Source organism: Malus domestica, chromosome 09, assembly GCF_042453785.1.
Source record: "Malus domestica chromosome 09, GDT2T_hap1".
Lineage (NCBI taxonomy): Eukaryota > Viridiplantae > Streptophyta > Magnoliopsida > Rosales > Rosaceae > Malus > Malus domestica.
In genome coordinates, this window is record NC_091669.1 from 4,365,644 (window position 1) to 4,433,724 (window position 68,081).

A 68,081-nucleotide genomic window follows, 5' to 3' on the forward strand; every position below is an offset into this window, starting at 1 on the left:
GATTACATAAAGATAAGAAATCTAGAGAGTTACTCACTTTAGAGACACGTATCACTCGAATTCTTATCCGAAAAATTATTGAGATTACATAAAGATAAGAAATCAAGAGAGTTATCACGTTAGCAACACATGTTACTTGAAATTCTATAAAAAATTATTGAGATTATATAAAGATAAGAAATTCCGAGACTTATTCATTTGACAAGTGACACTCAAAATATATCCGAAAACATTATTTTAATATTGTATAATTTAATTAACCATATTAATGAAATTAAATTAATAAATTATGTTTGGCCTATGACCCTTTGGAGATGATTTTTTGTCAAAAGGGTTATGTTTAGCCTATGAAGTTTTGGCTCTCTCGGTTGGAGATGATATAAAATAGGGTTTTTATCACAAATAGTCCCTGACATTGATCAAACACATCATTTTGGTCATTGACATTGAAAATCAATAGAAATGGTCCCTGACATTGATCAAACACATCACAAATGGTCCTTCTGTTAAAAACTTTTTGGGCAATTTTCAAAACTTTGTAACTCAATCGTTTCTTAACCAAATTCGACCCATGATATATCAAAATGAAGATAGGAAAGTGTAGAACAAGATTATACCTATTTAGAAGCCCAATGGTTGCCGGCAATGACCGGAAAATAGCCTCAAATGTGATTGGTCCGCGAAAAAACTGGAAAACTTGTCTGAAATGGGGTAAACTTTAAACATTCATAACTTCTTCAATACTCAACGAAATTGAATGATTCAAAAATGAAAATCATACTTCTCAACGAGACAAAGAGAATGATACCTTTATTGACTGCTAATTTATGATGGTTTGACCGAAAAATGGCTCGAACTTGGATAACCATTTTTGAGTTAGCCAATTTCGAGTCGTTTTCCGGACAAACTATGACGCGTTAGCCATCAAGAAAGCTACCATTCTCTTAGTCTCGTCGAGACGTATGATTTTCATTTTTGAATCACTCGATTTCGTTGATTATTGAAGAAATTATGAATGTTTAAAGTTTACCCAATTTCATGCGAGTTTTCCAGTTTTTTCGCGGACCAGTCACATTTGAGGCTATTTTCCGGTCATCTCTGGCAACCATTGGGTTTCCAAATAGGTATAATCTTGTTCTACACTTTCCTATTTTCATTTTGATATATCATGGGTCGAATTTGGTTAAGAAACGATTGAGTTACGAAGCTTTGAAAATTGCCCAAAAAGTTTTTAACGGAAGGACCATTTGTGATGTGTTTGATCAATGTCAGGGACCATTTCTATTGATTTTCAATGTCAGGGACCAAAATGATGTGTTTGATCAATGTCAGGGACCATTTGTGATAAAAAACCTTATAAAATATGGCATAACATTGTTCATTAAAATATAATTTCTTGCATAACTATATGGCTAAAGGGAACCTTTTGATCATTCTTCGATTGGAAATGGCCTAAATATTTTGTGTTAGATCTTAGTGTAGTGGTATTTTTTTTTTCAAATGTGGAAAAGATATCCGAATTTTCCTCCCTTATTTTTCAATATAAGGGATATTAGAAAAACGAAATTCGAATACAAAACTTCTAACGCCAAACATTTTAGGAAACTTTAATGAAAAACTCCCAGTATTGTTCACTTTAATGAAAAACCATATTTTTACACTAAAAAATCAATCCTGATACTATTAACTTTATTCTTTATTTTGTCCCTATCGTTAAATCTCAAAGTTTCAAGCTCTTTTCATTACTCTTCTAACATTTTAATCATAACTGTATCTCTTCTCTAATATTCATTAATTTCTTTGCTAACTGTTCCGGAACTACGAATTAGAACTATAAAAAGATGCGTTTAAAGAAAAACATGGGTATTGCCAAGAAGAACAATTGGCCTCTTAGCAGGGAATTAGTCCCAGAAGTTCTGCCGCAGTCCCCCTCAGCAACGATCGTTCCGAGCAAACTCTGCAATTAGTTTTGAAACGGAGGCGGGATTCTCGACGTGAGGGAGATGACCGGTATCTGGTATTAGCCGCATGATTGCAAACGGAAGCTCACAGCGTAACCTCTGCATTTAATTTTCAAGGAACAAGACTGAATTAAGTAGTGCATGAATGTTGACGTTTAAGCATGTCTTCCAGTTTCTACTTTCTACATTCTAGCACGCGGTAAAGTCAGCGGTCACACATATACATTTAGAATCAAGTTCTCCAAAATGCTTCAAACAGGCCGATCGATTTTGAAGTAGGGTTTGCAAAATGCTGCAAACAGGCCTATTGAGTATTTTGGAACGATTTCAACAATCTCTCGTGCGCTTTTTAAAATTAAGCAATGTATTAAAAGCTTAAGGTGTGGGCGAGGCGTCCGAGGGATAGCCCAGCCTAGGCGTGACGCGAAGCCTCATGGGACCTAAATTTTTTAATATATACAATGAGCGTACACATATATTATATTAAAAATAAGAAGATTATTAATCAATAATCACTCTGAGCACACACATATATTATAAATACATATACACATATATATACATATATTTATATATATATATATATATAATAGAGGATGAAAAGCACAATGAGCACATATATAACAATGCACGTAGAAGACACACACATCCATTGTATAAAAAATAAAAATCAGAAAACAAGGCAGAGAGATGATAGTGCAAGGAAGATGTATGAGGTAGTTAAAACCCTACCCAAAATTTGGGTTTGGGAGTATAAAAAAAAAAAAAAAAAAATCCCCTGAGGCGCGCCTAGGCGGCTTCGGCGACGCCTTCTGGCGCCTTCCGCCCACTCCCTCAAAACAGAGGCGGCAAACCTCAAGCCCAGCCTCACAGGGCGCTTAGGCGCGCCCTGAGGCGAGCCTTTTAAAACATTGAGATTAAGAGAATAATTTTAAGTCCTCCGTCTTCAAATGATAGTAAAAATATCGTAAAACATGCTCAGTTTAAGTATGGCAGCAAAAGTTAAGTAGCATGTAGCGGCTCAAAACTGACCAGTATTTGTTTGTAGCTGATAATATTATCCTGCTCGCTGCAAATCACAAGCACTTTCTGCTTCACCTGTAAAATGCGGTTTCAGAATGTTATTGCCTGCCCTGAATTGCGGAATTCTGTTTACCACTTATATACCGTATTCATTAAGATGGCGAGGTGAGAGTTTACCTGTTTTATTTGGGAAACAACGTTATAGCCCCCACTAGTCATAAAACTGACTGTTGCATCTTTCCACCAAGGCTGCAGACAGTGTAAGCGCCCGACCTGAATATAACACGATCTCTGTTAGCTTATACGACAAATAAGCCAAGATAAAAGTTCCGGCAATATACTATCTGTTCCAATCGGAGTGTGAACAAGAAGTATTATTTGTATAAGCAGAAAATCTTACATTAGTCCAATCAAAAGTTGTAGCTAATGAAATGCTGTTAAAGGCCAGCATATTTGCGTAGAAGCGTAGAGGGGTGCTCTTCAATAAGGAAACCTGGTGAATAAAAAGATCAGACGATAGGCAAGCACATTAAAAGAGAATTCACGTAGGATTGAAATACCGATGTAAGTGGACACCCACCCCAGCATAGGCTACAGCTTTCGGTAACTTTGCCATGTCTCCGGTGCCTTCTGCATAGACGCTTGCATTGATTAAAACCAGCTTTTCGACCTGTAAATAAAAGATAAAATCAATCCCTCATATACACACTACATAATTTCTTCAACGACGATTTAGAGCTAAGGAGCTCAATTTGAAAGAGACTCACAGCTACTGGATGGTGGTATGCAAAGTCAATTGCAACAGAACCACCGAGGCTTGGTCCAACTAATATCATCGGTCTTCTGATGTATGACTTCCAAAACTGCAATTGAAATGTGAAATCCAGTTAACATAACAAAATAGAGAGGCCGAAACAACATTTACTGGACCAAAGAAAGAACAAAAAAAAGGAAATCGCATTGCATAAACACCTGATAGAGGTGATCACGCTTTGATGCCGCACTGCATGGTGGACGCCTTTCTAGTACAGATAACAAATGATCAAACGGAATTAAATTAATCACTTGTGGCATGAAAGAGACATGAAGTATACAACTCAATCAAGTCGAAAAAAACAGAGAGGAAAAGGCAGGTAAATGAACCTAAATCAGAGAAGCCCCACCCAAGAACATCAACAGCCCAAGCCTCCAACCCAGCCTCTTCGAGCAGGGGATACGCGCACCTCCATTCTAAACAAGAACTAAAAAGGATACAAACATGACGAAACATGTTCAACACAACTTCACATTGTAACGGTCAATCTGCAATTTGCAAGCATTACAGACCTGTCAAAGCAATGGAGGAGAACCACCGGATTGATCTCACTTTGTTTTAAAGGCCTTACACAACTACTCATAATACAACTTTCGGACGACCCTATCTGCAATTGCAACCGGCTTCCGCCATTAGTCAATGAATAACTTCAAACTGGATGAGAAAATTATGAATCATTTCATCACACGCCAGACACCAGATACAATTCCAATGAATATTTCAACTCAACCACATACGAAAAATCCTGGAACTGCCATTGATCCCAGCAAAAGTTAACCAAATTTACTACATTGTAAAATTTGAACTGAAAATATTAAAGTTTCATCTTAAATAAAAACTTGGAAAAAGTACCTTTGGCTTGGTTATTTTGTGAGTTTTTCTTTTTTTTTTTACTGTAAACTAGAAATAATTTAGTAAATAAATATTCAGAAGGCATACTTTATGACATAGAATATTCCCACCTTACTGAATTGACTATTATACCCTTGTATCCAGTGAGTTCCACCCTCACAAAAATGGCAAACGGACGTTCCTTTCGTTGAATGACATCGAATCTCCTCCAAAATTTTTAAAATATTTGTTTTTGACTTTGGAGACAAAGACATTCTCAAAGAAGATACAAAGATGGCAAAAATAAAGGAAAATGGGTCCCCTCCGGATCCCTGCCTCATGATTTTAGGGATCCGAAGTCATTACAATTTTTAAAATGAATTTTTATTTATAGTCGTTAGGTCAAATTTCAAGAACAAAATTAAAAAAATAGTGTGCGAAAATCATTTCTTGATGAAACTATCTTGTGACAAAATAGACGCTAAACATACATTTTAAACCTGGACTAGACCAGTTTCCCTTTCCCCGCATCAAACTCTCTCTCCTCGTAAATTAGTGTATCGTTTTCGTAAAGAAAAGAAATGAGTGACATTAACAAAAAAATGATAAAGCGATTAGTGGGTTACCGGCACAGGGAGCCTCTCCATCCTCCGAGCCAACGTTCTGGCGTACGGGTCCTTAATTTTGTCAACCTCCTTTGGAAGAAACGATGGGAACCCATTGTTTGTACCTGCACCCTTCGCATTACTCACCACAGCCCTGCTGATCAGACCCCTCAAGCTTCCACCTTTCTTACCCAGAGGCGGCCGCGACGGTGGCGCAGCACCCCACATTAGCACTACCATTCTGATTCTTCCTGTGATCTTTGCAACTGGTTTTGCTTTCCACTGGAAGTGAGAGGACATAGAGAGAGAGCGTGCTGTCAAATAAACGAAACTGCAAGCGGTGGGATTGCTACTTGGATCGCTGGGATGCTCGACAGCACGGCAGGGTACGGTGGTCAGAAAATTGTCAATTTTTTTTTCAGCCGCACGATTCTATGAACGGCTTGGATCAGTTTGAGGATCTGGACCCTGATTGTGTGTGGGCTTCTTTATATTTATTTGGGCTTTTATCTAGTTTATTGGGCCTTCCTCCAAAAGGGAAAAATAAAAGAGAAGAAATTAAACAAAAAAAAAAGGAAAGGAAAGGGAAAGGGGAAAAGAAAGAACCAGACATTGATAGCGGACTCTCTCTCCGCCGGAGACTGTAAAACCGAAAATCGGCAGCAATGACGGAGGAGAGTGGCGCTAGGGTTTCCTCCGACGTGCCCAGCGATGATTCACAAACAAGGCAAAGGTACCGTCTTTCTTGTCCCGCTAAAACCCTAATTCCTTTGTCTAATTTAAATTTCGTATTTTTATTAAACCCTAGTGATTTTTCTCTCGATTTTCTTCCTCCGCTTCAAAATTTTATTATTTTAGGGTTTTGTTTCATGGATTGTAGATTTTTTTGCGCTTGTTCTGGTTGCATGGAGGGGTGTTTTAGGGTTTTTATTATCTTGGGAACTTTCTCATATTTGCAATTTTGGTGTTGCTTGTTGTGAAATTTGACTATCAATTTATTTATATTTGTAAAATGTTGGGGAAAAATAATTTTAGGACATTTGACTTGAGCTACATTTTTGCTTAATTTTTTTAACTGGTATTGGAATTGGAATTTGAAGGATGGAAGGATAAAATTTAAAGTTCATTACTTGAAATAGTTTGGGCATGATGTCTTGGCTTACTGATAAAGTTGCGTGGCCAGTAGCGTTGTCGAAACCATTATCTCCATTGCCCAAAGTTACTAAAGATAATTGAGTTTCATTGTGTAGTTCAAGATGTCTAATTGCGGGAATTATGTTTGGGCGAGCTTGAGCTCGATCTTGTGTTTGTGTTTGTCTATTTGTGTTTTAAATCATGTAGTTCACGAAAATATGTTAAACCTTTAGCACTTGGTACAGGAAGAAAAGAAAGTGGGATCAACCTGCAGCATCCTTGGTTTCAGCCGGTTTAGCAGTGCCTGGGGCTCTCCCAATGGTAAATGTGGGATTTCTTGGTGGGATTACAATTCCTGGCACAACTCTGGTTACTGGTGCTGTTTCAATGAATCCATTTGTGGCCAGCTATGCTACCATACCTCAGCCGTATCAGGTTCCTCTGATCCCGCCACAGACTGCCACGGTCATTCAGAAATTAATTCAAGTGAGTTCACTTTTGGGCATTTTTATTTACTTTTCATGTCTTTAATAGACCCATTTTGCTTGAATTGTGCTGCATTTAGTTGGTTTATGTGCATGAGGATTGGGAGAAACCATGATTTCTTAATTCTGGGGTATATGTGTTGTCCGCTGCCCCCCCCAATATGTTTTGGTTTTTGAATCTAATCCACTTATGATTTTAATGTTCTTTTCTTGCTCATAATTCAGTATTCCGATTGATTAGTTTCAAATTTCGTTTTTGTTTTGTTCAATGATTTGCAATCTAGCCGAAGATTCAAGATGAGTTAATAATAGCACGAGAAATTGTTATTAACGATGCAGAGTCTTCAGTTCGCTACAAGTTGACAAAACGCCAAACACAGGAGGAGGTGTTTTTTGTTTTTCTTTTTCAAAATTTGTATTTCCTAAGATACTTTATTTATTTTTGTTTGAAATGGATGGTTCTTTTCTTTGAGATTGATGGTGTATATTACTCGCAGATCCAAAAATGCACGGGAGCTGTGGTGATAACAAGGTTGGTTTGCTTTCAATGTCAGTTCGGTGCATTTATATTTGTTCTTTTTTCTTGCTCATAGTCATAGATACTCATATAATGAATTGCCTTTACAGGGGAAAGTATCATCCACCAAATTCATCAACTGATGGTGAAAAGCCACTATATCTTCATATATCTTCAGGGGCTCATGTAAGTCAATTAGCTTCATCTTCATAGCATAAATCGTTGCTGTTGAAAATCTTTCTGTTTATGGTACTTTATAATGGATGTTTTTGTTTGCTTATAAAAGTGTGCAATAGATTTGGTTGTTCTGAGAATTTCTTTTTGTCCATCCATGATTGGATTGTTTTTCTTAAATTATGTGGCATCATCATACGCAATTTCTTTTAAATTTTTCTCATTTGTGTCAACTGTCAAGATTATATAGTTAAACAAAGATCACTATAATCGTAAACTGTAGGCCATATCCCCTTTTGAAAAACCTCCTATCTTAGTTATCTGTTAAAATGTCCATCTTTAATAGAAATTTTCATGGACGAATTTTGATTTGGTTTCATCATAATCATGGCTTGCCAGTTAAAAGAGACAGCAGAACGTATTTTAGCAGTTGACCGTGCAGCTGCCATGGTTGAAGAAATGTTGAAACAGGGTCAGAATCCAACTATGAGCAATGGAGTGATGGTATTATTGCATTAAATGTCAGCTTTTATGTGGTATTTAAATTGATGGCATAAGTTCTCTAATGAAATTTGATTACTCAGGCACAAGGTACTTGTGTATATTTGGGCTTTGACGCAGATCCATCATTGAACATTGCAGCTCGTATACGTGGTCCAAATGTAAGTTATTTTGTTCCTCCCCTTTTCACGTCTTATCAGTAACCTTAAAATTCTCTGGGTTCACTGTGTTCTTCGTGGTTGATACTTTTCAACTCTCTTTCCATCTTTTCTTTTCCTTCCCATCACGCCTTCTCTTTTTCTCCATAGTGCTTGAATTTTGTTAGAACCGGATTTCAGTTTAGATTCTATAACCCTATGTTAGTAAGTGTAGCTCATTTAATTTGTGTCATTATAGATATCATGTTGAAATTGCTTGTTTAATTGTGTGTATTGTGCACATTTATTAATTATAACCTTCATGCTTGTAAGCATGATTGATTTAATTATTTTGAGCAATTTATTTAAAGTTTATTTTGCACATGATGGAGATACGTGATTCTAATGTTTGAAGCTTTCTCTGACATCTCCATACAATTGGGAGAAATTGTTTTTGTGTTGGTGGTGGTCCGTTTTGTACTTGCAGGACCAGTATATAAATCACATTATGAATGAAACAGGAGCAACTGTCTCACTCAGAGGGCGTGGTTCCGGAAATATTGAGAATATACATGACGAAGGTATCACCTTCTTTATGCATTATAATCTTATTGCAAGCCTGTTGTTCCAGCATCGGGTTATTTTGTTGGTTATTGTTACGTATTTTCTCTTATTTTGCTTGCAGAAGGACAGCTACCGTTGCATTTATTCTTGTCAAGTAATAATTCAAAAAGTCTTGAAGATGCTAAGCTTTTGGCTGAAAATCTTTTAGATACAATCAGTGTAGAGTGTGGTGTCTCCAGGTAATTATTTTAATTGTTGGGCATTGCATGGTTAGAAGTGTTCAAGTGTTCTGACTTCTTACCTAATGTGACAAAAGGCATGCTCTCTCCCTGTTTTCGTAATCTGTTACATTCATTTTGGGAAATGTATAGTGTGGTTTACCCGTATTCACAAACTTTTCATTATTTATCAAATAGACATATTCTTCGTTTCTGCTTCTTATAAATACATATTTGTTTCACCCAATATGTAGAAATTAAATTTGTTATGGTAACAACTTTGAGTGTAGGATTCGGCTCATTACATGAATATCCGGTTTCCATTAGCTAGTTCGTTTTCTGCTGTAGCTTGTTCTTGGGTATTGTACATAACGTTTTGCCATTTTCTGTCATAGGGTTTCATCATCTAAGGTTTATAGTGCTGTTGCACCCCCACAGCAGGTATATAGTGCTGTTCCACCACCGCATCAGTTGGCCGGGGTTCAGAGTTCTGGAATTGAGGTAAAAGCAATTACAAGTTCGGTGTCTCCAACTGTGGGTGCTACACCAGCTTTGCCAGTTTCCTCTGCTGGAACCCCTGGTGTCGCTACTGTCTTTTCTCAAGGGACAGTCTCTCAACCTGGAGGATTGTTGAACTGTGCACAATCTCAGGCGAACATTGGTGGTTATCCCCAACCTCTATTATCTAGTGGAACAAGCTACAATGGATACGCAGGGATATATCCTCAAGTCACACCTTTGCAACAGGTTGCTCTGGCCCTTAGACAGCCATCTTCCCCTATCACTTCTACAGTTGCTCCCACAACATCAGCCCCAAGCACTGAACCAAAGGTGAATGTTACCTCTGGTTCTGAGAAGGAGAAACACCCTCCACAAAGGCGGAAGTTTCAGGAGTTACCAGTTGGTCCTGCAAAAGTCCATCAGGTACGAGTGCAAGCTCCTTGGTTGTTTGTCTTATTTGAGGGCCACCCTTGTAGGGCTCACTCCGCATTGTATTTGATCCGAACTGTCTAGGCTTTGGGTCTTCCATCAATGACCATCATTGCAAAATCTCACTAAAATCCTCATCATGCGGCCACTCAATTAAATGGTTATCATTTTAGTGTTTCTTGAAATACCGTGTTCATATATTTCTTTTGGCTAAACTATGCCATAATGGTTTTGGTTTGTCTAATTTTTTGTAAAGATGATCTTTGAGGGAATACCTAAAAAATAGACAGTTTGGATCATTGAAATAAAATTTGGAGCATGCCCCATAATGTGTCCCCTAAATAAGGTTATTTAAGGGATCCCCCAATAGAAAGGGACCTTAAATGTAAATATGTAATTATACATGTACATATAATTTACTAAACTTGGTCTAGTCCAAGTTTGTAGAATATAATTGCAGATAAATAAGTCAGAACAGGAAGTATTTCTTTAGGAATTTTCGTGAGTCGGGAAACAAGTGGCCTCTTTTCTTTATTTAGTTTTCATAAGATTGGCTGCTATGTGGGGAGTAGTATTTCATGTTGATTGCATAATTTTTTGTTGAAAGCTTCTTCAACTTTAATTAGTTAAGAAAACAAAGACAATTTGTGCTCACAGAAACACTGCTAACTCTAGGTTGAACTTGTTAATGCTAGGTCAATGTAAGGTCTCTTGCTTAGCCAGTTAACTGTCCATATAATATATCTATATCTTAGCTTGGTCACAAGATAGACTAATTTGCCTGACATGACAGTGGTCATTGGGTGGCCTTCCCATCAATTTGACTAAAGATACCAAAAATGACCATGCAATTTTCCCCATGCATATATATACTTTTTAGTCACGTTGTGTTTTCTTCAGCAAGAGCATGGTCATTTGGATAGATGGATGCTGATAAATGTTGCTTTTAGTTAATATTTTTTGTCACTGTAATGTAGTTGAATCTTGTACTGACTTGCAATGCTCGCTATTCCAGGTATTTTCTCTGACTTTCTATGAGGCCGATACTGAACCTCTCTATTGGGCCACTGGTCTGTATTTTTCACAGGGTTTTCATTTCGGTGGTACCATTGGGGTTCACTTGTGGTTGGAGCTTTATTCTGCGGACAACTTAGACTTGCTGTTTAGTTTAATGTCATATACTTAGGTCAAGTTACAAGAATATATTTTGTTTTCTATTTGTCATAAGTCAATCCAGTGTTGGATTTCTTCATTTCGTGACGAGCATCCTAGTGTTTCCTTCTTGTGCTGTCACCAGCAGCATGCACAGCCAAACTCCTAGAGAAGAGGTACCCCATCACAACCATTGCCAGCTTCACTTGGATTTCATGAGAACTCCATGGTTTCGATGATTCAAGAGTTTGAAATGCAAATTCTGAGCTACTGCTACTTCCAGTTGCATTGGAATAAAAGTGGCATTGGTGTTGATGGTTGAAAATTGGCTGTGGATGCTGGTGGGTGCCACTCATGGAATGCTTTTTTTTTAAAGCAAAAGGTACTTGTACAGATCAAATTCCATGGAACCATTATTGATCTGTACTTGCTCATGGAATCTGTGGAGCAAGTATAGCTCTATACTTGCTCATGAACATGATATTTACAACCACCTTTTTTATCCTTTTCCTTCGGTACTCTTCCTAGACGGAGTTCACAACTAACCTTCAATTTCTCCTTTATGAACTTAGCCATTTAGAAATGTTAATATTACTGTGCCTTTGAAACTTGATACGCATGTGGTTAAGCTATAGAACAGTTTGTAAACTTGTTCGATGATATGAAATCATTTTTTGGATTAATTTTCTTAGTTGCAACTATTAATCTTTAGATTATTGCTCTTTTTTTTTTTTTTTACATAAACATTCACAGTTTTCTGGTTATTGAGCTGTTAGTTTTTGTTTTTGGTTTCTTTTCTCCCTAACTGACTGCAGGATTTGGGTGTGAGAAATGTATCCACGATGCCAGCTCCAAAGAAACTGGTCCAGCAGGCATCAAATGGAATGCCACCTCCCCCACCTAGAGCCATGCCTCCAGCTCCACCTCCACCAAAATTTACCTCATCAACACAGGCTGTTAAAGTGCTTGACAAGAACATTGCTCTGAAGAAAACAAAACCTGATAATGTTCCTGGTAAGCATGAGCTATGAGTTGATGGGATTAGAAAGGTTATTCTTGTGTGTCCATGGGCGGGGTTGGGAATTAGAAAAATGGTGGAATTGTTTGTTTTCTGCTCATTTCTTGAATTCTGTTTTGATTAACTAATGATGTATGGAGATCTGAAATGTTTTGGGTTTTTCAGATACTCTGGTCAAGCTAATGGAATATGGTGATGATGAAGATGATGACGATGAGGAAACTAATGAAGAATTACCTAATAACAACTCCGGTCCAGTGACAGCTCGAAAGCCTTTCTGGGCCTTATGAGTTACCAATTAGCGTAAACTGGTCAGTTCTCGGCAACAAACTACTCGGGGTTTCTGAAAATACATGCCAATGAATAGACTATCCACCAGTGCGGTGGGCTAATATAGACATTAGAAAGTTAAAAGGCAATGGGTTTTTAATGTTTTGTGTCTTTGCAAATTCAAGATGTGTTGCTCTCGGCGTCATTAGAGTCAATAGTAATAATTTTTATGTGTTGTAGTTTAATGGGTAGTTTTGATTAGATAGTTAGCTTGTGAGTATAACATTCGCTGCCAACGGTTACATAAAGAATCATTAAGATCGAAGATGTGTATCGATATGATATGAATTCACGATGAATTTTCCGCGGTTTTGTATTTGCCTTTCAACATAATTCATGTTCTGTTCGAAACAATGCAGTTGAAGAATAAATACCCTTTTAATTATGCATTTGCATATTTGAAACCTTGGATAGAACAAACTGAATCTGTCCAGTTGAAGTGGCTTTTTCCAGTGGTTGACTATTTTCGACTAATCGAGACCATAATCCCTCTTACGATAAGGGATTTCTGTGCTTTCTTTTATCTTGTCCTGCATAGTACCAATGTTTATTTCCGGTCTTTGAATTGAATAAAATAAATACGATTCTTTGATAGAAAGAAATCACAAAAAATGGTATGTTGCTGCCGTTTTGAAGAGTGCAAAAAGAGAAACAAATAAAAGCTACATGTTGGCAAGGAGAAATTTTTAAGTACGGCTTTTGACCGAACCAGGTCACCGGTCACCCATACAGTCATTGATACAGCGGTCCAGTCCTCTTGTTTGACGGGTACACTGATCTCACACGGGTTCTACCACCCGGTCGTGTGTTATACACAGCTGGCGGATACAAGAACTTCTCCGCGACAAGAGACAAATAAAGGGGAGGACTCGATCAAGCAATTTGTATGGGGTCTTGGGAGGCTTGACTCAGACCTTAGAGTCCCTTAGGGCTTCTTCTCAGCCACAAAAATCAGAGACATGGCAGCTCTCCATCAATGTCCCTAACCACCACTAGGGACTACCATTGCCTTAAATTGATGGCATTTCCTAACAAAAGCAAACTTTTCCAGGGACCTACATGCAATAAAAGTTAGCTGTCCGGTCCTTGTCAAGACTCAAATGTCAGTTGGCAAATTCTGTCAACCTGGACTGGACGAAAAAAATGAAATACGTTGTGACCGCAAGCTTGCGTCTCCGTTTTGACAAGTCTTGCTGAACAATCTTACTGCGACTTGGACCTTGACTTCGAGAGGAAAACGGGAAATGCAGCCGGAAATATGTTCACGTAACTCTGTCTCGCTCGTCACGCGACTTCCTTTACCTTGTCTGTGATATCTTGTTTGTGAGAAACGCTTGCTCAAGTGATGAGTGAGATAGAGACAAGGGTGTGGATCTCGGTTAAATGGAAAGTAGCTCCCCAACTTCAAATACATTAAACTTTCAAGCCTTTCTAGAGAAATTTTTCGTTCAGCCTGTGATTTATCACTATATGTCTATCTTGCGCATCACGTGATTTGATGATGAATCACTGATTACACAAGAGAATCTCTTCTATCACTTTCTGAAACTTAAACCTTGGTATTATGGTCTTGAGTTTGCAGCAGCAGCTGAAGCAGAGAGGACTAATCACAGAATCACCACCCAAATTTGACAGACTTTAAAAAAAAAAAAGAGAAACAGATTCACCAAAAGCACATAGAATTTCATAAGAAATTCTACTTCATTCAATCTTATAAGTTATATCAGTTATGACATCCAATGCAGAGGTCACAAAAGTGAACCGGATTCATCATATAACAACGTTAAACACACGAAAACATACATGAGCAGCAGAGGGGAACTTAAAATCAAAATCTGTCGTCTGCTGTAAATAATAACAAGACAATGGTGACTATACCATCTACTTTGCTGTCACCTCCTGCTGGAATTTTGTAATGATTTCGGGGATCCCTCCAAGAGATCCAAGAGGTAATTCTGCAAATCGTCCGCACTGTACTTGATGAGCTTGTCACTTATGTCATTCGAATGTCTTCCCACGAATGTCCTATAAGCTTGGATTACATTCAAGGACGCTGAGATTTGCACATCTTCTCGAAGCTGAGGATCCGGAATGAGCCATGTTGTTTGGCTCTTGTAGATCTCCTCGAACGCAAGATAAAAGCTGCGGAGCCTTTCCTTGAGGAGGGTTTTTGAGATGGAATTTGAACCGGGATTCTGAATGCCCTCCTCTTTGAGTAAATTAAGGACGGAACTCCAACTAGATCTCTGGTAGTTCATCGCGTGCTGTTGAACTTTCCCGTTGCACTTTCTAAGCCAGCTGTCTCCAAAAATGAGCCTCAGTTCATCCCCCTTAACCTTCTGAGCCATGTAACGTAGATTGTTCATCAAAAATACATGTTGCAACGAAGGATCCTTATATAACCTGGACTTCTCGTCAAGGTTGCCTTCCAGAGTTGAAGTAAATGATCGGAACTGGCAAACCATTGGGGAAATTCTGCCTGGAGAATCAGTGGCTTTGTTTTCCTCTTCTGAGGAAGGACTCGTGTCAGGAGACAGCAAAACGGAATCAGCATCATCACCGTCCTCGAAGAGCACATTAAAGGTCTCTCCATAGTCTGTGAGAGTCCTCAAGTAATTCATCACATATCTGGTGAGCGGATGTATTCCTCCTCCAGCAACAGGGTTAGTCGAGGGGTTTGATGCAATGGCGCTCTCGAATTCACAAAATGTCGCCTTCACAGACTCACCCAATTTCATCAGAACCTCGTGACACTCAATCCTTACAGAAGAACCAGCCTCGTCTGCATATAAAGCATCTATATCGGGAAGAACATCCGCAAGCACCTCATACATGTCAAGAATGCGGAACAACTTTTCCGGTTGGTGGGGGCCAATAGACATGGCTTCACCAAAATTCAGAAGCTGCAGCATTGAAGCCTTTGATGCCTCAACAAAACAATCCAAATAAACCGGTCCCAGCTCCCCAAAAATCTGATCGCTGAGCGATTTCTCGCTGGCTAGATAAACTCGCACGAAGATCTTCATACCCCAGACCCATCTTCTGATTTTGGAATTCAAGCAGCCCCACTCCATCTTCAGCACATCCTCAATACTCAGCTTCTGGATTTCGAGAATGGAGAGGCACTCATCCAATGCCTCCTTTCGGATGATGGTGTAAGCTTGCGTACATTCCTGATCATAATTGCAATTGAACATCAAATTTGCAATGCCTCTGAGCTCAGGAACTACATCGGGATGAACCAAATCAATGATGACTTCCTCAGACGCTCTGCTGACACTATCCCTTTGAAGTGAGTCCTCAATCGAATCATCCCCAAAAGAGATTATCGAGCTGCCATCCGTAATATCCTCTTCGTTCGAACGAAAAGACATGTGCTCGGGTTCAAAGGGCTGCCTGTTCTGAACAAGCATGTGCTTGAACTCTTCCTCTAGCCTAGCCATTGCTGTCTGAAGAACATCATGAGCTCTATGCAACACCTCACACTCTTCATCATTTTTATCCCAACACGACGCTTCCAATCTTTCGATCAACCTCCGAGCCTCCTCCACGGCCTTGACATACTCCAGAGACTCATTCGGACTCGAATCCCATATCATCGACTGATCAGCCTCCCACCTCATGATCCTCTCCTGAATCGAATTAAGGCGATCTGCCACCTCAGTTACCTTATCATCAGTTCTCTCACCGAGTCTGATCATGCTGGACAACTGGGTGCCAAGATTAGCCAGAACCTCCCTCTCACCATCTGTAAGGTTCTTCTTCGACCCCAATGCCCTCGCTATGTTCTTCGCCGAAGCAATCAAATCGCACTCTCCTTCCATTTCCGGGTTCACAGATTTACAATCCCCCATAACCATACAGTAAACGCACCCAGAAATGAACCAACAAATCCAACTCAAATCTTTCCGGTTTTCGGATCAAGAACAAGAGTTGAACTTCAGGCCCTTCCTAGTTCAAAATCCACCACTGTATAAGAAACAACTTCAGCAATTGACCCAAAACCCTCCAATTTCTTCCGAAATTCAGAAAAGTAAACGATACCCCTTTTGGTGAAACAACTCCAAAATCAGTACTTTTGAATCCACTCAAGTAGTCTGCGTTGAAAACTGGCAAAAACCCAACGAACAACTCTCCAAAAATCAAGTGGGAATCCAAAAGGCGGCAGAGGAAAGAAAAGTCCTGCAAACAGTAGGAACATTTATTGTCAAATTAGAAAAAAAACCAATATTTTATTGTTAAATTAGGAAAAAGGACCAATCTTTTCAAAAAGTTGGTCATCATCAGTTGCAAATGGGAACCACCATAAACAATAAGGTGCAGAAAATCCCAAAGTTGAACAGAAAAAAAAAAGAAAAGAAAAAAAAAAAGCAAATTAACAGCAGAAAATATGCTTACCTCTTTCTCTTTGCAGGATTCAAACTTTTTGCAGGTTGCAGATATGCAATACATACAAAAGGGGAAAACAAAGAGACCCCAAAATTCTGCTTTAAAAATGGTTGAAGCAAAAGATCTGGCAGCCAGTAAAAGCAGTCAAGAAACTGTGCGGATATAACGGTGGAACTTTCGCACTGAAATTATCTACAGGAAAATACCACCAATTGGGCTTGGATGCTTTGACCTTCTCGGTTTGAGTCTACCGTCTAACTACGATGCTTACCAAAGAATATTATATCAACGACAAACTAAATATGTGACGTATTATTTCTTATATTATTTAGAGGATTGGGATTTACTCTCAATTTCTGTGTTCATGTTCTTGAATTGAAAGATTTAAACCATTTAATTTTAATCGTAAGACTTTCATTAGTCATTACGTTGATGTACTTCACAAAAATTCAAAAAATTTGAATAGTTTGAATTTTTATCTCTCTTGAACCGTCTAAATTTCTCAATTCTGATCCGTAGAGATCCGGATTACAAGTATAATACTAGCCTTTTAATTTTTCCATAAGGATAAAAATATAGTATAATGTTACTCAGTTACCTTGGTGGTGTCTCCACTTCCCATGTGGACAATATTTATTAAAGCCGTCCATTTCACATATTTCGATTTATTTTGACAAATCACACCTACCAACTTCTTGTGCTTGAAGAAAATTTCCAAAAACCAAAAACCTCTACTTTACTATATTTTTGAAAACTTATATAACTAGTTTTCGTTTACATAATTCATGCCAAATTAATTTTTTAAAATGATACTAGAGTCATCAAAATTAGTTATCAAATTTGTTCATTAATTGATTTGTTAATATTAATGTATATATTAATATTCTAATTAATGTACTTCATGTAACATCCCACATCATCCAGGGAAGTGATCCTTAAATGTATTTTCCCATTCTTACCTAGCACGAGGCCTTTTGGGAGCTCACTGGCTTCGGGTTCCGTAGGAACTCCGAAGTTAAGCGAGAAGGGGGCTAGAGCACTCCCAGGATGGGTGACCTACTGGGAAGTTGCTCGTAAGTTCCCAGAAATAAAACTGTGAGGGCGTGGTCGGGACCCAAAACGGACAATATCGTGCTACGGTGGTGGAGCGGGCCCGGGAAGTGATCCACCCCGGACCGGGATGTGACACTCCAGCTTCGTAGTTTCCACTGCATGTCTAGAGTGGAGCATTGAGATTTAACGGCGGACTTAAAAACAAACTACTGAGGCTTTAATAATTAGATTTCTCGTGAATAGATTCAAATTAATTAAATAATGGCATCATTTTGCAAACAAAACTCAATGAAATTTCTTTGTTAGTTTAAATTTCTTTTTTTTTAGTACATTGATATTTTTACACTAAAGAGAGGGAGAGTTTAGTTAAGCCACACAATAGGCAGTCTAATTTGATATCGAATTCGCTATCCAGGAGATTCGAACCTAAGACATTCACTTCTAAGTGAAGAAGAATTCCACCAAACTGGAGTAGTGAGTGGGCAGTATTTTCATTGTAAGTAACTTTTTATAAAGACATTTTTCTAATAATTAAATTAATAATGAATTTTGAATTTCTGTTTTGAAAGTCATTTTCGGAAGGATAAAAGTAAGAGCCGATCCCTCCTCGCTGTCAATATATCGACGACATCCGCCGTTATCTCACCTTTACTGGCTTTCCCTTAGCACCAGTCATCGTCTCAACTTTCTATATATATATATATATATATATATATATATATAATTTCAAGCAAATAAGGATTAGTTGTGGGACTTAATCTACATCGGACTTCAACGATTTGAACCATCAATTTTTTCAAGTTACACTTCATAATTCATTCTTACAAAATCTTAGTCAAATAATAAATATTTGAGAAATCTAATTGAGTTAAAAGAAATTGACGAACATTATGATTTAAGAAACATTGAAATTTCATCTTGACAATTAAACATGCAAATAATTTTGGATTAAATTGAATGTTTGTAGAGATGATCTATAAGGTACCAGCTTAAAAAAATAAACAGTTCAGATTATTGAAGTTCACCATAGAGTAAGTCCATCAACTAATCCTCATTTTTTTTAAATAATGTGGTTCCCATTCCTTATATATATTTTTTCTTTTCTTTTTCGTTCGTTTTATCAAACAAAATATCTTCTTTCCTTCTTATTCCAGAAGACAACCTTTTGAATAAGTTTTGAATGAGAAGAGGAGAAGTCTTGTCCTCTAAAAATGTTTTGCTTCCAACCAAACTCACAAAAGTCCCAGTCAACCTCCAAATTCATGATTTTGTAATGTCACACCAAAGACATTTCTAAGATGCAAGTGTATGAAATCCAAATGAAGTTCTAACCGAATAGTACATATTGAAAGAAAAGTGTTGTTTTTTTCACCTAGTCTTATCTCTGCACTATTTTTTAATAAATTTTTTTATTACAAGTTAACTTATCTGTAAAATGACCGATAATGACTTTAAAATATATATAATAAAAATAGATTGGATACAGAAAGGTAACAGGTTTCCTAGACCAACACTAAATTTTGAAAGAAATGGACAATAAGTAAGCCGAATTTGTAAAAAAGGCATAAAGCATGAGGATATAAGGAATTCTAAAATGAGAAAATGTGTATTCCCTTTCCATGTATAGGGTAAGAAACTAAAAACTGATGATGATTTGATATTTATGGTAATTATTGGAGTGCGCAATTGATGAGTAGATTTTATATTATATATTTAACCCTATTCTTAATATATTTTGATTAATATTTTGGGATAATTTTGATATTTTGAATTGTATTTTCAAAATAAGACTTTCGACTTCCTCTAGAGCAAAACATGGTCAAATGGACGAATTTTGGAGTAATTCTAGTTGGAGGACGTTTGTGAGTCAGTTAGTTGATCGTATCAAAATATCATATTTTTCTACCAAGCAATGATTTTCTGGCAATAAAATATATGAGCAATGGACGGTGTTGGAATAGTGACGTTTTGGGCTTGACTTACGTTTTTGGAGCCCAAGATGACCTCGGATGGTTTCGTGGCTTTCTAGAGATGTGTTCGGAACGTCCTGATCTTTAAAGCAAGCTATCCTGGGCTGGATTTGGAGGAGATTTGAGGCTAAAACGTAGCTGGACAGTTTATGTGCAAATTCTCCTAGCTTAATTAGGACTCTATTTTCTAAGTTATTTTATTTTATTATTTAGTTTCCTAATTGGAGAAAAAGACTAGGGTTTGTGCGATAGCTAGAGGAGATTTTAAGGCTTTTGCCGTTCTTAGAATTCTTTGTACGCTTTCTTTTATGCAACTTTGGAGACAGAGAGTAATTGCTAGAGTTCTTGGAGATTTTTTACTTTAAGGTGTTTTCATTCCTTTTCTTCTTAATAATATTTTCTATGATTTCAATTATGAATATGCGTAACTAATTCCTTATGCTAGGGTGAAGCCTTGAGCTTTAGCATGAATATGTTATTCTTATTTAATTGTTTATGATTGATTGCATGCACACTTTGAATTATTAATCACTGTAATTAAAACTATCTAATTGTCTAAATGTCTTATCACCATTAGGATCTTTAGAAATGTAATTTGATACAATTTTGGTCGGAAGGTTCCCTGAAATTGACGTTAATTGTAATTTCACTTAAGATGAACACCACGTCTTAAGGGTTGCATGGTTTTTCAAAGAGTTTTCATAAAACTTAATGAGTCTTTCATGTTCATATTTGGTCGAACATCCGGACGGATTGCATGTTAGATATATATTCATGTTGGAGGTTCCAAGTAGGATATATATTAGGAAAACCTAACCTTCAAAATGGCATGTGTGAATCATAAGTAATTGGTAAAAATGCATAGGATTGCTAGGTGATGACGGAACCCTAGTGCTTTTATAAATTTGTATTTTAAAAACTGTTTCTTTTTCTTTCAACTTTAATAATGCAGATTGTTTTATTTTTATTAATTAAATTCGTTTTATTAAATTAGGTCATAAAAATCAATCATCTCAAATTTCTGTTTTACAATAATTAATTGGAATTTGGTTTGTTTTGAATTGTTTAATAATCCATCTGGAGAACGACCTTGCGAGAACCATTTATACTACAATATCCTTGTCATTCTTTGCAAGTATTATAGGAGTTTTTTAACCCAATTGCATGTGTGGTAAATTCCCTATCAACAATCACACATCAACAGAGCATTTTAAAGGTCATTCATTTACTAGTAGATTATCGTCGAAGGAGATTTCGTTGTTGGGGAAATAGCATTTCAATTTTTTTAGAAATAATAGTGGGTGGAGAAGTAGCATATTAAATATTATTTTAGGAAATAGTGGGTTTAAAACTAACATTTTAATATTTTTTTTTTCAACTTTTTTATGGTTGGTTGGATTATAATGTGAATGGCACACTGAGTGAGTCTAGCAGCTCTATAGTTCACTGCAACATCACATTAAATATTGGTTGTGATAATGTGCTGCAGATGCAAGATATGTTAATTTAATTAGCATACAGCTAGTTGGAAAAGGGCCAAGTTTTTAGAATCCCCATCTCCCCGAAGAAAACCCAAAATTTTAACAAGAAAAGCAACTATTTAATTAAACCTATAGATAATTACAATTAACCACAACATGTGACCCAGTGGTAAGAGCGCAGACTGTGGCTCCCCAATAAACAAAAAAATGCGGGAGGTTCCGAGTTCAATGCTCCGAGCTGGTGAGTCTGCTTGACTGTGGCCACATGCACTTGGTAAAATTCCTCATAGCCTCTTTGGGCCCTGAAATAGTGAATAATCGTGACTTGCCACAAATTGTCCCTCCTTTAAAAAAAAAAAAAGATAATTTCAAATTTGGTTTAAAATTTTGATCTCCCTAGCATTCTCCTAATCTCTATTAATTAATAAAATACTCATTGTCAACCAAAATCTTATAAAATTACCAGTTTAACCCTCTAATTAAAACATAACATAAATAAGAAATATGGGGCAGAAATGTAATTTCACACAACCAAATTTTGCTGTGTTTTTTTTTTTCAAAGCCTCACCTACATATAATCCTAACATATCTCTAATTAAAAGAAAAAAAAAATTTCCCATTTCCCACATTCTCTATCACTTTCTTCCTCTCTCCTTCTATTTCAATAAAAAAAAAAAAAAAAAAAATCTCACACACTTTGTGTGTGCCCATATGCTAGTATAAATGAAGGGAACGAACTTTGTTTCGTTTCCGGACTTAAGGATTGGATTCAATCAACGCCAAGGAGTGGCGCTTTAGTTACCAGCGAATGCTTCCCCCTCGAGTTTCCGGTCCAATTTTACATGCAAATGGGAATCGGCAGTCGCTTCGATTTAAATAATTTTCATTACTTATGCTTTATAAGGTTACCTATAATGTAATGGAAGAAAGCATCCAAGAACAACACAACAACGGGGAATCCAGCAACACGGTTCAAGCATTGTAGATTTAGACTCCGAGGTCGGATTTTGAACAAAGCATATTGTTGTCTGAATATTTGAATCATCACTTGACACTTTGAATAAGAATCAAACACCCCCATCAATGGAGTTTTACACTGGGGTCTACCAAAAGTCACACTAGATGGTGGGAAGCAAACAACCACAAATTACAAACTACACCTTTTTCATATTTCAACCCATATGCCTATCCTAAAACATAATCATACTCTCATTTCTCTCTACTTGTTTCTCAACACTAGTGGAACATTTTCTTGTCAAGCTGGGAGGACAATAAAATTTCAGAAGACCAATTGGTATTAGAATTGACAAGGAATAGTTTTTTCCTTTTCATGTCTTTATATTTATCTTTTATTTTATTTTTTTTTCAATTTTCATGAGGATTTGGGAAGAGGCCTCCCTTGAATAAATGATCTGAAAAGCTCAAGAGCTGCTCTTGGCTTGAAAAGTGGAACTTCATGACCTGCTCCTCTCACTGTTGCAAATGTCAGCCCTTCGTATACCTCTGTCCACCCTCCCACCTTCACAGCATATGCACCAGAAATTATATATATATATATATATAGTTATAGTTATATAGTTATATAGTTATCTATCGTTACTCAATTTTACAATACCAGATTAATATTTTACTGACCTGCTTCTTAGTATACCAGGGGTACCATGGAATTTTGGTAGCTAATTTGAGATGTGCAAGGGAATATCTAGTGGCTGTGACTGGCACCACTGAGTCCACATCTCCACTATATATATACGTATATACATATATGCATCAGTTCAGTAAGTTATAATCATGAATTAATATCATACGAGGAAAGAGTTTGATAATAAATAAAACAGTAATTATAGAGGTTAAGTAATATACCTGAAAACCCAAATCCTTAAACCAGCAGCTATCATATCCCTGTAAATAGGAAGAACCGATACATCTGTGTCGTTCCAGTTTCGATTTAAAACCTCACTGCAATTTATATCATCAAATAATTACACAAATTAATCAGCTGTTAACTAAGATAAACGTAAGCACTCCCTCCACCTGGAAAAGAAATGAAAAATAAAAATGTTGGAGTTGCATTGATCACCTGCAAGCAGTCCACTTATAAGGAATTTTGGTTATGTTGGCATGGAGTGCTTTCTGTACATCTGGCCTGTTGTAATAAAGTTCAGCATATTTCTCCGTACAAGGATCATAGCCGGATATTTGCCGGAACATCTTGAGAACAAAAGTAAAAAACGGAAAGATTTGTAAGTACATTCTTATTAATGTGCAAAGAATCGAAGATACATGACGAAATATTTGTATTATTTATACCGGTCGATGAGGCAAATGCATAGCAGTCTGCCTTGTAGAAGTTCTTGTGCTTCCATCGGAGTTGTTGCAGGGTGGTGCGTAAATGTTATACTGGTCTATGTTTCCAAACTCTTTATCCATGGCGTAGCTATACAACGACTCACATTGATCTGAATTCTTCTGCCTCCTAAAATCGCATGTGTTGATCAGTTGTTTGTAGGTTTTATCGGAGATCATTGCATGGCTCCACCAGTATGTCACTGTCCCTAGGTTATCGTAGTAGTTGTCTGTCACTGCATTACCCACCTGCATTTTGCGTTAACTAATTAATCTGAGGTAGATTGACTAGTAAATTCGACAGTATACATCTACAACATGGAAAATTCTATGGTACAACCGCGAATGATCGATCACAGAAAACTTTTTTAAGTCGTGGATCTCAAAGGGTTTTCTCGTATATTTCATACTGTATAGCTTTATGAACTGTTAATTAATGTGTTCACACGTTCGTATAATAGAGTAACGTTAGTCAAATATATAAGCTATAAGTGAATGTTAAGTGGATTAGAGGTGAATTAAATTTGATGTATACCATTATTCCTTTAAGATTGATTGGGTGTTTGGACTGTGAATTGTAGGTCAAAATTGCTTTGGCTAGCTGAGGAACATAATGTCCTGCATAGCTCTCGCCTGTGAGATATACTTCTCTGCCCTTGTATCGTGGGAATCGATCCAGCCATCGGATTATGAATTGCAATGAGTCCTTTGCTGAAATATAATTAACACCCCATTAATCAGTTTCGCATACCCTAATTCCAATCCGAACACAAATGAAAATAAATAAGGGTAATGCTATGCAAATCAAATGATGTGTCACCGATAGGAAATAAACATGTTAATCAATACTTAAATAATAATCTAATCATCAACAAACACATCATTTGTTTTACAAAATTTGATATAAAAATTTGGACGTCTCTGATTAGCCAATAAGTAAACCATGCCGAATGAAATATATATGTATATATTAATTGAGTAGAGATGATCAATGGGAGTTGCTATTAACTAGTCGGGAATATTTTTGCTCACCACCCTCAAGTGGTAATCCTCATCATATTATTTATCATCATTAGATACGTTTAAATTTTGAGATCTGTGTATTTGATAGACAAAAATCTCAAAAATTAACTTATTCAAAAATGATAAATAGAATGATGAGCATTACAATCACTCGAGGGTGGTGAGCAAAATTAAACCGCAACTAGCTAGCAATAAAAAAAAAAACAATCATTATGCACTCGCTTATTTTGTACTGTTTTTACTAGAAATGACTGATTGAGACTCAAATGGTTTCTTAGAGTGTCTATAGCAACCCCACCAAATTAGTATGCCGCATATATAGACAACAATACTGAAAGGGGGCATGCAAAAATAAAGATCCATCAAACTCGTCGCAAGTAGGAAAAATTGGTTCTCATCTTAATTCATCAAGGCAATTTATATGAAAAAAGAAGAAGCAATAATTGAACAGCATTCCACGTGTTAATTTTGGAGCAGTAGTTGTTGACTCTTTCCATAAATCATTTACTATAATTAATAAGTTGGTTAGCTAGTCGTGATCGACATAAGTATGGCCCTAGTACCTCCTACTCAAAGAACAATCATAAGCACTCGGTGCTTAAAAGTTAATCACAAACTGATGCACTTGCAGATGTGCATAAATCATTAACGATAATTACCAGTGCGGGCATCACCGGTGTCAAAGAGATCGGAGGAGCGGTTGCTGTAGGAGAAGCCGACCCCGGCTGGAGTTTCCAAGAACAAGAGATTGGCAACTGTGTTCCATGAGAACTTGTTCAAGTTTAGTCCTGAAGCACTCTTGTTTATTCTAAATGGTCCTATCTCTTCCGATGCACCATATGCCACAGAAGAGCAGCCGGGACCTAATTTATGCAATCATCAAAATATTCTCAGTTAGAAAATAGTGAAGGAACTATGTATATGTTATAAATATATATCTTATTGATTAAGAACTGTGAGACATAAAAAATATCGCATCATTTAACTTTGGTTTACATCCTATGATTTTAAGGAAGAGTGCAGAATGATGACTTTATTTTACTAAAAACTTCCAAACCTTATTCCAAAATGGGACTTTATTGAGTGCTTTGAATTTCCCAGTATTATGGGTATTTTAACAGTTAGATTGTCGTTTAAAATACAAAAATTAAGATAACGGTTAAAACACTCGCAGCACCCAAGAATTTTGTTCCAAAATCATATGATAGGCTTTGTCCTTTGGTGGATCTAATTAAGCTTGGTAAGCTTAATTAACTATTCATGTGTGTGCAAGTACATATTAATGATGCCCCAGTAGATACTGAAAAGGTAGCAAACACAACTGCAATTGGCTATGGCTTAATAATTGAAGTTTGTTTTTGGTTGCTCTCATAGCATTAACGACTCGTTGTCAGCACTATCCATGCAATTCAAGTTTATAATTTTAACTTCGGCAAAATTTTGGGTGTAACTGGAATATATTCTCTTTCTGATTTATTTCTTTTGTCACGTGATGATAGAATCTCTCCAATGAGAGTCCCTTCTTATGTCTATTGGAACTTGAAATGGTAGAAGGTTGTGTATGAGTATGTTTCTGATATATGCAGTGGTAGTTAGGCCATCATTCTTGGCCATGGGTAGGTCATGATATATGCAGTGGTAGTTATGGATTCCTATATTTTTATCCCATATTTTACTAATTTTCTTTTCTTTTTGTTCCTCATGTGTATAAAAAATTGAAGCTAAATAAAAAAAAAAAGGAAACTAAATAAAAAAGAAGTTCATGGCCGATTAATGCATATAAAAACCAAACAAAATATTTACTTGCAATCTAAGCATGTTCATAAATTTTTTTACATATACATATAATTACATGTCGACAACCAAATTTCCCTGTCCAATTAAAGCATAAATAAGTTAACCAACTAGTTATTGGTGTATTGATATTTATCATTCACAATGCTAGAAAAGATCCCAAGTTTAAATCCAGCTCCAATAATAAACGAAGAAAAATATGGATAAGTTAACCTACCAACAGTAGAAATGTGGCAAAATATGAACCACATATATTAATTGAGCAATATAACAGTCAGTAGATATTGAAAAGATTTCCGAGGCAGCCAACTGACACTGCTAATCAACGTTGATATTGTCTCGAACTTTAGAATTAATCGCAACTATAGATGTAAACCCTAAACACATATTGAAGATAAGTGGTTTAGAATTACCTCCATTGAGCCAAACAACAAGCGGCTTTGACAAGGGATCGTCGGCAGCCTCAGTGAGCCAGTAAAAGAGGGATCTCCCAACATGTTGATTTACTGTCACGTATCCTGAAAACTGCTGAAACGAAACCTTGGGTTGTCCAGGTAGTCCCACAATCCTGTCGGCTTCTTCTTCTTTGTTTACAACTCTTCCTACTCCACTTCCATGGCTGCTGCACTTTGCAGAACTAAACAGCCCAAGAATCAAAACGGAGATTAGGATCTGCGTTTTGTCCATGGTAACCATGGCCAGAAGGAGGAGGAGGAGGAGCTGCTAAGCTAAACTAGCAGAGAAAAAAAATATATATATATATTGTAGTATATAGCACTCCTCCTAGTGTGTGTATATGGTGGGAAGTAAGACTGCAATTCAGTATGGATTAAATAGGAGAGTAAAATAATGAACATGGAACCTAATGGAATTGGAGTGTTATCTAGGGCAAGCACTCTTACGAAAAGACATTTATACCCTTATAAAAACCTATATTTTGATGTAGTTTTTAGATGTATACAAAAACATTGTCACATGATGGTATTGTTTCACTTCAAACTATAGCACTCCTGTATTTGTTTCTTATTAATATACACTATACAATATAAACACATAACCATATCGTCTGCCTATATTATATCATGTGAAATAATAATACGATGCGATAGTGTTCCGAGTATACACAAAAAGTTTCTCCAAATTCTAGTCAAAACCAGATGTTCTTGGCAAGTAATTATTGATTAACGGAGGATTATGGGGAATGAGAGGGGGTGCCCTTACAAACTGGCCCCAACATAAATTCTTTGTTTTTTCTATTGCTAAATGCTAACGGTTGGTGTCTTAATCTTGTCTTAATTATTATAGGGAGGAATGCATGGGATCACATGGTTTTCGCATGCCCATAAAACAGTCCCTTTAATCCTCCATTAATTCCTCTTGTATTCATATACCACACGAGAGACGACTTTGACTAGCCTACCTAAGTTTACTTCTTCTTTTTTCATTTTTTAAAGCTTTTTAATTGATTTTCTCCATTTTCTTTTTCTTTTGAGTGTTTTGTAGTTTGGATAACATTTAATATGGGTTCATTCTGATCAGATTTTTTTTAAATTCAATTAAAAATATAAGAGAAGTGTTAAGAAGACATCTTAAAATGACACGAAAATTAACGTTAAACTGTGTGATAACAAATAATCATAAAGAATCTCATTTTAAGAAAGTATCTTCAACAATTTTCATATAATAATACGTCGAATTATAAGGCGGTTGGGGAATATTTAATGTGATAGCTAGATTATTAGTTTGGCACTTCATGTTGCGGCCTCCGGCAATTATTGTTCATTGGAATTTGGAGGTTAGCTTGGGGTGAGCACGCCATAAAAATGGCAGCTAAACTGCTAGGGTTATTTAGCGAGTATGCGCTGTGATTTTTAGCTATTGAATTATTAGTTATTTGGATTTTTGGCCATATATTCAGCAGTACATACACGTGAATTATGTTAAAAAGCTACTTCTTAGAAATAAATTGACTTCGTTGAAGCATAGGCATACTACTTATTCGATCTTCAAACCAAAGTTGAATCTTACTACTAGAGAATCGACCAGTCCATTCTACAACCGTTGAAACTGCTAGTTAACTTAGTATTATGAATTTCAAGATAATTTTATGAATATGCTTCGAAAATGAAACTACTTTCTAATACTTGTTGGCGAGTTCCACTACTATTGTCATTGACACATAAACATCAACGATTAACAATCTTTCACTCTGTAAAATTTACACACAGTATGAAAGGGCTCTTGTCTAATATTAGACCTATATAGTAACAGACTATAATATCTAGGCTTTTTGGCCAAAATAATCTCTAAAATTAGTATAACTTCTCACTTCGATTCCTAATTAAGATTTAAAATCAATAGAAGTGGTCTATGAGATTGTTCACTGTCAATTATTTTGGTCATTCTATGATGAAATCTCAATTAAATTGAAGAAACCACCAGTTAAAGTACAGAGGAGTTGATTTGACAAAAATACCCTCAGTTTAATGGAGATTTTCACGGAATGACTAAAATGATTTACGGTGGACAATCTCAATGACCAAATTTTAAATCTCAAGGACAAAATAAAGAGTTATGCCAATTTCAAATACTGTTTTAACTAAAAAACTTATCTACATCATATATTATGTGACGAATAAAAAACTTCATTTTCCGGAAAATCTTCAGAAAGTATGTATATTATATGCTGGGGAGGGGCCTAAGCTTTTTCCCATAAGCTCTCTTTACGTGCACGCGAGGGAGGGTTTCATTGAAATCTAAAAACAGCATGGTGTGTGTGGCCATGAGGATGATGATAGCAGCTGTTTTGGCTTGGCATTGCCTTCCAAAGCTTGAGAATACAACACGACCTTCAACCCCCTCCACTATTTTGTATTTAGCCAAATTTAGCACTGTCGTTCATAATCATCATAAACTCCAACATCTCTATCTCCACAATCATTATATTTATGCCCTTAGCTTTCATCAAATATTTCTTTTTCCATATCTTAATATTCACTGTATTTATGTGCTTAATTTGTTTGTACTTGTATATATTGTGCAGATCCCTTTTGGTAAGGTTGACAAAGACTTTAGAAGATTCGGTGCTTGAAATTTCCAATTTTATTTGCCAAGATTTGCGATATATGCTGCATGCCTTTCCTTTTCGTCCTCTAAGAAAATGAAAAATGAGAACAACTCTGTTAGGTACACCACGGGTTCATGTCCACGTTATTTGTAGGGCATACTCGTACAAACAGTATGAGATTCTTTTGTATTTTGGTCTCATCCGATGTCACGCAAATGTTACTTAGTGTGAAAGATGTCTTATTAAAACAACCTTTCTAAATTTTTTTTTTTTAACATATATAGGGTTTAGGATCAGGAACATGCGCCTTTGACACTCATTTTGTAGGGTCAACTTCGTAGTGTGTTTCAACGATCCGAGTTGTACATATTTGAATGCATCGTTCACATATCATCTTTGTAAAATATTAGACAAATCCAAAATCATTAAGATATTCATTTAGAGTTAAGAAAATTGACGAATACGGTTCTACAAAGAAACACTAAATTCAGTCCAACGATCATATGGTTTCGAATTTTGATGATTTTTGGTAGACATCATCCTTGACATAAGACATAAAAGATAGACGATTTGATCATTAAAATACATTATTGTACATGCATAGTTTGTTATGTAGAGCCATAGCAAACTAGCTAGCTGGTATAGTAGTACTAGTACTAGTATATATAGTTGTATACATTGTATAATATACGTGCATGTTAAATAGTAAATATATGTATGTCAGTAAATCGATAGTAGAGTAGAGTAGGCGTAGATGACCGAGGAGAAGGTGAAAATAATGATGGTATTTATGACATTTAGTAGAGAGCAGAGTGCAAATCAGAAAGTAGTTGGAACTTGGAAGTGGGAGATATTGAAGGTCCCTTCAAACGAGCAGCGATGAAGCAAACTTATAGAGTTGAGTCACTTTCAGCGGTAGTCAATGCTACCCTCTCTCTCTCTCTCTCTCTCTCTCTCTCTCTCTCAACAATCAACCTGCAGAAACCTTGAAATGCTCGTATTAGGGTTTTTGGGGTACCCTCTCGATTTTATTTAGTTTCCTTCGAATAAAAACTAGGGTAATTACTAATTAGGGTTTTGGGAAACCCTAGATCGTTTTCCTCCAATATATGTTGCAGTAACTTTTCTTTTTCCTAGCCTATGAAAACAGTGCAGTTAAAATCATAACATGCAATCTATTGCTTCTCACATTCATCCACTCAGAAGGTTCGTATCTCTTTGAGTCTGTGTGAGGGGATCTGATCATCTGAAGGAGTGGGATTAAAGGTACCAGATTCAGTTTGGAGGGGTCCCACTGATACAAGAGAAATTTTTAGTTGTGAGGAGAACACGGATGGTACACCATGTGTTTTTATGCAAGTGGTGGAAGATTTTAATTTTTAAGTTATTAACCTTTTAACACACATAACCCACCATTTATATAAGAACACGTGATGTACCATCTCATGCGACGGTCACACTAAAAAATCTATCCTATATATGTGTGTGTGTATTATAGATGCGTGGGTCTGAATGGTGGTTGTGAGCCTGCAACTGCATGATCACACGTACACTGTGTGATCCAAAAGCTTGCATCACTGGTCTCCATTAATCGATGCTGCAGCTAGCGAGTGCTGGCTTATCTACAGCAATTTTTGAACCGTAGCATAACTTTGATGTCCAGAAAACTGAAAACAAAAAACAAATGCATGTTGCATCATACCACTCATCAGCTATAGCAGCTCAGATTTCGTTCCATCCACGGAGTGCTAATCCAGTCTGACTACTGAGGACAATTGGGTTTATGGCTACTATATATACGGTTAATTAAAATAACAAATATATACTTTATCCATTTAGCCATTCCTCCTCTAACAATATATATGTTATTATATTAAACTGGACAAAACACAATAATTGTTTTCACTTTGTTTTTATACACTTCATGAGATATCCAGGACCACCCTAGAGAGTAGCCTGAGTAGGCAGACTGCCTAGGGCCCCCACCTAGGAGGGGTATTATTACATATATATAACCTAATGTTATAAAATAAAAGGATTACAGTCATTGAATTTTTGTTTAAATACAGTATTTCATTGGAATGAGCTGTTGGGCCCAATATTTGTAAAATTTAATTATATTATACAATTAATTGAATAAACTACAATAAACTTGTCTTACACGGGAAATGTCAAGCGATTCAAACATGTTACGTTGTCTTGAAAAACAAACTTGTTTACTTCTTTTGTCGCACTCCCCAAACAGCCAAACACCAAACCCTAAATGGCCAAACCCTTTGGCCTTTGTCGCCTTCCCCAAACAAATACCAAATTCTGAACACCCTTGTTTATTCTAGGTTTCACTTGAAAAGCTTGCTTATATCACCTAAATTCTTAGGATCGGCCCTGTTGAGGTCTGAAACTCAAAAAGCTTCCAAATATAAATCATTTTGCAGGGACGTTATCTTGAACTTGAAATCTCCAATAGAAGACTCATCATCATTAATGCGAAATGGAATTTGCTTTACATAATGTCATAATATTTTAAGGTGTACTTTATAATATCATATTATAATCATGCTTTGCAATTAAGTTTTGACTGAACCATCATATAGACAAACAGCCAGCTAGGTTTAGATCGATCGATCCTTTTTTTTTTCTTTTCCAATGATGATATGGATGGTTTTGCAGGATTACTGCATGGTCCGCGTAGGGTTCGAAGGCTGGGTTAGTCAACTTAAGTAATCTTGTCAACTCTACTCCGCAAGGAACCTACCTATCATGACTCAAAAACTGCGCAGGAGGCTAGCTATGTGATGGATGATGTGCTTTTACAACAATAATTAACCTCATCCACACAAACTATGATATACAGTACAGATAGGTCAAATGGTGCCACAGAAAAATTTTTGACTCAAAAAAAAAAAAAAAAAAAAAAAAAATATATATATATATATATATATATATATATTTAAATGTTATATTGCAATAAAACTATTTAATACGCAATCTAATGGAGGTGGATTCTATATAAGAAAGTGTGTTTATTTTACATGTTCAAAGATATATATATATATATAGCATCGTTACGTTCGGATCTTATTGTAAATACATTGACATATCCAAATCTCGTGACCTTTAAACCCTAATTCAACTCGGCTCACAAATTGGAGAAGGACTTATTATAGGACCATATATTTATCGTCCCGTGGCATTTTAGTACAATAATACAATGTCGTGTGTAAATTTCTTTCCGCATAACATTGCATTATTGAATTGAAACGTGGCAGTGAACACGTTCGCGATACAAGTTGTTTTTCACGAATTGGCTCATAATGAGTTGTGCAATTAGATTTGGAGGCATAATTATCCAGGATTGTGGCCATGGTATCCGGGTTTAGGTCAATTGAGCTTGTGGTCAAGGTCGAACTTCATTAATTAAGAGATGAAATAACATATCAAGCTGCCAAGTGTGAGAAGAAAATAACCATATCTACGTATATAAATCAGGCAAACGTGTATGTTTCGTTGAAAGGAATCATCCCACTAAAAAAGTATATGATTTTGCAGTTGGTCACAGGTCAAATGAGGGAATGCAAATTGCAGCAAGATGGTGAGCTTGACTTGATTAGTAGCTTTGCTTCTAGTTGAAGATGTATAATGATTATTGACCAAGAAAGAAGATGTATAATGATTAATGAATTAGGATGATTTAATTTGGGTCCCCTGCTGCTTTGGTAATGTGCTATAAGCCTAAAAGACCAACTCGATGTTGGAAATTTGAGTAGTTTGAGTAGAAATTTCTTTGTCTCACATTAGCCATTCCCAAAAGATTTTATCACTTTATAAGGCTTTGTCCTTTATAGAAAGTGATTGGAGTAATAGGCATGGAGATTAAAATTGGGCTCACCCTTGAGATTGAGCTTTGGGGTGTACTAATTAATTGGTAATTAATATATAATTAATATATATTTAATTTTCAAAAGATGGGCCTTGGGGTGCAGTCAAATAATAGTGTTGCTTATAGGTTCCTTGTTGTAAAATCTTCGATTTCTGACATACATGTCAACACTATATTAGAATCAGCGGATGCAGAATTCTTTGAGGATATATTCCCTTACAAAGAAATTGAATCTGGTTCTAATACAAAGAGGGTTCATGATCATAGTCATGATGAAGCCTCTTCTTCTGGTGTCCAAGGAAATGAGGAAATGATGTGGAACCAAGAAGAGGAAAAAGAATCAAAGTTTCTAAAAACTTTGGACCATATTTTATTGCTTTCTTGTCTGAGAATGACCCTAGAACTTTTAAAGAAGCAATGTCTTCTTCTGAGGCTCCTTTATGGAAGAAAGCAATTAAAAGTGAAATGGAATCTATTAAGGAAAATAACACATGGGAATTGGTTGATTTACCTCCCGATAGTAAACCAATTGGTCATAAATGGATTTTCAAGAAGAAACTTAAGGCGGATGGAATCATTGATAAGTTCAAGACACGTTTAGTAGCCAAAGGTTATCGCCAAAAAGAAGGGTTGGATTATTTCGACACCTATTCTTTAGTTTCTCGCATAACGTCAATTCGGACGTTAATAGCGATTGCGGCTGTATACAACTTTGATATACATCAAATGGATGTAAAAACAACATTTTTAAATGAAGAACTAGATGAAGAAATATATATAGAACAACCTGAAGGGTTTGTGCTTAAAGGACAAGAAAGCAAAGTGTGCGAATTAGTTAAGTCATTATATGGATTTAAACAAGCACCAAAACAATGGCACGAGAAATTTGATCATACTTTGTTGACACATGGGTTCAAAATAAATGAATCTGATAAATGTGTCTACATTAAGAGTAATGATAAAACTTGTGTTATTGTCTGCTTGTATGTGGATGATATGCTCATAATGGGAAGCAATAAAGATGTAAAAACAAAACAAAGAAAATGTTGAATTCAAGTTTTGACATGAAAGACTTAGGTCAAGCCGATGTCATTTTAGGAATTCAAATTAAGAGAAATAGTGAAGGATATGTCCTTACACAATCCCATTATGCAGAAAAAATATTACGAAGGTTTGGTCAATTTGACTGCAAACTTGCTGCAACTCCTTTTGATGCTGGATGCAAGTTGGAGAAAAATAAAGGCGATGCCAAATCTCAACTTGAATATTCTCAAGTAATTGGAAGTCTAATGTACTTGATGAATTCAACTAGGCCCGACTTAGCTTATGCAGTAAGTAGGCTTAGTAGATATACAAGTAATCCGGTGGAAGAGCATTGGGATGCTTTAGTAAGAGTGTTAAGGTATTTGAAAAATACACTTGACTACGGATTACACTACATAAATTATCCACCTGTTGTAGAAGGCTTCAGTGATACCAATTGGATTTCTGACACTACAGAATCCAAGTCGACAAGTGGATATGTTTTTACCTTAGGAGGTGCAGCAATATCTTGGAAATCTTCTAAACAGAAATGTATAGCTCGGTCCACCATGGAGTTCGAGTTTATAGCTTTAGACTTGGCTTGCGAAGAAGCCGAGTGACTCAAAAAATTTCTGGAGCAATCAAGGGCCAAAAGTCATGTATACAATGAGAAGTCACGTCACATCAGGCGTTAACATAATACTCTTAAGAAGTTGCTCTCCAATGGAATAATATCCATTGATTATGTGAAGTCAAAGGAAAATATAGCTGATCCTTTGACAAAAGGCCTACCAAGAGAGCAAATATTATTTACATCGAGGGGAATGGGTCTCAAGCCAATTTAATGAATCGAACTGGGCGGAAACCTAACCTAGCTGATTGGAGATCCCATGGTCTAGGTTCAATAGGCAAACTGGTTGAGTTTGATTCAAAAGTTGAACACGCAACTTACCCATTCTTATGATAAAATGTGTGTTGTCTGTTGATGTTTGAGGGGTTTTATACATTTAATGACATTAATATCTTGTTATCAAAAGGAATATGGCAGACTATTCTTAATTAATGTCACCTATATAGGAGTAAATGGGGCCACATTTATGAGAATTAACATGGCTAAATTCTCTAAAGCTCCTACGAAATCCGGGATCTGTTCAGGGCCGAAATGAACACAACTGAATGAATTGACGTGTGGCAGACATGATATGTGTGTAGTATATTGTCTCAGTTTACTACTGCGGTGAACAGTTCAAGATCTTCCACATCCACTGCGTCACCAAGTAAACCCGATATGTTTTCACTAGGGCAAGTTCAAGTCCAAAAGACACTTCACCCGATGCATATCATGCCTATTCTCTCTCAGTTTTAGGCAGCCTAGTCATCCATTTGCATTTACATTTGCATTCAAATGTGGGGTAATTGTTGGAGTTTGAATGAAATTTCAACTCAAATGTGGGGTATTGTTGGAAATTTGAGTAGTTTGAGTAGAAATTTCTTTATCCCACATTGGCCATTCCCAAAAGATTTTATCACTTTATAAGGCTTTGTCCTTTATAGAAAGTGATTTGAGTAATAGGTCTAGAGACTAAAATTGGGCTCACCCTTGGGGTTGGGCTTTGGGGTGTACTAATTAATATATAATTAATTATAATTAATATATATTTAATTGTCAAAATATGGGCCTTGGGCCTCAGGCCTCTTGGGCTCTAATAATTAAATTAATTATTTTAATTTCGAATTTAAATTAATTAATTATTTTTACCAACAGACTCATCTTTTCAGATGAAGTCTGAAGTGTGAAAACGCAAAAACAAAAACACCTTTTTCAGCAGATGTCTCCCAACAGATGCATCCCTTCCTTATACCTATTGCGAACAGGTATAATCGCATTATATATACATTCATCTGTATGGCATTTATAACATAGAAAAAATCATAAATCTTCTCCTGCAATCATAAACATTTTTTCTAAGAGAACCACATTAATATTTACCAGAAGTCAATTTTCCAGTGCTGGAATTTCTGACTTAGATCGTTGAATCCTGGTGAAGCAGACGTCCGTAGAACTACAAGCACTGAGTAGGGGCGAAATTTCTGTTTCAAGGACATTGCGGTACGCAAGCCTCGATCTTTTGTTACTCTGCTTAATTAATATTTCATCTTGTTGAGTCTCTGGAATATATTTATTATTAGCATTTGTATTTTATTGCGGATTGTTGACATATATCCAACACTCGATTCACGGATCCAGGGATCATGTAGAAAAGATGCCGTCAGTTGCCAAGCTATGTAGTTGTATTAATTGTATTAATATGATATTAAAATAAGTTAAGGTTTTATCTTAAAATTAAATGGAAATTTGGAGAGTAGAACTAACTCAATTTACATATAAGCCCATGCAAGATCATTTTTCCTATCAATGTATGATTCATTGTCAACACTTGGCAAATCAACTTGTTGGGTGATTAATGAGTACCCATTAAGACCCATTTAATTTGCTTTTACCTTACATCATCATCACCATCAATTCTAATCTCACCTCTATATTATGGTGCTATCAAATTAAACAAATATTAATAGCTAAACATTAACAACCCAATGGGTTGGTTTGCAAACTCTACATGACATGTTTTTCTAACTTGCTGATGTACTGTATCAAAGTCTTAACAATTAGTTAATACTATACTAATTATTCACTTGAGTACAATACTCTATGGATATAGTGTTATCCATAAACAATGAAATGTTCACAACAATAATCTCAATTTGGATGAACTTTTGCAATCATTATCTTTGAACGAACAAATTAACCGTTCATTGTCATCAATATATTTTAAGGAAAACTAGTGAAAATGACTTGAAAACTTTGAGTTTTAACGATAAGGACAAAATAAAGGATAAAGTGAATAATACCAAATTTGACTTTTTAATGTAAAAATATAGTTTTTCGTTAAAGTGAACAGTACTGCGGGTTTTTCGTTAAAACTCCCTATATTTTATTCTTTACAAAAAGTTCTTTTTTCATCTTTTTTTTTAAATACAATTAAACCTCATAGTTAGTACATGTCCTTAGTAAGAATCCGCGATTACCATACTATGTAGAGAGCTATTATCCGTATTCCAAAATACTCTTATAAAAATGTTTGTTTTTTTTTTTTTTAACTTTAACGAAAAACTCCCGGCAGTTTTCACTTTAACGAAAAACCACATTTTTACACTAAAAAGTCAATTTTGTACTATTCACTTTACCTTTTATTTTGTCATTATCGTTAAAACTCAAAGTTTTTAAGCTATTTTCATTTTTTTTTCCTTCTTGTACTCTTACATGGTATGAAAGATGATTTGTTTGCAGTTATATTCTGAATGGGTAAAACTACATCAATTTGGGTATTAATTTGAACGTTAGATGTTGGGCCTCCACCCCAAATACTAATTTCCTTCTAACTTTATTTTGAATCTCAAATTCGACCAAAACCTAATCCTGACAAAGCCGAAATTCGACCGTTAAATTTTTTTATATTCCTCATTCCAAACGGTAACCTATCACATCAAATTTCCACACTTCCTCTCAGTGTTTAAAATCCTTCTGAATTTATTAAGGTTTTCAGTTCAATCTTCTCTCTCACGAATCACACTATGGAAAACATAGCAGAAGTGCCTCCTATGAGGCCGACTCAGCCAGAGAAAACATTTTCCGAGTGCATAACGCCACCGCCTCCGCTTCAACACAAGGATGAAAATTCTCAAAACTCCGGCAACGATTTACGCAAAATCACTACGCCGGATCGCCTTAAGGTCCCCAAGGCATTTAAGTTCCCAGAAAGGTATTAAATCTTCTATTCATATTGACATATAAAATTATAGCACGTGCACATATATATATTATCGATAATATGTCGATATTGATGCGGTCTGTTCTTGATTAGACAACCTATACATGAGATTTATGATTTATGTATGATGTACTTTTTAAAATTTTGTAGGTATACTAGCCCAACCGATATGATAATGTCCCCTGTAACACAAGGCCTTCTTGCCAGAAACAGAAAGGGTGGTGCCCTCTTGCCACCTAGCATAAATCTACCCAAACCTCCTCAAGGTACATACATACATACATATTATATCACTGCATGAACATTATTAATAATCGTGATGCAGAAAATTCAATTGGGTTTTTTTTTTGGGGTCACTGCATCAGATTCAGGAATTGAAGGTGTGGGATGTGGTCCAACTGCTGAATTAAAGTTTGGGTGCGATAATTGAAGGCTATGAGGAAAAGCACTTTTGGGACTTTTTCCAACAGCTTTTTTTATCTGTTTGTTTCAACTTCCACTGTTTAAGGCTCGGTGGAAGTTGATGGTTGTATGTGATTTTATCAGTGTGCATTTTGGAAACAGTTGTGTTTCTGGTGAATGAATAATAAGATTTTTCAACATATCCTCCTCATGCTCACTCACACTCACTCGTGTTTGATTGTACCAAAAAACTTGTGTCAATGATTTTGTACTTGCCCTTGTTCTAATTGAAACCATATGCCTTATTTCTGTTAGAATTCGAGCTTCCGACTCAAAACCAATTGACACTGTGTATCTTCTACAAGATCGTTTATGCACTTTATGTAAGACTTTTATCTTCAATGTGGGATACTCTCAACATGTCTCTTTAGCCTAACACGTGCTCAATTTTTGTTGGGTGGCATAAGAACTCGTATGGCCGTTAAGCAAGACACATAATGTGAAAATATCTCTTTAGTCTTCAATGTGAAAATAGTTTCAACATGTCTTCTTAATCTCTCGAGCCTAACACGTGTTCTAGATGACGTGAGAACACGTATATGCTCTGGTAGGATGTTACAAAACAAAACTATCCCCAAGGGTGTAGCTGTTACAATTTGTGATTATGCTTTACCAACTACTAATCTCAGTAAATATAATCATACTCTCAATTCCTTGAGCCAAAAGAAAAACTTTTAATCTTCAAAGGCTTGAATGATTTTCTCACTCCATTCGAACTTCGTACCACTGGACTGAACCTACATCTCCATGAATTTCAAGTTCACAAACAGACCTCACTAGATAAGAAACGGCATCGTCGATGCTTTCGAATCTTGCAAGGTCAGGAGGAAGTTTCTTGGCTGGCCAGTTCTCCAGCCAACCTTTTAACTTGTCCCTCAGCTCATCCTCTGAAACAAACTTCTCATCCTCTCCCGGCTCCAGTAACACATAAGTTTCACTATTATGGTATATCCTTCTCCTCCTCACTGCACAAACCTGTCCAAAAGTTGCAACGAAAATTTTCAAACTAGGATTTCATGCCGAAGTAAAAACTCATCCTCATTGATTCAAGCGGTATTCTATTTTAACTGAATCTTAACTACGGGAAGGGAGTATCCACTCTAGCCAACATGACTACGCCTAGGTTTGCTGACGAAGTAAAGGTTTTGATTCCGAACTTCATGTGTACATGAATACGCTATTCTTTTAAAGGTACATGAATACTAATATTACCTTGACTGCGTCTCTTTGCACACTCCTTGTTTTAAACAGATTAAGATGAATACTAATATCATCTTTTCCTGTTGCCACTAACTGCATCAACGGAGCTCGAATCTGGCACTTTGTACCTTCTTTGCCTGCAATTATAATGCTGTTAGTGATGTTAAAATATGCTAAATGCTCAAGAACATAAAGTAGTAAATGCAAATTGTGTAATCGACTCAATTCTTGGAAAAGATTGCTAGGTTTTACCGGTTATATACAACTATGCGTCTGTGTTTCTTATCACATATACATTAATAACGTCGCCGGTGATAGGGCATTATTTTCTAAAATATATATACTTATAGTTTTAGAAGGTCTAGATATAAAAAAGAGTAGAGCTTACAGTTAAGGGTCAGAAATCCACCATGGAACAACTGTTTCTTCAAAGCTCCTTCCATTGAAACCATTTTTCCTGCAAATTTCAGCTTCTTGGTACTAAAATTCCAAATCCACAGGCATGTGAATCAAAACAAGATTTTGCAGATAACATGTTAAAACTCAGCCTCTGGTAGTCTAAACTTGTCAACCTCATATTCCATTGTATTTGCAATTCTACCCCTCCCTCCCTCAGACAATTTCACTTGGACTTCAAAATGGGCCAAGCCAAGTAAGCCCATGATATCAAATGGGCCTCACAAGTGGGGCCAACTTCTAGACCCTCTTCTTATCTTTCCCGCGTGAACCGGTTAGTTTGTCACTTTATCTTTTTGGTTCACAAGAGTTCCAGTCAGTTAGTCAGTTAGTAAAATTGGCAACAGAAGACCTTCCATCTGATCGGTTTGTTACTTTTGTTTCACAATAACAAAGTAAGGAACCCTCCGAGGTTGTCTCCTTTGCCACTCATTTTAGCTCCTTTATTTCCAAGCCCCAAATTGTACCATCTTTTGGATCACTATAACTGTGATTTTTAAGGGTATTCAGCTTTTATCTTAAAGATCTTCTGGGTTTGATTTGATTTAAAGGTTCGATATCGAAAAGGGTTTTCGAAGATTCAAGTAACGACCTTTTATTTACGTGTGTTGATTATTTTGGGTTTCCATTTCGTGGTAAGTTTGTTGCTCAAAACCCAGTTTCCAGAGTCAAAGATATGCATCTCTTAGGGTTTGATTTGTGATTAACCTTTATGCATGATTCAGATTAAGATTAGGGTTTTGCTTGAAATTTTGAAAGATTTTTGTGAAAGTCTATGATTGTGATGTTTATTCTTCTTCTATAATTTACTTTTATTTATGGCGAGAAGGATTCAAACTTGATTGCACAAGGCATGCATACTACCCTGACAACTGACTTAGCCTACATATGATTAGGATGTTTAAAGTGCTACCATACGTGAAAGTATGCTTGTGATGATTATTGAAATGTTGCATTTAGCCCTCAACGTGTTTGCATAAAAGCCAGCAACTGACCAGATTTTTGTTCTTTCATTTTTGTTGTCATATTGTGTATAAATAGTTCATTATTGTTGATATTGTTCATACCATGCAGTTAAATATCAATTAGAGACAGGCTTTGAAGATAATCAACTGTTGCAAATTATAAACTCATGGATGATGCATATAGGGATGAATGTGGTAATAAGCATCTAAGGGTGAATTTTGAAAGCGATGCGGTTAATTACCGCCGAAATTCAAGCTTCCCATCATCCTCGAAATCATCACCATCATCACCATCATCATCATCATCGTCATCTCCACGTTCATCGCTGGAATCATTTGTCAATGACAAAAAAGATGGCAACAATCCCTGCGTAACAAGGACACGACCAGACCAGGAGTCTCAGGGGGCTCTATCATTACCAGAGGGTTATTCTTCTCCGAGTCTGCCTGGGAGCATGCAAAGCGGATCATCTGCGCAATCCTCTCCGTTTCAGATGATGGGAAGGCCTGCAGGTTATGACCCGAGTCGAATCCCATCGAATATTTTCGCCAGTAAACCGCCAGCAGGCATGGATTGGAGTGTTGCTTCAAATGAATCATTGTTTAGTCTTCATGTGGGGAACAACAGCTTCTCGAGAGATCAATTCGCTTTGCTGAATAAGTCCGGAGAGCTTTACAAATCCGGAGAGCTTTATAAATCCGGTGAACTGACGAGGCATGATGAATACATCTACATTCCAACTCCACTTCCCACAGTTACTGAGGTAGAAACTATTGAAATAAAGATTCACAATGTGGGGAAAGAGAAGGTTGAAAACAGGGCTCCGAACATGGAGGCGAAAATCGAAGAAAATGAGAGTGCAAATGTGGAATATAAGGTTGAAAGCATGAGGGAAAATGTGGAAACGGAATCAGTAGAAGAAACAGAAGGACCAGATGAATCTGCAAATGCAAAAGCCGTAAAAAAGGAAAAGGTGCCTCTTATCGGAGAAATTCGGAATTCTGCTGCTTCATACCAATCTGATGGGAGCAATAACAGCACCAAGTCATTCCAGTTTCCAGTGTAAGCATTATTAATTTCATTTCCATGCAGATAGGATTATCTGGTATTTGTTCACTCTGCAATGCAGGAATAGAATACTTGAAATATTGCAAATTGAGCCTTCTGAAAGGGAAGGCAGTCCCTCTCAAATTTAATCAAAACATATCATCCAAATTTTCAGGAAATTTACCGCATATGATTCTTGCACAACAGCAATTCTTAATGCAAGACGTCCATTCTTTATTAAATGACAGATTTGTATTAATAACTTGTCAGTACGCTTTGAACTGATAACAGTAAGTGTTTTTCAGGTTGGAAAATCATGAGGTTGAAAGAAATATCCCTGCAGAAATAAACTCAGGAAAGCTACAGTCAGCGCATGCACAGCAGGAGATGCATAAGCAAGTAGGGACTGAGGCCCAAGAAACACCCCTAAAGGCAGCCACAACTCAAACAACTAGTTGGTTTTCGTGTTTCTGTTGTTGCACCGCCCGCCGTTGATCTAAAAAGCCTTCATAGGTAGTCTGATGCTTTGGATTTCAAAGTTGCTTCCTACCCAAGTTTCAAAGAATCTCAAGGCTTGTCCAATTGGTGGAGTTCCACTAGGGGTTAGATTTGGAACTCCAACTAGGGTTTGGGTTGAAGAGAAGCCACAGAAAAAGAAGAAACCAAGAGAGCGATGAAAAAGTGAAAGTTGATGTGCATAGAGATCTATACTATATGATGTTTAACGGTAGATTGAAAAATGATGTAGATAGATCTATATCATGTACATAGAGCAGTTGGTTTTTCACTTAACACTACTATTTATATATACTTTTGCTTAAAACGCATCTAATTTTTCTTTGATTTGATGTCTATGTGGTGAAATTTTAATTGTACTCCCTAAATTTTTTTCGTGCACGCAATCACTTACAGAGATAAAATAGTCATTTTGATCTTAGTTCTAGGGCCAAATAAGTTTCAGTTCCTTAAAATGACATTTCACCAATGCACATGGGCAATATAGAAAAAATTGACTAGATTGGAGTAAGATTGACAACAAACGTAACCATATTGGTATTATCAAGTGTTTTTTCATCACATGACCAACATTTACGTATACCCCGCAAGGATGCAATTCGGTCAGGTCCATGAAATATTACTATTGTCGTACAACTATGTTATAGCTTATGCTCTAATAACAATACGTGACGGTGTGTGATACTACTAAGTGTTTATTGTGCAAGTTAAAGAACGTCACTCCTACGTCAGGATTACTACATGTTCAAATTTCAACATCTAAGTTGGCTTTTTCTTATGAGGTGGAGGTGTGAACTTTCTGTTTCGGAACTTTAGGTACGTGACAAAACATCTAAAAAGCAACCTGTCTGGATGCTGAGAAAAGCCTACAATTTTTATATATGCAGTTGCTTTTTCAATAGAGTATGTTTATACGTGCATCCTTTGCCCACCATATATATGATAATTTATATAGAACTTTAAACAAGGAATTTGAAAAACAACACTCTTAATTTGAGAAACAACACTCACGGAGAACTAACTGGATTGTTGGAAGCTGAACGAACGGGTTTGTTACCGAACCATATTATTAGGAATATGAAACCATCTCTAAATACTTAAAGTTTAATATTGGGAACGAGTTTTCAAGAAAAGTCTCAATTTTAGCAAAAGCTGCTTTCGGGGGTCGTATCGATTGGTTGAAAGGTATGAAAGAGAACGTTGTTCTAGGGGGATGATACCAAATTTTATTGCAATGATTGTGTAACTCAATTAGTTAAGAGTGTTTATTTTCGTATGTAAAACTCTGAGTTCGAATCCATGACTGTATATATCAAATAAAAAAATCAAGTTTCGTTCAATTGATAAAAACTTGAAAACCAAGCAATCAAGGTGGCTTTGCTGGTGCATAAGATATAGGATCTTCTCAATCAACCAAACCCTTATTATATAACTCATGCCAGAAGAAAAACAAGATGATAGAACTTCCACAACTCTTTAAAAATAGGATTTTATCAGGATTGAGTATCTTATTTATTTTGTAATAAATAAGCAATATCAATCTTGTTTATAATCGAGAAACCAATCACGTATGCATTAATTTTTTCAGTTATCTAAAAAAAAAAGTCTTCAAAAACAACATAAAGACATAGACACTGGGAGCATCATGATCCTTCACCAACATTTATAAGATCCGTGATCTTGTAATCATCTTTATAACACTGTTCTCTGATGCTGAAGTTGTAATTTTTAATCACTTACGCCACAAGTTCGTTGTTGTGTAGAATAAATTTTTTTTTTTGAACAATCGATATTATTTACACTAAGAGGAGAGGGTGGGCATAACCTTACAATGGGTTAGCAATAAATTGGTACAAATTCGCCTTTACGAGATTTGAAACTAAGACTTCTTAAGTATCAGTGAAGGGGAATACCACTAGACAGTAGTACTAGTGGCGTGTAGAATCAATCTTAACCACAAAATAAGGGATACCAACCTTTATTTGGTGGAAGGAACACAAGCACTTGTCTACCCGGGATTTTTCTCTTGTTTTGGGTAAAAGTAGCAAGTACACATCAAATACCTATCAATCGCATTCCAAGCTTGTAGCTTTCCAAAAAATTAAAGCACAATCAATCACATTCCCTTGCCTATCTGGACCTCATCAACGGTAGAGTAGACCCCAACACCCTATTAAAAAGGGAGGTGGATTGTCCTCTCTTCTATTTCCATACTCTTTCTATCTTTTTTTTGTTTATGTGATCACGGTTAAACCACGTCAATATTTTATATTGATTTTTTATAAAAATAATAAAACAAAAGTAATAGGAATATAAAATGTTAACGTGGTTTAACCGTAACCATATAAAACAGGAGGGGATAGGAAATGGAAATGGAAGGGTAGACAATCCACCTCCATTAAAAAGAGAGGGATTTCAATGTGTTAGAAACACGGTCGGATGCATCATGTATAATAATATAATTAGTTAAAAATTTGAGACAAAAATTTCAACAAAATTTATTATGATATTTAATGTACCGAAACGGATTTCCGGTACACTAAATATGCAGCCACGTGTGCAGAGATTTTGAGCCCTGAAGAATTCTTTAACCCCTTTCTCACTCACATAAACCACCAAGGAGCCCCAGTGCTTCGGATGTATTAACTTTAAATTTCAATTTTTAAAATTTTAAATAAAGAATTTACGGATAAAACACTAGAAGTATGGAGGGATTTTTCAGTGTGATCGGTATAAGGGATGATACAACACGTGTCATTAGACAAAATGTGGAATATGTGTGCTAAAAAGTTAATAACTTAAAAAATAAAATTTTCTACCATTCCTATTAAAACACGTAATTTACCACTTATGTTCTCATCATAAACTAAAAATTTCTCAGAAGTATCAGATACTCCAAAGCACGTAACAAAGTCGTGCGTCACTAAAGTAGAATAACTTTATCACTAAACGCATTGGTGACGGTATTTTAAAGCTAATCAACTAATATTTATAGGGTAATAGCAATTTAGCTAATTGCGCACTTTCATTTACATTTATAAATTTGAAACACATGACATTTCGTTATCGGTTGACGAAGCCGCCGCGTTGACGGACCGGCTTAAGTACGCCATTTTTGAGTGCATTTATTGACCAGCTGTGGACCCCGTCCCTCTATGCATGTCTAGTGGGCCCCAGCACCCACCAAATGCAACACGACCGCGAAAATGTGAAGAATTTACCTTTTTTTTAATTGAAAAAAAAAATAAACAAAGAAGAAAAGGAAGAAAAAAAAACATGAGAAGAAAAAGAAGAACGCGTTTTCGTGCCATAAGAAACACAGCTGAATGACTTGACTCTTTCTCTCTCTCTCTCTCCTCGTCCTCCGCTCAATCTCTCTCCCTCATCAAGGGCCAACAAGTTTAGGGTTAGGGTTTCCATGAACCCCTTACTCTTTCTGTGCAAGGAAAGGGTGTGCAAGTCCAAGGAAAGGGTTTTTGGGGTTTTGATCTCTTGGGTTCCGAAGACTCTTTTCTCCGCCGCAGGATCGACATGAATTCCCCAATTTTCATGAGGAATACGCAGTCTCTGAGCAAAATCCGATTAGCAACACCGCGCTGGTAGCTTACATCGATTGGATTTGAGTTCCGGGACAAGAAAAAGCAGATTTCAAAGGAAAAGCAAAGGATTTTACTCCTACTGCTGCGAAGGTACCTGTAGTGTGATGTTAAATTTAGTCCAATTTTTCTATTTGGATTTGGTTCCGAGTTTTTGGGTTTTTGACTGGTCAGTAGAGCGTTAGTTAAAGTAGTGATCTTTGTGTCCGTACAGTTGGTAGTGGGAAATGAAAATTTCAATGTTAATTTGTTGCAGCCGCCATGGCCTCCGAAAGACGGCATTCATGTAAGAGCAAGAAGGGGTCGAGCAACTGAAGAATTATGGTCATAATTCTAAGCTGAAATTGTAAGAATTGTGAGTTAAATTTCAATGCTTTTGAATCGGTATAGTGTTAAGTCTTTTCCTTAATTTCAAGATTTATGCTGAATTTGTGTGTGATTTTGTAATTTTCGCAGCGAACCGCTTAGCAGAAAGGGGTTTTGAGAGATGGGTTTTTCTCCGTCTTCCTCTTCGGTCATCAAAGGACATTTTTTTCGCAGACCCACTTCTCCAGTGTTTGTTCTGAAGCTTGTTTTGCTCTTGTGGGTGTTCTGTAGCTCCCAGAACTGTGCTGTTCTCGCTGATACTGACGCATCGGTGCTTCTTGAGCTAAAAAATTCTGTCTTGGATCCTTCAGGCTTGCTTTCTGGCTGGAACGGTCGGCTCAGTTCTGGTCATTGCTCATGGACCGGCGTCTTCTGCAACTCAAATTCTCGAGTGGTTTCGCTCAACCTTACTGGGAATGGCGGAGAAACCGAAGGTAGATCGAAAACTATTGCGTGCTCAGATTTTTCTCAGTTGCCGCTTTATGGATTCGGAATCAGAAGGAGCTGTGAGGGTAGTAGAGGAAGATTGGCCGGGAAGCTCCCCTCTGTAATTGGTAAGCTCACTGAGCTTAGGGTCTTGTCCCTCCCCTTCAATGGTTTTTATGGTGAAATTCCTAGTGAAGTTTTGGGCTTGGAAAACTTGGAGGTTCTTGATCTTGAGGGAAACTCGGTAACTGGGTCGCTGCCCTTTCAGCTTAATCCAAATTTGAGGGTTCTTAATCTGGGGTTTAATATGATTAAAGGTGAGATACCGACCTCGTGGTCAAATTATATGAGCCTAGAGATCTTGAGTTTAGCTGGGAATCTCGTAAATGGAACCGTTCCAGGTTTCATTGGTAGGTTAAAGGCAGTGTACTTGTCATACAATTCACTTAGTGGAGATGTTCCCAGTGAGATTGGAGCAAATTGTGGGAAGCTTGAGCATCTTGATTTGTCGGGTAATTTCTTGGTTCATAACATTCCAAGCAGTTTGGGAAACTGCAGCCAGTTGAGGACGTTGTTGCTGTATTCAAATATGTTTGAAGAGGGTATTCCAGCTGAACTCGGACGGCTTCAAGCTCTGGAAGTGTTGGATGTGTCAAGGAATACCCTGAGTAGTTCATTACCACGTGAGCTGGGGAATTGTTCTCAGTTGTCTGTCCTTGTGCTGTCATCTATGTTTAATCCACTTCCACGAGGTAACGATACCGTAGTGGACTCTTTGCTGGAGCAGTCGAATGCTATGAATGACGACTTCAATTACTTTCAAGGTACAATGCCTGTAGAAATTACAACCCTTCCAAAGCTAAGGATCTTGTGGGCACCAAGGGCAAGTATTGAGGGCACTTTCCCAAGCAATTGGGGTGGTTGTGAGTACTTAGAGATGATCAATTTGGCTCAGAACTTTTTGACTGGGGAATTTACTAGTGGACTTAGTCGCTGCAGGAAGCTTCAGTTTCTTGACGTGAGCTCTAACAGGCTTAGTGGGGAGCTTGTTCAGGATCTTCATGTTCCTTGTATGGTTATGTTTGATATCAGCAGAAACATGTTGTCAGGTTCAATACCTGAATATTTCAACAGAACTTGTGCTTCTCCTTTTGGAGATTTTTCTTTCAAGTCTGAGGATCCATCCTCAACCTATGTTGCATTTTTCGCTTCTAAATCCCAAGTTGGAAATCCATTGCAAATGCACGGGGAGGGTGACAGTCTTATAGTAGTACACAACTTCGCGCACAATAATTTTACTGGCGCTTTGCAGACGCTGCCTATTGCACCTGAAAGACTAGGGAAACAAACTTTTTATGCATTCTTTGCTGGAGAAAACAAGATTTCTGGAGAATTTCCAGGTAAATTATTTGGCAAGTGTGAGGGATTGGAGTGGCTGATTGTTAATGTAAGCCACAACAAGTTAGAAGGTCAGATTCCAGCTGAAGTAGGCACTATGTGCAAATCTCTTAAAGGTTTAGATGCATCTCGGAATCAGATTATTGGTCCAATTCCCTCTACCATCGGGAAACTGTCTCTTGTCGCTCTTAATTTGAGTTGGAACATGTTGAGGGGTGAAATCCCGACCAGTCTTGGCCAGATAAGGAATCTGATGTATCTTTCCTTATCTGGCAATCTCCTTACAGGTGTCATTCCGTCTAGTTTGGGGCAGCTGACCTCTTTAGAAGTGCTTGAACTTTCTTCAAACCATCTGACTGGTGAGATACCGAAAGATCTTGTGAATCTGCGAAACCTGACTGTTCTTCTGCTCGATAGGAATAATATTTCTGGTCAGATTCCATCTGGATTGGCAAATGTGACCACACTGTCATCTTTCAATGTGTCTTTCAATAACATCACAGGTTCACTGCCTGCGAATAATAACCTGATGAAATGCAATGCTGCTATTGGAAACCCAAATCTAGACTCTTGCCCCATGTTTTCTCTGGCACAGCCAGCTTCAGATTCTCAAGGACGAGTTGGTGATTCACAACCTTTTGCTGCTTCACCAGTGGGAGGTCCAGCTCAGAAGACTGGGAACGGTTTCAATTCAATTGAAATAGCATCCATTACATCTGCATCGGCCATAGTTTTGGTGCTTATTGCTCTTGTTATTCTGTTCTTGTATACACGGAAATGGAATCCAAAGTCTGGAACTCAAGGTTCTACTAGGAAGGAAGTTACAATTTTCACAAACATTGGGGTTCCATTGACCTTTGAGAATGTTGTGGGAGCCACAGGAGGTTTCAATGCTAGTAACTGTATTGGGAATGGAGGTTTTGGAGCTACCTACAAGGCAGAGATATCACCTGGAATCGTGGTGGCAATTAAACGACTTTCAGTTGGAAGGTTCCAAGGAGTTCAACAGTTTCATGCAGAAATCAAAACCCTTGGAAGGCTTCGCCATCCAAATCTTGTCACTTTGCTTGGTTATCATGCCAGTGATACAGAGATGTTTCTAATTTACAACTACTTGGCGGGTGGTAATTTGGAAAAGTTTATTCAGGAAAGGTCAACAAGGGCTGTGGATTGGAGGGTACTTCACAAGATTGCTTTGGACATAGCCCGTGCACTTGCCTACCTACATGATCAGTGCGTACCACGTGTCCTTCATCGCGACGTCAAGCCGAGTAATATTTTGTTGGATGATGATTTTAATGCGTATCTCTCAGACTTTGGTTTGGCCAGACTTCTGGGAACTTCGGAGACCCATGCTACTACTGGCGTTGCTGGAACTTTTGGATATGTTGCCCCAGAATATGCAATGACTTGCCGTGTTTCAGATAAGGCTGATGTATATAGTTATGGCGTTGTGCTTCTGGAGTTACTCTCTGACAAGAAGGCACTGGATCCCTCTTTCTCTTCATATGGAAATGGATTCAACATCGTTCAATGGTCATGTATGCTTCTTCGGCAAGGCCGTGCAAAGGAATTCTTCACTGCTGGGTTATGGGATGCAGGCCCCCATGATGATTTAGTAGAAGTTCTGCACTTGGCAGTAGTGTGCACGGTTGACTCTCTCTCAACCAGGCCTACAATGAGGCAAGTTGTACGACGGCTTAAGCAACTTCAGCCTCCATCCTGTTAGCTGCTCTACAAGGTTTGTATTGGTTAACATTAGTAGTTTGTAGAAAGGAGCTCCAATTTTAATGTGCCTGCGCATTCGGTGCGCTTTTGGGGACACTGGCGTTAGGTTGATTTCTGAACCTTTGTGATCCCACTTGTACATTGAATGATAGTTCAGCCCCCAATTTTTTCAGTGTTGCTTCTCTGATTAGGGGCCTGGCCAATGAATCTGCAGAAGAATGCAGATATTCCATTTCCTCGTCTTATACGTGTATATTCAGCTTCATTTGTTCAATAACACAGAGAGTGGACATGTTATTCATATCGGTTATATGACATGCACCGAAATGATCAGTCGTGACCTATCCGAGGATATGATATCCAATTCCTTAATATCTTGTGCTGCTGCAATGACTCCGACCATCCTCTAGAAGTCTTCTGTGGAGGATTGTTACTATACAGGTGCGAGCGGTTTCTGTCGGAGGGGAAGCTATTGGAGGTGAAGTCCTTATTCTCTTTTATTGTTACCGTGTTATTGGTAATGAGTTTAAGACACTGTCCGTACTTCCGAGTATGCTCATAATTTGTATTTCTCGACTTTTCAGGGACAAGATTTGGACATTTCTTATCCTCCCATTTCAGCCTTGCTTCCAGCCAGACAAACAAGAGGCAGCTTTGTCCGCCATGGAGGGATTAAAACAGATTCGACATTGTTGCTGAGGCCCGAGGGACCAAAGGAGGTTCGACATTGTTGCATGGGCTCTACTGCTGGGTCATGGCATGCAGGTCCTCGTGATGCAGTTTTTTCGACAACTTGTGGCGAATTGAGTCGCGGTGTAAGCAACTTCAGCCCTCGTTAGCTGGCCAACGAGGCCTGTATCGGTGTAACATATAGTAATCTGTATGACCCTTGGCTAAGAGCCTCCTTCGCTTATGCACCCGAGGTCCCGTGTTCGGTTCCTTGTTTTATACGCGTGTTATGGTACTTGAAGTTAATTATTTTTCCACTTTCTAGTGCAATGATTGTCGGTGGGTTTGCCATCGTTGTCACTTTAAAAAAGAATTTTTTTTTTTTTTGGGGTGGGGGGGGGGGGGTGTGTAGTTTAGAAGCAACCCCATGCGACGAGAGTCATCTGGGGACAACCTAACTGGTTGGTAGGAAGATAGAATAATTGGCAATTTAACTTTTTCTTTTCCTCCGTACGCATAACGGAAAGGGATCCTCCCTTCACCTAATCATCAAATTCGGTTATTTAAAATTTGTTCAACGGTTAAAGTTATTATAACTTTTAAAAGAATCTTTTGTTTGTAATCGTTGGATTAAATTTTAAAGGTTCATATTTGAAGATTTGATGAATTTGGTGAAAAGTGATCCGGCGCATAACAACTACGTGATCCTTATTTTTTCTCATTACCTCTTTTTCTAATGGAGATATATCACTTTCAACAAATTAATTAAAATAAGCCCCTCAAAACGAGAAACTCTAAGTGCGGACATCCAGACCACTTGGACGGACCCTATAATAATTTGGCTGATCTCACCCCTTGTGTCTGATGCCCCAAGTGTCTTCGGAAACTTTATTTTTTACTGAAGTAATTTTTGCACTTTCGTTTTAAGTTCCTGCTCACCATTTTAATCATGGTCGTTGAATTTTTTTTTTAATTATTTAATTTAGTAGCCGAGAAAATATACAAGAAGTAAAAAAAAAAATATATATATATGCATAAATCATTTCCCTCGTTTTATGTTTGATACAAACATATTGGGGCATCAAGATTAATACTAAACCCAAATAAGCCATACATAATTAAGTATTGAACTCAACATTCATGAGAGTTGAACTTAAGACGTCCACTTAATCACCACGATATGTCGCTAGTGGTTTGAGTACTAATTTCAGATTTGTATTCCATACAGTACGTCATGAATTTGATTCCTAAGTCCGGTGAATCGCTCGATGGTGACTGGTTGAGGCTAAAATACATTTGTGAGTCTTCTCAACCCCGGAATAATGGACTGCTATTGCAAATTCACCAGCTGGTCCTCTTTTTAAATGAAAAAAAACCCTAGGACCTCCACATATAAATAATAAATGAATATCATAAAACTATAGTACCAGTGCGGTAAAGTGCAAGTGTTTATCTCTAACATTATTAAGACTAAAAGTTAATAAAGTAAAAATGAAAATACTAAAAAAAATAGAACTGAACGACCTATTTCGAGTCTTCAAGTTTATAAACATCATAGCCTTCCAACAAGAAGCTTCATGTACCGAGTTCAATACAAGTGCCCACAAATCCATTGAAAGACCAAATATAAATGTACCAAAAAACAAAGGGTAAAACCAACATTGATGCATCTTTCCCTACTTCCTCCCTCGTCCTCACATCTAGGTTTTGACATGGTCCAAAAGGGCACTAGCAACTACAGTAACGGACTAGGACTCACCACTATATGCTTCAACGGGTGCTCCACGTCACCACCGCCTGCATGCTTCACAAACTCCGCCGGCGAGAGAAAGCTGCCATGGCAAACGCATACTATCCTAACTTCCTCACCCTTCTTGTATCTGTAAAGAAACCCTTCTATTCTTTTCCCGTCAGGGCCATCTCCTGTCGTAGACACACAAGGCATGCTCTCCAACACGTTCCTCACGATTTTGTTGGGGCCGGATTCTGGAACTGGGGGTTTATTACAGTTGATTTCCATTTGGACTCCAATGAACTGACATGACCTTTGAGCGGTTATCATCCTTGGTGTGGCTAGCAGTTCCTTCTCAGTCTTTGGCAAAGACTGAGCTTCGGCGTGGCTTCTTGCTTCGGTGCATTTGTGCACTCCTGCATTTGCATATCCAGAGGTAAAATGTGAGATAACACACGGGCTATGACAACACAGTCCAGAAACAGATTTTAACAGATCCTATCCATCTGCAACATGAGGAAATCGGTTGATAAAACATCAACCGGAATCATATCACAGACGTAATGGCACATCATAATTTACTTGTGTTAATCTCTGCAACCAGTTATTTGTTTAAAGCTAGTTTCGTGGACTAGTTTGCCACTTCCCCTAGACGCTTTAAGAGACGAAGTTCTTACTCTAGGCCTTTAAGGTTTTACGGGAAGGTAAAGTGGATAAGGAGCTTTGGTGGTAAAGCACACAGAGGGGATCTAAGGGGGCGCCGTTGAGATGCCCCAAACGAATGTAAAAGGCGCCTAAACAAAGTCAGTCATGCGAAACTACTAGTCTAGAATTTCACTCGAGACGATACTTATCACTAGGTCTCATAGAAACTTGGGTTACATTGTAACAAGGTTAAACCCATTACAAATAAACCCCTAAGAACATGGCTAGCAGCACCCTCAACCGGTTCATCGAGAAAGGCAATTCAGAATTACCAAAAACTATAGTCACGTACACTGTCAAACATTACCATTTTACGAATCGGGTACACATCTAGTACCTAATTGGGAAGGGAAAGAGATCCTCTCCGGATCTTTTCCTCAAAAGCCGAGGGATCAAGTGATCCGGACCTTTGAAATTTGATCCATCGATAAAAAAATTATTATAGCTTTTAAATTTTTTTCCTATCTTCTCTGTTTTTAACCGTTGAATTAAATTTCAAATGTCCGATCACTTGATCCTGGCCTTTGAAGGAAAAGATACGGATCTCTTTCCATTGGGAAGGGAAGGGGAGGCCTATTGCCATTTTTTTAAAAACTCGAAAATCTCAAAGCATGATGAAACTTTGAATAAAATTCTTGTAAGAATTCAAGATCCTATACAATCACTCACTCACAACAATTGAAACCAACTGCAATTAAATTGAAACGACGCATGGGCGTAGCTAAGTTGCCTAGAGCAGTGTAATTTAGATTAGAATAGAATATCGCTCGACCAGGGAAAAGAAGTTTTGAAATGAGAATACCTTGAGGCGTAGCAGCAGATTGGCTCTCAGATTCCGAAATCCCAGTTGAGCCACTACCTCGAGATGCGGCCGGTATCGGCGGAGCAGGACAATTGGGCATCCCCATTGCTCTAAACTCATCCACAACCTTCACAAACTGCTCTTTCCTATGAACCCCATTCGCTACCTCCGCCGCCTTCTCCTCATCGCCGCCGTTCTCCCGGCTCCGATCCCTCGGCACCTTCAAGTTCCTCAGCTGCTTCTCCGACCTCTTCCTCTTCGCTTCCATTCTCCTCAAGCTCTGGAGCTCCTTCCTCTTCCTCCACTCCTCCTCTGTCTCCGTCGGAAGCGAACAAGTCCTCATCAGAGGCACCGCGCGCGACGAGGCTGACACACCACATGTCTCTTCTTCTCTTGCCGGGGTAAAACCGAAATCGGAGATTGACGACGAGCGTTTCAGAGCCACCATTTTGGCTCTCGCGGGGTCCACTCCGAACCGACCGTTCAGCGACAGGCCCAGGCTCAGCTCAATCTCCTCCGAATCCTCGGAGGTCAGCTCCCCGAATTTTCCCGGAAAACTGTTTCCGGCAACCATTTTCCCATACAAATCGCCTTGAAAATTACTCCCCTGCATTGGGAACTCCTGCTGGGTTGCTATGTTCCCGCCTTCCTCTGTTTGAGCCATTGAAAAAAATAAAAATTGCAGAAAATCGCCGGAACCCAAATCTAATAATCGAATCCGAAGCTACCCAGATCAATTTTTTTCACGAATTCAGAACAAAGAAGTTGAATTTCCCCAGAAAAATGTGAAAAACTGAGAAACAAAGAAACCGCCGGAAACCCAAATCGAAACGGTCAAATTCAGAGCTACCGGGATGAATCGTTTTAAATTTTCGAAACCGGGAAGTAGAAATTCAGCAGAATTTTTTTTTAAAAAAAAATATGAAAAATTGGGTAAATTTTAATTTATCTTGTGATTTACATCGAATGGTGATTCCAGCCATGTTTCCACGAACACAGCAACACAAATCCCATACTTCCCCGCACTTTCTCGGTGCGAATTTTCGACGGAAACGGCGAGAAAATCCATCTCAGTTGCACCAGAGGACGAAGACCATGAAGCAGAAGAACATCTACACGCGCATCAGCAACCCCGCCAGAAGCATTTTCCCAAGAACATTGAAAACAAATAGACTTTTTACCAAAAGAAAGCAAACAAGAAATGTGAATACCGAAAAAGCCCCTGAGAGTCGTGGAGTGGCGACGCGTGGTGAACATGAAGAGCCCCGACAAGCACGTGGCTTGTAGAAACGGCAGATGTGAGGACACGGGCCCAACATGCGTCGCCAATCTTGGGTTAACCGGATTAGGTTGCCGGGACACGTGTCGTGACATCATAGGGCTCCACGTGGCTTGGATAAAATTCCGTCGCCGTCGAGTGCCATTTCGCTTTATCCGCAGCGTGAAAATCTATCCATTTATAAACGAATCCGGATCATTTTTATTTAAATCGTGTTCGTTTATCGTATATTGTGCGATCAGAAATCATTTTAAATATTTTTATTTAAAATTAAACACATACATTACCTGATAAAACTGATCACATAATGTACGATAAACGGACATGATTCACGGATCTCTTTCGTTTTTTGTAATGTTGAATGATCGTATTTGTCTATTTTGGAGTTTAATATTCACATATTGATTTTCTAAAAAATCTATCGAATAAAAATTTGTTTGATAATGCGTCGGTAACATGTTATTACATTTTAGAGGAAGTCGCCATCGACTTTTTTTCAATTAAACCATCTCGTTTCCTCGTATTTTATAAAGTTAAAGCGATGATCGTATGAAAGTATATTTTATAGTTTACCATTTACATATTAGCTTTGTACAAAAATCTACTAAATTTAAAATTATTTGATTTTTCTATTACACCACCTAATTAACACAGTTTGAAACGTTATTACAATAGTTGTTGCATGACTAAACGATTTTGAATTTGGTTGATATTTTGTAAAATTGACTTAGGAAAATAAAGCTGAGAAATTAGACAAAATAATTCGACTGAATGTCTGAAAAGAGTCTCACAGTATGTTCAAAAATCAACGGTCAAATCTTGTAGGTAAAAATTAAATAAATTCCCAGTCCACACCTACTTCATCATAAACTAAATGCTAAACAAATTAATTAAAAAAATGTAATGATAAGGTAGACAAAGACAGAAGAATCCAACGGAGGACGAGGTGAGGAGGTGAGAGTGACACGCAAAAGGGCGGTGTGAGGTGGTCAGGTGTGGACCCCAAAAGCCCCAAGAGGGCCAACTTGCGCAATTGTTGTTTTATCTCCAAGAAAAGGGATCGTCTCCAGATCCCTTTCTTTTAAGCTTTATGATCTATAAATTTAGATATTTAAAATTTAATTTAACGGTTACAAACAGATGATCTCATTAAAAATTATAATAACTTTAGTCGTTAGATTAAATTTCAAGAGTCTGAATTTGTGGGTCATGAGAATTAGATGCGAGAAATCCGGAGATGACCCCTTTCTTATCTCCAGTGGTTGGGAGATGCGTTGGAATCAGAGCACTGCCACGTGTCGACATGCAGTCAGGGGGCACGTGGAATGGATGGAGACAGCGAGCCCAAGTTGCAGACAAGGAAATATCACAGGGGATTCGCCCACGAGGAAAAGTGAACTTGTCCACTTCGCGTGTCTCACGCACGCGTCGTGTCAGACTAATTATCACATAATTTGAGAAAATTAAATTAAAAATATCAGACGCTCATATATTATTTTCTCACGGGCGATGTTCTTTTTAGACAATATTTTACGCACGTGATGTTACAGTTAATAGTTAAATTTTCTCTTTAAATTGGTAAAGACAATAAAAAAAAGATTTTCCTAACATTTCCTTTTCTCACTCTTCTTAAGTAATAATTTTGGTAAACGATATGTTTCTAAGCATTTATATTTAATTATGTCGCTCATTAAATAATTATTCGAAATACCGAGTATTTTGTAAGAGAAGAAGAATTGGGAACTTTTAACGAAAAACTTATGGTACTGTTTATTTTAACGAAAAACCACATTTTTATGCTTAAAATCAATCCTAATACTATTCATTTTACCTTTTATTTTGTCTTTATCGTTAAAACTCAAAGTTTTCAAGTTTTTTTTATTAATTTTCCTAGAAAAAATTGTAATTATTATTTATCATATTTCTTGTCAACAGAGTATTACCTATTAACTTATATTATAACACATCAAATTCAAATACTACCATTTTACGACATTTTGGGTATATCCAAATTCATGAAAAATTATCTTTGTTTACGATTGCATCTTTACACAGTAGTGCCGATTCAATTATGTTATAACCCGTGAATTAGTAACATTACGTAGCAATCAAACTATCATACAGAAATAGTTTCCCCAACCGCACATTGATTTAGGGCCCAAGACAACTTTGGGCTACTATTAAACATCGAAATCGTTTGGCACAAGGATATATTGAAGCAGGTGGCGGTGCTGCTAATCTACTGATGTTATAGTGCATGAATTAGTAACACCACGCAGCAGTCTAACCTCTGACACTAAAAAGTTCCCTCTACGGAGGAGAAGAAAAACACCGAAAACTCGAAACCAAAAAATCACTGGTGAATCCATGAACAATTCAAAGCATACCCAAAAAAAATTCCCATCTATTTAACTCTATAGGGTCTTCTGATTACAGCCACTGGACACCAACTATGCCGGAAAAACAGAGGATGACATCAAGTTTCCGGGAACAGTTGCATCATATTCCCAATTGAGACAAAATTCTCTAATGGTAAAAATTAATCCTAAACCTACACAGCAAAATGCCTCTTCATCTTATAAGATTATGATTAAACTACTTACCGTCAACACTTCCGAGTGCACCAATCACGAAACCAATTTTGTCAAAACACTCCAGCGAAAAAAACCACGATGCACGTGTTAGATTTTACGCAGAAACAGCATTCTGCTGCGGTCCACTTGAACGTCCACCCCTCCCTCGCACCTGATAAACATCTCCACTGCGCCCGGCTGGACCCCCTCTGCCTCGGCCTGAGAATTCGCCCCTGCTCACATACTCGCTTCTGCCAAAGCTCCGGCCACCACCATAGTTCCCGCGGCCTCTAAAGCTGTCATTCCGGAACCCTCCCCTTCCAGCTGGATGAAATCTACCTCTTGCACTGCTACCAACTGGAAAAACAAGCATTCTACGTGCATGAGCTTTCAAATATCTTCCGATGACACATTCCATTGGATTAGCGAAGGATAACAGCATAAATTGTATGTCCACTTACCTCGAGTTGTAGTTCTCTTTATCTCGATGACAGCTTGACGGCCACCGATAGTGATTGGTGAAGCCTGAAACATTAGGTTCTCTTATTAGATACGGAAGAAACCCAATCAAACATCAGAAATAGTACAAGTGAAACATGAATGAAGTTTTACAGGCACTCCTAAAAACTTAAAACAACAATGAAGTTTATTCGAATGCCTAAAACTATGACAACTCAAACTACATGCACTTAGAGCTTAAATTAACACGCTATGAAACTAGATTGAACAGAGTACCAAAATACAAGCCCGACAATAAGACAGTGGAAGAAAGAATTGCCATATCCTATTCATATTGTTCAAGTCTGACAGACTTGGTTTTCAGGAGAGAGAGAAATCAAGAGAGAATGATGGAAATTAATAATACAGCAGCATCCAGATCTTTTAGAAATCATATTTCAGAGAGCAGAAATTAATAAATAAAATAATAGACCTACCTGGATGGCACTATTCATGGAACTTGAAGACTCAAACTCAACAAATCCAAAACAGTGGCCCTGGAGCTGCACACACAAAATAGCATGGAAGGGGTGAGAAATGTGTCAGAAAATTTAGATCCGGGCAGGATATACTTTTGGGATGCAAGACATTTTAACACTAACTTTCTTATTCCGGACTTGGACTCCTCCTTGCTTTATTGGTCCAAATTTCTTGAATTCTTCCTCAAGCTGATCAGACGTCACGTTTAAGGGCAAATTCCTTATGTAAACAGAATAGCCCTCGACTATAACGAATGCAATTGTGTCATTATATAAACAAAATAAAATGATTAAATTTAGATACATGCAAATTTACAAAATATATTTTATTTTTATTTAGATTTTCAAATAAAAAAACTAGCAAATATAAACAGAAGAAAAAAGGGGAAAAAGTCAGAAAAACCAAGCATACCTTCCTCATTACTATCACCACTCTCTAGGGCACTAGTGCTAGTTGGGGCTGATGCTTCAGGCACCGAAGCAGGTGCAGTTGACCCAGGCAAACTAGTTTCCGCTTTCTTAGGAGCCACTCTTACAGTATTAGTAGGCACATATACCTTATTTGGCCCTGGACTCCCTTTGGGAACTCTAACCTACAATAACATTTGATAACTTTTGTAAGTCTTTAAGAAAAATTATGGCCAAAGGAAAAACTTGTGCCCCTTAACTCACAATTGATGCATACGACTTCTTTGGTGTATCCTCTTGTGCTGTCATAGAATCTGGCTCAACTGCCACAGAGACATTGTTTCCATTTGAATAAGATGGGGGTTCCACGTCAGATTCTTTAGCGGATTGTCTCTCATGGTCCGATGTGTCATACGTTTTCTCAACAACAATTAAATTCTCTTCAACTTGAGTAGTTTCCAGATCAGGCGCAGGAGGATCAAGAGCATGAGTTGGCTCTGCAAACAAATAATACGAAGTGTAAACAAGTTCCTGCTACAATACCAAAACTAGAGTAACGAAAAAGAACAGAAAATGTATGATAGGATTACCTGGATCCTGGCTTGAGAGAACTGTTGTGGCATCATTAACTTCATTAACTGAATGGTTTTCAAACAGTTGTCCATCTTCCACAAATCTAAAGACATCATTCAATACAAAGAACCCATTGTCTTGAGGGGCAAGAAAAAATGATTGGGCAAATTTCCTTTTCAAGTTATCCTTTCCCGTTAAACATCCAGTAACTAACACAGTCACCCCTTCTTTAAAAGACTTCTGAGCATCAGCGGTCATTATCTCAGCCTTATATTCGTTGTAATTTAATGAAAGGATCTTCTCATTGATTCCCTGCTCCAAGAAAAAATTGACAGAAAATAAGACTAATGACCTTGGGAATTTGAGAGCATGGCAGCGTCTGCAGGACTGAACATTCAAATAAGTATTAAAGAGGCCAAAAAAGCAACAGATTAAAACTTAAAAAGACCACGCGCAAATGATCAGGTAAACAATCAATGTGCTTCAATAGTTCAGCGGACCATAGGGTATCCAAAACATCAAACATAAAAGAACTGCCTCTATGAGTCGCCAACATGCATTTGTTTATTGATGTACTCTTTGATGGTTTTAGCACATTTTTTCAACAAATGTTCCATACTTGCAAAGTGGTCTCTGATGTCATAGACCATTGGCAATGACACCCAGAAAAAATAAAAACTTGGCGACCAAAAACTTACTTGCATAGTGGTCACTGATGTCATCACACCATTAGAATCAGGCCGGCTTAGTACACTTGAATCCTGATAAAACCGATGGACTATGCCTGGGTTATTGTGAAGAATATGGTAATACTGCTCAATGAAAGCATTTCCAACAAGTTGGGCACTAGGAGTGGGTGGAGGAATTGCTGTCTGCAAGGCCATTCTGCGCAAAAAATCCAGAAATAAAATACCACTACACAATTGTTCATATCTCATCAAACCAATCACTAAAAGATAACTAACTCAAAACCACAAGGGGTAATGGAACCTTAAAAAAAATCCATAAATTAAACATAACAATAGGCACATAAAATGTATCAAAGGCACTAAAGAACTAATCTTTCTTTCGAAGAAAGAAAAGAAGTAAAGTAATAACTGCAAATAGATAGTAGGAACTAAGAACTTATGGACCATTATGATTACATTGCCTGGATATATAACAGGAAGGAGCTAACGATACAAAATACGACTTTCTTATAAAGAAAACTCAAGAGACAAGCGCAAAGAGAAGCCGAAACCACCACATTCTGAGAGAAGCCATAGAACCACCATAAATTACAACCATTTTCCATAAAACCGAGAACAACATAATCTGCTCAGTGAGCACTGAAAATTTAGGCAAATCCCAAAATTTGAGAGAACAAACTGAAAAAACCTAAATCCTTTGAAGCAGCAGAACCACATTACCTGGATCCAAACGCGGTAAAGCTCAAGAACTAAACCCTAAAACCAACCTCATACTCCAAAAATACACAAAACCCATCTCATAAAATCAGAGAAATTGACAACCAGCCCAACGTTCACACTCGCCGGGCACAAAATCATAAAATAAAATCCATTAATCCACCAATTAGGGCAATGCGTCATCCCATAAATTAGTAAAAATCCGAGCAACAATACGATTCAAATAACAGAAAAAAAATTAGCTTCATGGAATCTAAAATACAACGTAGAAAATTACACAGTAAGTAAGTTAGATGGAATAATCAGAGAAATGAACGCGAATAAAAGTTACCCTTTTGTTGGAATGCTATATAGGTTTGGGAGTGACAGAGATTTGGGGTCGATGGAGATGGTAGGGTACCTTCCGCAAAACAAGAGTGAGTGAGTGAGTGAGTGAGTGAGTGAGACTGTGAGAGCGAGCGAGAGAGAGGGAAAGACGAACAGTTAGCGGGCGACAAAAAGGAAGAGTCTTTGCGAGAAGCCAACACCGAGCCCTGATGCAAAATTCACACTTCGGGTTGCGCAGATTGGTTCAAGACTTCAAGTAGAACTCTTTTACACTTTTCTCTCTTTTTTTTTTCTTTTTTTTTTTTTACTTTTTAGAAATAGGATTTTGGTCATCAAATTGGAAATCTTTTTAATACTACGATACGAAAATAAAAGGCTGATATTAAATATAAAAACTCTAAACAGTATTGAAAATTGAATCTAACAGCTGAAACGCTTGTGATATTGAAGTTAAACCTCATCAAATTTAAAATTTCAAGGATAAATTATTGAAACTATGAAGTAGTTATCACGATTATGAAGTGAAAAAAAAGATGCAGAATGACTAATTTTTAAGTGCTCATAATAATTCTAAATTTTTTTGTTTACTTAATCTTCTATTTATGTAGTTAGGGCACTCCTTTACTAATTTTTAATTAATGTTTAAAATATTATGGGTTTTTTTTATAAACACCCCACAATCAAAATTTTCTTCTATAATTCCAAATTTACCCTTCATTTAAACCTGCAAAAAAAAATGAAAATTAATGAAAATGACTTAAAAAAAATTTCGTTAAAGTAAACAGTACCGGAAGTATTTCGTTAAAACTCCAAAAATAAAACTCTCTAGTCCATAACCATTGTTCAGATCCTCACCATTTATTTATACTGTTTGCATTTTCTCAACATCATTATAGTCATCTTTGTACTTATTTTTTTTTTCTTCTTTATCTTTTGCATAATATTGATATCAGTTTTCGATTTGAGAACTATACCAAGTCCAACCAGGAATTCCCAAGCAAGAATATGAATATTATCCAAAAGAAAAGGTACAAAATAAGAACAAAACCCTAATGCAGTAGCGTGAAACTTGGATAATAGGATATGGTTTTAGTTTCAAGATCATTATCAAAAGCAATTAGCTAGGTACGAACTCCTAATATAGTTTCTAGAAACCTGCAGAAAAACCCCCTAGAAAACAGGGTACATGCAATGCTCTTAAATCCTCTCTAAAGATTCAGATGATTCAAAGGACACAATGGAGTCACCGGCCATGGTGTTGTGATTGGGTGGTTGGTTGTGAGATTTATTTGTTTTTGTTTTTGGAAGGTGGGGTAGATTTAACAAAAAGAAGGGTAAAATTGGAATTATGAAGAAAAAAATTAATTGTGGGGTATATTTGTAGACATCGAAATTTCGGTAAATAAATGTTGACCGATAAATCAAAGTGTCAACGCTCATGTATTACATAAATTTTACACGTAGCGTGTGACTCAACGAAAATTGAAATGAGTTGGAAAAGTCATCAAATAGGACACGTGTCAACACCTGGCAGAAACGACTTATTTCATCTGGGATATTATATTCAAAATTAGGCCTTGGAAAATTCTATAAATACAAACCCATTTCATTCATTTGAGGAGAGAACCAAAAAATCATTAGGCAAAACTCTTGAAGCTCTGAAGCTCTGAAACTCCGAAGCTCTTAAGCATCCAGGTTCCCGAAGAATCAAGAAAACGTTCTTCGTTCATCGTTCATCCTAAGATCAAGCCCCAACGGCCCTTTGGATCAACAATCATCCACCAATTCAAGATCAAGCCCCGACGGCCCTTGAAGAAAGTGTTCCTCGTTCTTCGTTCATCGTTCTTCCAAGATCAAGCCCCAACGGCCCCTTGGATCAACCATCCACCAATTCAAGATCAAGCCCCGACGGCCCTTGAAGAAAGCACCATCGTTCATCATCCGTTCATCCAAGATCAAGCCCCAACGGCCTTTTGGATCAACAACGTCGACAAATCCACACATCCAACCGTTCTTCAAGATCAAGCCCAAAAGCCCTTGAAGATCCGTTCATCACTGTTCTTCAAGATCAAGCCCAAAAGCCCTTGGAGATCCGTTCGTCACTGTTCTTCAAAGATCAAGCCCAAAAGCCCCTTTGAAGATCCGCTCAAATCCACCTTCAAAGATCAAGCCCACGGCCCCTTGAAGAAACTTCCAACAGTTCATCCAAGATCAAGCCTCGACGGCCCTTGGATCAAGGAAACATCCACAAATCAATACCTTACGGAGATCGAATCAGAGGATCAAAATAGAGAGAGATTGTAACCCAAAATCATCAAATACAAATATTTTGTTTGTGCACGTTCGTTCTTGTCTCTTTCGTTTCAGGAATTTTCCGTGTTCACAAATTGGCACGCCCAGTGGGACAATCTCTACCTCTCATCTCTTTCTCCGTTCAAGAAATTCGAGCACACTTCCAAAATTAATGGCTTCAAGGAAGGCTCAAACTGTTCCCGCAACTGGCGCAAAGAACAAGAGCGCCCTCGTCGCAAGAGGTGTCACTTTAGGCATCACGACTCGAAGCATGGCAAGAGCTACTTTTGCCGCCTCTTCCACCTCTGCATCAACTCTGTCAAGGGAACAAAAGCACCCAAGGCACGAGCCTTTGATCACCTTAGCCTCACTAAGGGCACCAAGGGGGGAAAGCCCAAGGAAATACTCCGAATCCATGCTCTCCGATGCCGATTCAAGCGACAGTTCAGCCATGCAAGTCATGACCATTGGAGCAACTTCAATCGATGAGCAGCTGGCTCAAATGAATGAAGCAATCGCAAGGCTAACCCGAACTGTGGAAGAAAAAGACTTGCAAATTGCAGCACTAGTCAACTGACTGGAGGCGCAGGACGGCGATAAACCCGACCCAGATGATGATCCACTAAAGGGATGAGCGGGCGGAGACGAAGAACCCCCGGTGAAGAAAATCGATGGGAAGCCGGAGCCAGACCAAGCAGCGGCACTCATGGGATCTCTTTCTATCCAGCAGCTGCAGGAGATGATCACCAACACCATCAAGGCACAGTATGAAGGGAGCTCACATACCTCCTTGTTCTACTCGAAGCCCTATTCCAAGAAGATTGATGCCCTAAGGATGCCAAAGGGTTATCAACCACCAAAGTTCATGCAGTTTGATGGAAAAGGAAACCCAAAGCAGCACGTTGCACATTTCGTCGAAACTTGCAACAACGCGGGGATGGAGGGAGACTACCTTGCCAAGCAGTTTGTGCGCTCACTGAAAGGAAATGCCTTTGAGTGGTACACGGACCTAGAGCCTGAGTCCATCAACAGCTGGGAGCAATTAGAGCGGGAATTCCTCAACCGTTTCTACAGCACCCGCCGCACTGTGAGCATGCTAGAGCTAACAAGCACAAAGCAGTGGAAGGACGAGCTAGTCATTGACTACATCAACAGGTGGCGCACTCTAAGCCTCGACTGTAAAGACAGGCTCTCGGAAACCTCTTCAATCGAGATGTGCATCCAAGGCATGCAATGGGGTTTGCAATACATCCTTCAAGGCATTAAACCACGGACCTTTGAGGAATTGGCCACTCGCGCCCATGATATGGAGTTGAGCATCGCCCATCATGGGAAGAAGGAACCGATCGCCAACTACAAAAACGACAAAGCTCTTGAGACAAAGGTGGAAAAGGCTGCATGGAAACCCACCAAGGAAGCGATGATTGTCAACACATCTCCCGTCAAAATATCCACACGAGGCAAGGCGATTCAAACCGAAGCTTTTCGTGATCAAGAGATGCGTAGACGCACTTTGAAGGAGCTTGAGGAGAAGATTTATCCATTCCCCGACTCTGATGTGGTTGCCATGTTAGAAGACTTGCTGGAAAAGAAGGTGATTGGTTTGCCTGAGTGCAAACGGCCAGAAGAGATGAATCGCACTGACAGTCCAAGGTACTATAAATTCCACCGCTTCATCAGCCATCCGACAGAAAAATGTTTCGTGCTGAAAGATCTCATCATGAAGCTGGCTCAGAAAGGAATCATCGAGCTAGATCTTGACGATGTGGTGAAGTCAAACTATACCACCTTCACTTCTGGCTCTTCCGACTCAAAGTTTTCACCTCAACCGCTGGGGGCATCCTCTAAGACAAGCAAAGTAGAAGGATGGACTCAAGTCACTCCTAAGAAATTGCACAAGAAGCATACGTCTCCTCCACAAGTCCGCCAATCGGAAAGGGGGCAAAGCAGCTCTTGTCAACCTTCAAAGCAACGTGAACGTGTTGAAGATGATGAAATTTCGACACATAGATCGTCCATCCCCATCACGATGCGCGATTTCTTGCCCGAAGACTTCTTCAATCACGCGGTCAAAGCTCCTTGCTATGAAAATTGTGAGGAACGCCTCTCCCGGATTGCTTGACAAAATTCACAAATTCTCCTCGCCCGCACGAGTCTAAACTGCATGGCACAAAGCTCCTTGTCTGTAAGAGCCTAAACTGCAAGACACAAAGCTCCTTGTCTGCACGAGCCTAAACTGCAAGACACAAATCTCCTCGCCTGCATGAGCCTAAACTGCATGGCACAATGCTCCTGGTCTGCACGAGCATAAAAGGCAACAACGATGCTCCTTGTCTGCACGAGCCGAAACTGCAACACGGCACCAAATGCTCCTTGTCTGCACGAGTTGAAACTGCAAACGACACCAACGCTCCTTGCCTGCACGAGTTGAAACTGCAAACGGCACCACCAAAAGAAAATCCAAAAAAATATGTATTTGAACTACGTTTTGACTTGATCTCTTTCTTTGGAAGGGTACGTAGGCAGCTTGAATATTCAATTTCAAGTTCAGTCACATCAAAATAAAAAAATAAATGTTTTATTAAATAGAGTCAATTTTATTACAAAAGAGAAAAAAAAAAAAGAATACATATGTTATTATGTATTTATTATTTAAAAAAAAAGGAATATACAAGTATTATATATATATATATATATATGCATATACATAACTCAAAAGCTGGGCCCAAACTCCAGCTTGTCTTCTTCCCCATTTATCCTCGACCCAACCAGTCCGAACCCATCAAGCCGCACTCTCCACTCTTCTTTCTCAAAAGCAAAAGATCCAACTCTCACTTCAACTACGACAAGTCGTCGTCCGGTGCTGCTGCGACGTCGTTTAACTGATATGCATCCAGAACCCAGCAAGAAATGGCGCTGAATTTGCCGACTTCCTGTCCGATTTTCACGCCACTATTGAACCCGAGCCCCACCCACAACGCGGCTCAGAACCGCCCGCCAACGGAGGTCCGATTCGCGCGGTGGAACAACGCCAACGCTGAGATATTCAACCAGCGCCGGAGGGCCCAGCAAGAAATCGAGGACGATATTCGCCGGGAGCGTCGATTCGAGTCTGCCACCAGAATTGCCACTCTTTCCGACACCGCCGCCGCCGAATCGCAAAGATGATGCTCCGAGTTCGCAGCAGAGACGGGCTCGAACGAGTCACGGTGGAGAACCCGCAGAAACACCACCATCCACCGCAAAAGGAAAATAAAAACCCACCGAAAATATGATGCTCGGAGAACCGCACCGTCCCAATCCAACGGTCCACGTCCCTCCGTGGTTCCTACACGACGATTCCACGGTCGAGGTGTACTCACCGTTTCCCCTGAGCGGCGTCTCTGTTAGCTCCGATGGCAATGCAAACGGCGCCGACTTCAACGGCCCGTACTACCTCCACGAAGCCCAAACGACGCTCCAGCGCTACTTGCCTTCCAACGAGACCGACCCGGACTCTCAATTTCGTCCCCGGTAAACATCTCGTTCTCCACAAAACCCAACTCGGACACCGATCCGGCTCCGGACCCGTTCGCCACTCGGATCTCTCCGACTCCATTTTCCAAACATACTTGGAACTCACAGGGACACCAGATCCATTTCCTCTCTCTCTCTAGACACCCTTCGTGCTCTCCGCCTCGGCCGCGCCTCTGCCGTCGTGGTCTCTCCGCCATCTTCACAGCCCATCTTCTTCTCATCCTCCTGCTTCACCCTCTCTACTCTTTATCCGCTTCTGAGAGCTCTCGTGGAGGTTGAAGAAGCCTGGACTTCTCATCCTGGGCAAACAGGCTATCAACGATGATTGCAATCAACCAGGGCAAATGGTTACGGGACTTCCGAACTGGTTTCAAGGGACCTTTGCTTCAAAGGTTGTGCTGGATAAGGAAA

General features: G+C 38.0%; 10 protein-coding genes across 15 annotated transcripts; 4 read left to right on the forward strand and 6 right to left on the reverse strand.

Annotated features, from left to right (window-relative positions):
- Positions 1–1,756: 1,756 nt before the first annotated feature.
- On the reverse strand, positions 1,757–5,802 carry LOC114826926 (alpha/beta hydrolase domain-containing protein VTE7-like). The gene is made up of 10 exons (XM_029107858.2): positions 5,256–5,802; positions 4,311–4,405; positions 4,128–4,225; positions 3,957–4,006; positions 3,752–3,847; positions 3,565–3,654; positions 3,385–3,477; positions 3,162–3,257; positions 2,994–3,059; positions 1,757–2,060 (listed from the first exon to the last, which is right to left on the reverse strand). The coding sequence occupies exons 1-10, from the start codon at positions 5,532–5,534 to the stop codon at positions 1,932–1,934; spliced, it is 1,092 nt and encodes a 363-aa protein (XP_028963691.1). The 5' UTR covers positions 5,535–5,802; the 3' UTR covers positions 1,757–1,931.
- LOC114826925 (protein RIK) lies at positions 5,768–12,779 on the forward strand. Of its 3 annotated transcripts, none has more exons than XM_070804670.1 (12): positions 5,768–5,967; positions 6,614–6,854; positions 7,138–7,239; positions 7,351–7,385; positions 7,481–7,556; positions 7,944–8,048; positions 8,129–8,206; positions 8,670–8,763; positions 8,868–8,985; positions 9,360–9,888; positions 11,862–12,060; positions 12,230–12,779. In XM_070804670.1, the coding sequence occupies exons 1-12, from the start codon at positions 5,900–5,902 to the stop codon at positions 12,352–12,354; spliced, it is 1,770 nt and encodes a 589-aa protein (XP_070660771.1). In that variant the 5' UTR covers positions 5,768–5,899; the 3' UTR covers positions 12,355–12,779. The 3 variants fall into 3 exon arrangements, 1 of the variants encoding a protein (XP_070660771.1); XR_011571010.1 differs by having other exon boundaries at positions 5,798–5,967; positions 10,910–12,060; XR_011571011.1 differs by having other exon boundaries at positions 5,799–5,967; positions 10,982–12,060; positions 12,230–12,748.
- A 1,277-nt stretch (positions 12,780–14,056) lies between these two features.
- On the reverse strand, positions 14,057–19,927 carry LOC103429054 (exocyst complex component EXO70E2-like). The gene is made up of 3 exons (XM_008367202.4): positions 19,820–19,927; positions 16,793–16,907; positions 14,057–16,576 (listed from the first exon to the last, which is right to left on the reverse strand). Exon 3 carries the CDS (start codon positions 16,252–16,254, stop codon positions 14,287–14,289), a length of 1,968 nt encoding a protein of 655 aa, XP_008365424.2. The 5' UTR covers positions 16,255–16,576; positions 16,793–16,907; positions 19,820–19,927; the 3' UTR covers positions 14,057–14,286.
- A 2,381-nt stretch (positions 19,928–22,308) lies between these two features.
- Positions 22,309–27,307, reverse strand: LOC103421517 (serine carboxypeptidase-like 25). Its single transcript, XM_008359557.4, has 8 exons — positions 26,864–27,307; positions 25,316–25,519; positions 24,169–24,344; positions 23,598–23,882; positions 23,368–23,498; positions 23,151–23,246; positions 22,923–23,028; positions 22,309–22,806 (listed from the first exon to the last, which is right to left on the reverse strand). Exons 1-8 carry the CDS (start codon positions 27,144–27,146, stop codon positions 22,660–22,662), a joined length of 1,428 nt encoding a protein of 475 aa, XP_008357779.3. The 5' UTR covers positions 27,147–27,307; the 3' UTR covers positions 22,309–22,659.
- Positions 27,308–37,870: 10,563 nt separating this feature from the next.
- Positions 37,871–38,852, forward strand: LOC103442428 (uncharacterized). The gene is made up of 3 exons (XM_008381212.4): positions 37,871–38,241; positions 38,401–38,516; positions 38,616–38,852. The coding sequence occupies exons 1-3, from the start codon at positions 38,054–38,056 to the stop codon at positions 38,678–38,680; spliced, it is 369 nt and encodes a 122-aa protein (XP_008379434.2). The 5' UTR covers positions 37,871–38,053; the 3' UTR covers positions 38,681–38,852.
- A 295-nt stretch (positions 38,853–39,147) lies between these two features.
- Positions 39,148–40,534, reverse strand: LOC103442427 (protein CHLORORESPIRATORY REDUCTION 7, chloroplastic). The gene is made up of 3 exons (XM_008381210.4): positions 40,301–40,534; positions 39,925–40,049; positions 39,148–39,687 (listed from the first exon to the last, which is right to left on the reverse strand). Exons 1-3 carry the CDS (start codon positions 40,362–40,364, stop codon positions 39,415–39,417), a joined length of 462 nt encoding a protein of 153 aa, XP_008379432.3. The 5' UTR covers positions 40,365–40,534; the 3' UTR covers positions 39,148–39,414.
- A 329-nt stretch (positions 40,535–40,863) lies between these two features.
- Positions 40,864–43,208, forward strand: LOC103442841 (uncharacterized). The gene is made up of 3 exons (XM_070804671.1): positions 40,864–41,003; positions 41,443–42,396; positions 42,687–43,208. The coding sequence occupies exons 2-3, from the start codon at positions 41,501–41,503 to the stop codon at positions 42,874–42,876; spliced, it is 1,086 nt and encodes a 361-aa protein (XP_070660772.1). The 5' UTR covers positions 40,864–41,003; positions 41,443–41,500; the 3' UTR covers positions 42,877–43,208.
- A 2,926-nt stretch (positions 43,209–46,134) lies between these two features.
- LOC103429055 (LRR receptor-like serine/threonine-protein kinase RPK2) lies at positions 46,135–51,361 on the forward strand. 4 transcript variants are annotated; one of them, XM_070804672.1, is made up of 4 exons: positions 46,135–46,586; positions 46,708–46,848; positions 46,950–50,889; positions 50,996–51,361. In XM_070804672.1, the coding sequence occupies exon 3, from the start codon at positions 46,981–46,983 to the stop codon at positions 50,410–50,412; it is 3,432 nt and encodes a 1,143-aa protein (XP_070660773.1). In that variant the 5' UTR covers positions 46,135–46,586; positions 46,708–46,848; positions 46,950–46,980; the 3' UTR covers positions 50,413–50,889; positions 50,996–51,361. The 4 variants fall into 4 exon arrangements, with proteins under 4 accessions (XP_070660773.1, XP_017186073.2, XP_008365426.2 ...); XM_017330584.3 differs by having other exon boundaries at positions 46,154–46,586; positions 46,708–46,839; XM_008367204.4 differs by having other exon boundaries at positions 46,156–46,586; positions 46,750–46,848.
- Positions 51,362–52,590: 1,229 nt separating this feature from the next.
- LOC103429056 (ninja-family protein AFP3-like) lies at positions 52,591–55,586 on the reverse strand. Its single transcript, XM_008367205.4, has 2 exons — positions 54,320–55,586; positions 52,591–53,228 (listed from the first exon to the last, which is right to left on the reverse strand). Exons 1-2 carry the CDS (start codon positions 54,981–54,983, stop codon positions 52,816–52,818), a joined length of 1,077 nt encoding a protein of 358 aa, XP_008365427.2. The 5' UTR covers positions 54,984–55,586; the 3' UTR covers positions 52,591–52,815.
- A 2,396-nt stretch (positions 55,587–57,982) lies between these two features.
- Positions 57,983–62,183, reverse strand: LOC114819155 (nuclear transport factor 2-like). Its single transcript, XM_029107861.2, has 9 exons — positions 61,867–62,183; positions 60,828–61,014; positions 60,147–60,441; positions 59,821–60,053; positions 59,561–59,741; positions 59,272–59,393; positions 59,107–59,172; positions 58,633–58,696; positions 57,983–58,528 (listed from the first exon to the last, which is right to left on the reverse strand). The coding sequence occupies exons 2-9, from the start codon at positions 61,011–61,013 to the stop codon at positions 58,287–58,289; spliced, it is 1,389 nt and encodes a 462-aa protein (XP_028963694.1). The 5' UTR covers position 61,014; positions 61,867–62,183; the 3' UTR covers positions 57,983–58,286.
- Positions 62,184–68,081: the final 5,898 nt, after the last annotated feature.

Bases quoted from the DNA above. Each gene is read 5' to 3' on its own strand.
- LOC103429056 (XM_008367205.4), bottom strand. From the start codon at position 54,983: ATGGCTCAAACAGAGGAAGGCGGGAACATAGCAACCCAGCAGGAGTTC. The intron at 53,229-54,319 runs GTATTCTCATTT...ATGCAAATGCAG, and splicing joins ATCTGCTGCTACGCCTCAAG to GAGTGCACAAATGCACCGAA.
- LOC103442428 (XM_008381212.4), top strand. From the start codon at position 38,054: ATGGAAAACATAGCAGAAGTGCCTCCTATGAGGCCGACTCAGCCAGAG. The intron at 38,242-38,400 runs GTATTAAATCTT...AAAATTTTGTAG, and splicing joins GCATTTAAGTTCCCAGAAAG to GTATACTAGCCCAACCGATA. The intron at 38,517-38,615 runs GTACATACATAC...TCACTGCATCAG, and splicing joins TCTACCCAAACCTCCTCAAG to ATTCAGGAATTGAAGGTGTG.
- LOC103429054 (XM_008367202.4), bottom strand. From the start codon at position 16,254: ATGGTTATGGGGGATTGTAAATCTGTGAACCCGGAAATGGAAGGAGAG.
- LOC114826926 (XM_029107858.2), bottom strand. From the start codon at position 5,534: ATGTCCTCTCACTTCCAGTGGAAAGCAAAACCAGTTGCAAAGATCACA. The intron at 3,478-3,564 runs GTGGGTGTCCAC...TTTATTCACCAG, and splicing joins AAGCTGTAGCCTATGCTGGG to GTTTCCTTATTGAAGAGCAC. The intron at 3,258-3,384 runs GTAAGATTTTCT...TGTTATATTCAG, and splicing joins CAACTTTTGATTGGACTAAT to GTCGGGCGCTTACACTGTCT.
- LOC114826925 (XM_070804670.1), top strand. From the start codon at position 5,900: ATGACGGAGGAGAGTGGCGCTAGGGTTTCCTCCGACGTGCCCAGCGAT. The intron at 7,240-7,350 runs GTGTTTTTTGTT...TATTACTCGCAG, and splicing joins AACGCCAAACACAGGAGGAG to ATCCAAAAATGCACGGGAGC. The intron at 7,557-7,943 runs GTAAGTCAATTA...ATGGCTTGCCAG, and splicing joins ATATATCTTCAGGGGCTCAT to TTAAAAGAGACAGCAGAACG.
- LOC103429055 (XM_070804672.1), top strand. From the start codon at position 46,981: ATGGGTTTTTCTCCGTCTTCCTCTTCGGTCATCAAAGGACATTTTTTT.
- LOC103442427 (XM_008381210.4), bottom strand. From the start codon at position 40,364: ATGGTTTCAATGGAAGGAGCTTTGAAGAAACAGTTGTTCCATGGTGGA. The intron at 40,050-40,300 runs GTAAGCTCTACT...TTATAATTGCAG, and splicing joins TGGATTTCTGACCCTTAACT to GCAAAGAAGGTACAAAGTGC. The intron at 39,688-39,924 runs GTAATATTAGTA...ACTTTTGGACAG, and splicing joins TGCAAAGAGACGCAGTCAAG to GTTTGTGCAGTGAGGAGGAG.
- LOC114819155 (XM_029107861.2), bottom strand. From the start codon at position 61,013: ATGGCCTTGCAGACAGCAATTCCTCCACCCACTCCTAGTGCCCAACTT. The intron at 60,054-60,146 runs GTAATCCTATCA...ATTTGTTTGCAG, and splicing joins TCTCTCAAGCCAGGATCCAG to AGCCAACTCATGCTCTTGAT. The intron at 58,529-58,632 runs GTAAGTGGACAT...TTGTTTTTCCAG, and splicing joins AAAGAGAACTACAACTCGAG to TTGGTAGCAGTGCAAGAGGT.
- LOC103421517 (XM_008359557.4), bottom strand. From the start codon at position 27,146: ATGGTTACCATGGACAAAACGCAGATCCTAATCTCCGTTTTGATTCTT. The intron at 23,883-24,168 runs GTATACATCAAA...CGCAAAATGCAG, and splicing joins TCAATCTTAAAGGAATAATG to GTGGGTAATGCAGTGACAGA. The intron at 23,499-23,597 runs GTATAAATAATA...TTTGTTCTCAAG, and splicing joins TGCATTTGCCTCATCGACCG to ATGTTCCGGCAAATATCCGG.
- LOC103442841 (XM_070804671.1), top strand. From the start codon at position 41,501: ATGGATGATGCATATAGGGATGAATGTGGTAATAAGCATCTAAGGGTG. The intron at 42,397-42,686 runs GTAAGCATTATT...AGTGTTTTTCAG, and splicing joins AAGTCATTCCAGTTTCCAGT to GTTGGAAAATCATGAGGTTG.